Genomic DNA, 72,089 nt, shown 5'->3' with positions numbered 1-72,089 from the left:
ACATAAAAGTAATTAATATACAAGTGTTAATTTCACTTCGAAAACATGAATGAATATTCCAACACCGACACAATCACTGAAACTCCTGCAGTGTGTCCCATAACAGTTGTTTCTGTCGGAAGTAAAGATTTGTCGGCTCAATTTCCACGAAATGAAAAATTAAGAAGTGAAATAAAATTGCTCGAACGAAAAAAAAAACGATATTTATGAAACACAGTAGTGGTCATCTGAAACCAAAAGCAGTTGAAGCTCACAGCTTGCTTATGTGAACAGTAATTAATTTCAGTTTTAACTTATGATTTATCATAACTTGTTTTATTACCGTTTCCTTTAGTAAAAGTTCTCAGTTACTCAAATAGATTACTTCCGTTTCCTAATTATTTCCATTTCGAGCCATAGTAGTAAGCAGCTATTGTTTCGCGTTTACTTTGTTTCAATATGGCGTCGAGCGAAGAGTTCAACTTCATACAACTGAAAGGATCCGCACTCTGCTTGTCTTTCTGTATGCCATCTGCTATGTGATGTGGGTATGGTAGCACCTGATCTGAACACAGGTTCAAGGTAATATTAAACAGAAAGCGATTGTACCACTTGAAGTAGCAATAGTGAACCTATAAGTCTCTTAACCCGTGGGATACAACTGTAAAGAAGACAACATAACATTGCGTTGTTTGCAGACGACAAGCCGTATATCGTATCTTAAATATGCTATCAACAGCACTAAGTAATTGGTTAACCTGTAAGAGAAAAAAAATAATAGTACAGTGGTCTTCTTTTCAAAGTAGTATTGTAGGTCTAATTTTTGATAAATACCAGGCGTTTTATATTTCATAGCTCAACTGTGTAGTGTTTGTCACAGTATATTATTTTACATAGAAGTCACTTGAAGCTGAAATCATACTAACCTGAAGAAAAAGTTACTACGTTAAAAAAGTGTTTAGGCAGAATACTATACACAGATGATGGTATATAAAGAGCTGAAACATGTGTGAGTTAGATTATAATAAATGAATTATGTCTTGCATCAGATGGAAAGTCTCGCCAACGTTTTACGCAATTATTAAAGAAACGTGCATAAAGAAAAGAACAAATGAGATAAAAACAAGAAAATGAATATAAGATCGCCATATCGTCGTTCTTCTGCAACCGCATTGAGACTTTTATTCAGAGCGGCAGTGGAAATAGGCAGCAGTAAGTTTGTCATAGCGAAATGAACCATTTAAGGCTATTATTGTGACCATTTTTAGATAATCTTTATACAGTATATGAAAGGAAATGACTTGACTGATTGACAGACTCATCATCGTCCAGCCCAAACCACTATGAGGAGAAACTTTAAATTTGGAGAGTGTGTTGACCTTACACTGTAGACATCTTTTAAGAAGGTGGACATCGTTTAAGAAAGGATTTTACGAAATTCCACACCTGAAGGGGTGAAGTGGGAGATGAAAGGGTTTTTGAAAATATGTCCTTTGTATGGAAATTTTGAAGCTGGAACTAACTTCTCAGTGAGAAATAAAAAGAATTCATAATTCCATGTTTCTGGATATTCAACCCCTAAGGGGGATGAAATATGGTGAGACTGATTCACTGGTTCATCATTGCTCACCCCAAACAGCTAAGGATGGGACCTTGGAGTGGGTATTGATCCTAAACTGTAGACATCATTTGGTAAGAGACTGTTCGAAGACCCAGCCCTAAGTGCGTGAAGTAGGGGATGAGAAGATTTTTTTAAGATATGTGTCTGTTAAGGCAGTTTTCTTTTTCTTTTTTTTAAGTCATCAGCCTTCTGACTAGTTTGATGCGGTCCGCCACGAATTCCTCTCCTGTGCCAATCTCTTACTCTCGGAGTAGCACTTACAAACATATGTCCTCAGTTATTTATTGGATATATTCCAGTTTCAGTCTTCCTCAACAGCTTTTGCCCTCTACAGCTCCCTCTAGTGCAATGTAAGTCATTCCCTGATGTCTTCTCTTTGTCAGTTGTCCACATATTCCATTAATCTCCAATTCTTTGCAGAACCTCCTCACTATATACCTTATCAGTCCACATAATTTTCTGTAGCTTCGATTCACTTCTGTCCTGGTCTGCCCAAGGTCTATGTCTCACTACTGTACAATGCTGTGCTCCAAACGCACATTCTAAAAAATTTCAAATTTCTTCCTCGAGTTGTGGCCTATGTTTGATACTAGTAGACTTCTCTTGGCCAGGAATGCCCTGTTTGCCAATGCTGGTCTCCCCTCCATGCGTCAATCACTGGTTATTTTTCTGTCTACCTAGAAGAATTCCTTAGCTTCATCTGCTAGGTGACAATCAATCTTGATGTTACGTTTCTCGCTGTTCTCATTACTGCTACTTCTCGTTACTTTCGTCTTTCTTCGATTTACTTTCAATCAGTATTCTGTACTGATTTCACTGTTCGTTCCATTCAGCAGATGATGTAATTCTTCTTCACTTTCACTCAGAATAGCAATCTCATCACCGAATCGTATCATTGATATCCTTTCAACTTGAATTTTAATTTCACTCCTGAACCTTCCCTTTATTTCAATCATTGCTTCATAGATGTACAGATTGAATATTAGGAGCGTAAGACTACATTCCTGTCTTACAACCTTTTTAATCCAAGCACTTGGTTCTTTGTCGTTCACTCTCATTATTCTCTCTTGGCTCTGGTACATACTGTATACTACCCGTCACTCCCTGTAGCTTACCACTATTTTTCTCAGAATTTCGAACATCTTGCACCATTTTACATTGTTGATCTCTTTTTCAAAGTAGACGAATACTATGAATGTGTCTTCATTTCTCTTTATTCTTGCTTCCATTATGAACCGGAGCGTCATAATTACGTCTCTGGTGCCTTTACCTTTCCTAAAGCCAAACTCATCGCCATCTAACACATTCTCAGTTTTCTTTTCCATTCTGCTGTGTACTACTTTTGTGAGCAACTTGGAATCATGAGCTGTTAAGTTGATTGTGCGATAATTCTCGCACTTGTATGCTCATGCAGACTTCGGAATTGTGTGATCGATGTTCCTCCGAAAGTCAGATGGTATATCGCGACTCATACATTCTATATCGCAACGTGAATAGTCGTTTTGATGCCTCTTTCTTCAATGTTTTTGCAATTCTAATGGAATGATATGCTTCCCTTCATCTTTATTCGATCTTAAATCCTCCACAGCTCTCTTAAATTCTGATTCTAATACTGGATCCCCTATCACTTCTAGATCGACTCCTGTTTCTTTTTCTATCACATCAAATCTCTCCCTTATAGAGGCCTTCAAGGTACTGTTTCCACCTATCCGCTCTCTCCTCTGCGTTTAACAATGGAATTTTCGTTGCACTCTTAATGTAAGCACCCTTGTTTTTAATTTCACCGAAGGTTGATTTGACTTTTCTATATGTTGACTCAGTGCTTCCAACAGTCAATTCTTCTTCGATTTCTTCACATTTTTCATGCGGCCAGTTCGTCTTAGTTTCCCTGCACTTCTTGTTTCTTCCTCAACTACCTGTATTCCCGTATTCCGTTGACCATTTTACCTTCTTCGCACCTACGTTTTTCATTTTACCTTCTGTGATTACCCTGTTTGGACGTGACCATATTCGCCTGTAACCTTTTCTTCTTCTCTTCTCCTGCATCTGCATTCTAGTCCCCCATGTCTATTATAGTTCCATCACCCATTACATACTGTATTATCCGTTCAATATCCTCATAGACTTTCTCTATCTCTTCATCTTCAGCCTGCGATGTCGACATGTGTACCCGAACTATCGTTATCGGTGTTGGTTTTCTGTCTATTCTAATGAGAAGAATCGAATCAGTGAATTGTTCACGGTAACACAATCTCTGCCCTACCTTCCTATTAATAACGAATCCTACTACCGTTATACCATCTTCTCCTGCTTTTGGTATTACCTTATACTCATCTGACCAGAAATCCATGTCTTCTTTCCATTTCGCTTCACTGACACCTACTACATCTATACTGAGCCTTTGCATTTCTCTTTTCAGATTTCTAGCTTCCCTACCAAACATCTGACATTCCATGTCCAGACTTGTAGAACGTTATGCTTTCGTAAGTTATTCAATCTTTTTCTCATGGTCACCTACACGTTGGCAGTCCTCTCCCAGAGATCCGAATAGGAGGCTATTCCGGAATCTTTTGCCAATGGAGAGATCATTATGACACTTTTTCAAGTACAGGCCGCTTGTCCTGTGGATACACGTTTTATGCCTTTAATGCTGTGGCTTTCATTGCCTTCTCCATCCTCGTGCCGTTGATAACCGCAGATTCTTCCTCCTTTCAGAGCAGTTTCCCACCCCAACGACGAGAGAGTGCCCTGAACCTCTGTCCACTCCTCCGCCTTCTTTGAAGGTCTTTGGCAGAATGAGGGTGAATTCTTACGTCGGAAGTCTTCGGCCGCGGATGTTGAATATTAATCAGTATTCGGACACGGGGCACAGGGCATTTTGATTACTAATTAAAGATGTTGCCCCTAGACCACAGGTGACCGCTGCGAGTGTGAAATATTGGGTGAAAATATTTTTTGAAATTAAAGATTATTAAACAACTTCCAAGGTATTTTTATGCTCCACTTATGAGAACTGGTATTTAACCTCTCGGTAAGAAATAAGAAAAGTATCTGTTATAGTGTTTCTGGAAATTCAACTCTGAAGGGATTGAAAGGGGGATAAATTTTTAAAGAAAATGTTTCGTCTTGTTAGAATATTTTTAAAACTAAATGTATATGTATACATATTCGTATTGCACTCTTTCGTTTGCAATGATGAAGTGCGTTAGGAGGATGAATGATTCTGTGGGAATATCACCACAAGAACACAAAACACAAGCTTAACAACAACCACCTACTCCGACTACCAGAATCGCTCTGTGGTCAGAAGTACATTCGGAAAATACCATGCTTCTATGGTCTTAATTAGTATGAATAGTTTAGAGAGTGTTGCAGTTTGTGAACAACATAAAAATTCCTTTCAAGAAAAATTTTAAAAATCTGTTAAGGCCATATAACATTACGTGAGCGGAACAGTGGGCGCTAAGCTTGTACGTAATACGTTTCTAGCGCCTGAGGAGTGAACTGCAAACACGCAGTCGTCTGTGACTAATCATATCACTTTTTCTTATCTCTGTAAGAGAAATGCATTTCAGATCAAAGACGAAAAATACCGCTAAACTCCCACTCAGCATAAATTAAATAGGAGTACCGCACAAACACTGTTTTCACGGTGTGTGACCGGTACAAATGACGCAAGTTCACTGACGTGCGCAGCGTCTAAAATTCAGAAAATTTCTTCACCGGACGGACATGGGTAGTGGAATAGTTGTAACAGACAGACAACTAAATTGCACCACAAAAGAATCTTACATTGTTCATCGTATCCGGTTTGATACATCTACCTTCCTGCAGAATGAAATGTCGAGCCAGGCGAATTCTCGTGAGTTTCGCCACGTAAGAACTCTACAGGGTAAACCGAAATTCACACACACATGCGTCACGGTGTGATTCCTTGCACACTATCAATAGAAAAATTCTGTTTTTAAGTTTCGTCCCGTGCATGTTTTCGCCTGAAACAGCTTGGCAGCACAGTACTGAGTCTTCACTCATTAGAGTTGCCAGGTTCTTTAAAATAAAAAACGGGGTGACGGTTCATTATTTGTTTACAACAACATTTTCGTATCCAATTCATTTTAATGAAGTTTTGGCACTTTTTGATAACTGAATATCACTCTTTCACGGAGCAGTCTTTGATGGGTCTTCTTCGCAATCAAATATTCTTAACGTGAAACTGTAACTTTCTTTTACTATAATAAAATATTTGGATACTTGTTAAAATTATTCTGCTGTCTATGGAATGCACTGAATGATGGCGAGTGCATCCAAATAAATGAAATTGTCTTGCCTCTAAAGCACCAATGGTGGAACGCGATATATTCTGATCTCCCATGAAAAAAATAAAATATGCTAGCTACAGGTTCAGCAGTGTGCAGTCATGGCCATAATACTTTGAAATGTACATGAAATTCTTTTGGCTGATAAATCAAAACGATTAAGAAAAATCCAACTTCTTTGCAAAACATGTGACCTGAGCAGGGAGGCGGTATTGATTGTGGTGAATTACTAAGGCTGAGTTCTTTTTTAGTAAAATTATATTGCGAGTTAAGTTCGGCTTTTCAAAAACATTTGACAATTGAAGTTACATTGGTGGAAATAAATATCATATTTACTAATTGATCCACAAATAATGAGATTTATACTGCAAGTATTATCTAACCTCACTAAACCAGCTTAAATACAAATCATCAGATTATCTATTCCTCCGTTCACAAATCTTAGAAACATTACAAAAGTGAAATATCTAATTAGTCTTTTTATCAAATCAGTTTATGTACATTCTGGCGTTACTCAACAATTACAAATTAACAGCCAACTCAACTGTACTAATGCGCTGGCAAGACGAAAAGTCATAAATATTTAAAATCTTTACCTTGCTTGTGAGAAGATTTCTGCTTCCACGTTCTTGTAATTCCTATATCAATCCAACACTTCGTGGCTTCACAAAACACAACACAAAAAAAAGCTGCCTATTCCAACTTCTTTCGCTACAACTATGCGCCCAGCGCTCTCTTACTCCAATACTAAGTCTTTGACCAGAAACAGTATCTTTGGCCCTGCGGTCCAGCACAGTCAGCGATCCGCATTATAAAGCATATAAGAGACATACATCGTTTATTTTGGTTTACACTAATATTATTATCATATTCCGGTGCCAAGTACAAGTGTACCCCGGTAGAGTCCTTTCACAACTCTCCAGCGCGGTTTAACCAATTTGTCAGATATTTTGAAGTACATTGTACAACAAATGTGTGGTAAATTATCACATTACTGATAAGTAGAAATCTTGGGTATTATAAAACCATTACAGTGTATACCTAAGGACCATTATAAAGTAACATGCCATGATTGTACAAAAAATCTAACTGTGTAACATCATTAAAATTGAAAGAATTGATAGGACAATCTTGGATTAAGGAAGACTGGGGAAGAAATTTGCCTTCTGATTTACGAAACTCACAGGCAATTTGCACGGGGTTCTGAACCGCCGTCCTCCCGAATGCGAGGCTACGGTGCCAACTACTGCCCCACTTAGACCGAATCTAGGTATAATTTCTTTCTAGTTTCTATTAGACTGCATTTTGAGGTATCTGAGCCCTTAATCGCTGTCTACTGAGGCGACAAAAGTCGTGGAATAGTGATACACACATATACAGATGGTAGTAGTATAGCGTGCACATGGTATAGAAGGGCAGTGCATTGGTGGAGCTGTCATTTCTACGCCAGTGATTCATATGAAAAGGTTTCCAACGCTACTATTATCGCAGGACACGAATTAACAGACGTTGAACTCGAAATGGCAATTGGAGCTACACGCATGGGGCAATCCATTATGGGAATCGTTAGGTAATCAATATTTCGCGATCCACAGTCACGAGAGTGTGCCAAGAATACCAAATATCAGGCAGTACCTCTTATCATGGACAATGCGGTAGCCAACGCCCTTCACTTAACGAACTAGAGTAACGGTATTTGCGTAGATTTGCCAGTGTTGAAAGACAAACAACACTGCGTGGAATAACGGCAGAATACAATGTGGGGTGTACGACGAACGTACCCGTTAAGGCCGTACGTAAAACTTTGGCGTTAATGCGCTATGGCAGCAGACAACTGACGTGTGTGCTTTTGCTAACGGCACATCACCTGCAGCGTCTGTCGTGGGCTCGTGACCGTTATCGCTTGGACCCTACACGAATGCAAAACAGTGGCCTGGTCGGATGGATTTCAGCTGGTAAGAGCTGATGGTAGGGTTGGAGCGTGGTGCAGACCACAGAAAGCCATGGAGCCAGGCACACGACATGGCACTGTCGAAGCTGATGGTGCCCCTATAATGGTCGGGCTGTGTTTACGTGGAATGTAATAGGCCCTCTGCCGGCCGTAGTGGCCGAGCGCCTCTAGGCGCTACAGTCTGGAATCGTGCGACGGCTACGGTCGCAGGTTCGAATCCTGCCTCGGGCATGGATGCATGTGATGTCCTTAGGTTAGTTAGGTTTAAGTAGTTCTAAGTCCTAGGGGACTGACGAGCTCAGAAGTTAAGTCCTATAGTGCTCGGAGGCCCTCTTGTTCAAGTGACCCGACCATTAATTCGAGGTGGTTGTGTTCGGCTACTTGGAGACCATCTGCAGCCATTAATGGACTTCATGTTTACAAACAAAGATGGAATGTTTATGGATGATAATACACCATGTCTCCGAGCTACAGTTGTTTGCGATTGGTTGAAGAACATTCTTGACAATTCGAGCGAATGGTCTGGCCATCCAGATCGTCTTACATGTATCCCATCGAACATTTATGGGACATAATCGAGAGCCCGGTTCGTACACAAAATCCTGCAGCGGCAACACTTTCACACTTGTTGACGGGTCTGGATTCAGCATGGCTCAGTATTTCTGCAGGAGACTTCTAATGACTTGCTGAGTCCACCCCCAGATCGAGTTGCAGCATCTGTCGGGCAAAAGGCGGTTGGACACGATGTTAGGATGTATCCAATTACGTTTCTCGCCTTATTGGACATTCAGCACGTCGTACATAAACATCTGCAATTAATTAGTTGTAACATATAAATAAGCGAAGTATTCAGAGATACACGATCCAGCTCGCTTTTAAATTTTTGAAGAAGCACGGAGGTCGATTTGAGTATCTACTCTGAAGAATATATATGTTTTGTGAAAGTAGAGCTGTCACTGACAGTTTATTCATAATATTACAACAAGCCATTCTTACTAAATTCAGTACATAGACTAGTACTGCACATAGACTAGTTTTATAATTATTTCTGTGTAATGACAAGTATTTTATTTTTAACTGATTATTACTCTCCGTGGATATTTATGACTTCTCTGATTAATAGTAGTAGAACAAAGAGAGAATGGGGCTAATGAGCCCATTGTTCTCCTTGTTTTAAGAAACTGGCCACTTGGCCTTGCACGTTAATGAAAACAGAGTGGTGTAATGTGTCTGTACTCCTCACTTCCACTCTTTGTAATGTGTACTCGACTGTTACTAAATGGCAAAATGCTTTTAGCCTAATCTGATGTATGAGCCATAAATAGAATTTTAGTTACCATAATTTATCATCCAAAATAGTCACCACCCCATCTTAGAAGCCCCAGTTATGTTTACATTAATACAGCCCTGATTTCTGGGGTTTCACTTTGGACAGAGATAGAGGAGGACCCCATTTAAGCATGGAAACGTTGTTGGTTAGGATACATCGTATGGTTACTGCACAGTTGACTTATCGTTTCATCCTATCATCTGACTTTCAAGAGCAGAGACGGCCTGGAAGTCCTAATGGTGGCCGTAGAGTGTAAATGCAGATCTGACATCAAGAGGCCTAAATCCACAGGAAATGTTAGACTATAGAAATGGCATCTGTTGATCCATTTGCCGTGCGGAGTGGCCGCGAGGTTTAAGGCGCCATGTCACGGATTGCGCAGCCTCTCCCGCCGGAGGTTCGAGTCCTCCCTTGGCAGAAGTTAGTTTAAGTTCGTTTATGTAATGTGTAAGTCTAGGGACTGATGACCTCAGCAGTTTGGTCCCTTAGGAATTCACACACAGCTGAACAGTTGTTGATCCATTTCAATAGAACTGTGCAAGGAATAAGCAAAAGGAAAAGGAGAAACGTGCAAATGGAAGCAGAGATCACTAGAGGGAACCCTAAACTGTTGTGGTCGGCTTGAATGTTTTCTTACTTACTTTCCACCCCACGACGTCCTGTCAAAAGTGTAAATTTCGTCAAGTAATACTCACAGGAGCGTCAGTGTTTCTCAAAAATGCAAGACCTGCCCTCACTCAGGACACACTTACAATTCACAATCTTTCTAATTAAGAGTGCGTCACTGTTACACATAGCACACGTGCCACAAAATTATGTCATTCAACGGACATAAAATACAAGAGCAGTAGTTACTACACACACCAAATTTCCATAATGATACACAATATTCCAAAGTGTAGAAATGTGTTCATGATACAAGAAATGTGGGTGTCACAAAATGATGTCATTCAACAAAGATACAATACAGTATTTCTAAAACCTTGGTACATAGAAATATGATCGTCATTTTGACGGAATGTGATATAAATAAATGTCTTTTTTATTTCTGAAATAAAGAAACAAAATAAACAGTACGGTTCTTATTCGGATGAATTTAAGAACAGGAGACGATAATCGTCATGTCCTGCGAAAAAGAAAAAAGAAGATACACAAAAAAATTACACGTTCACACACTTCATACATCTACATCATTCTCCGAAAGCCATCTAATGGTGTGTGGTGGAGGCTACCTTCGGTACCACTAACTGATCGCTCCAAACCTGTTCCACTCGCGAATAGTGCTTGAGAAGATTGATTGTCGGTGTGCTTCTTTATTGGCTCTGATTTCTCGAATTTTCTCCACGTGGTCAATAAGAGCGATGTATGTTGGGGGAGGTATTATGTTGTCTGACTCCTCCCGAAAAATTCTGTCTCGAAATTTGAATAGTAAATCTCCGTGATGCACAACGCCTCTCTTATAACGTCTGCCAGTGGAGTTTGATTAGCATCTCTCTCGCCAGCTGAACGATCCCGTGACAAAACGCGCCGCTCCTCGTTGAATTTTCTCTATCTCCTCTATCAGTTCTACTTGATATGGATCCCAGACAGATGAACAATACTCAAGAATCTGGCGAACAAGCGCCTTGTAAGTCACTGCTTTCGTGAATATGTTAAATTTTCTTGAGATTCTTCCCATGAGTCTGAGTCTGGTGTCTACTTTTCCCACTATCTGTGTTATATGGTCATTCCACTTAAAGTCCCTCTGGATAGCTACGTCTAGATATTTTATTACAGATGGTGTATCCAGCTGTTTGTCATCAATAGTGTAGCCGTACAATAGTCGATTTCTTTTCCTGTGTATGCGCAATATGTTAGATTTATTTATGTTCAGGGTCAGCTGCCAGATTCTGCACCATTCATCAATTCTCTGCAGGTCGTTCTGCAAATTCTTACTATCTTCTGGCGTTGCTACTTTGGTATAAACAACTGCATCATCAGCGAATAGCCTTAAATAGCATACGACGCTTTCTACTAGATCATTTATAATATTGTGAACAGCAACGGTCCTATCAAACTTCCCTGTGGTACTCTGGATATTACCTTTACAACTGTCGATTTAGTTCCGTTAAGAGTGACGTGTTGAGTTCTATCTGCAAGGATCCAGTCGCAAGTCTTCTCCGATACTCCATAAGCTCGTATTTTTTTCATCAAACTTCAATGCTGCACGGTGTCAAATGTCTTACTGAAATCAAGGAACACGGCATCAACCTGAGCGCCGTGGATCTCACGGAGGAACAGAGCGTGCTGAGTTTCGAAGGATCTCCGTTTGCGGAATCCATGTTGATTTTTACAGAGGAGATGATAATTTCCCAAAAACATCATAATTCTTGATTATAAAACATGTTCCCCAATTCTGCCACAGATTGACGTCGATAAATGTGTGAATCTGTCTTACGGCCTTTCTTTAAAAAGGGAATTAACTGCGCATTTTTCCAGTCGTTAGGTACCTTTCGTTGCTCAAGCGATCTACGATAAACTACTACAAGAAGGGTTCTTTCGCATAATCTTTATAGAATCTCCTCGCAGTGCATCGCCTAACACTGAACTTCATTCTTTCTCCACAGGCACAAAGCATGTGGTTGCAGGAGGCTATTACAAGGTTCGGCCAAGGCTGTTTCTTCTCACGTCACAAAACTTCAGACAAGACCGCAATGGTGGGAGAAATGAGAAGAGGGCATCTACACAGTTCATTCCTTGCAGTCTACACACTTCCACCAAAAAGAAAAGAAAAAATCACGCCAAGACCACCCAAGGTTGCAGACATGCATTGTCCGTTAACAGACCGATTGTTCCATCTTTATTTATTATCCACAAGCCTTTTTAACCTGCAGTCGCCAGTGGGCCATTCTCCACCTTCTCTAAAAATCGCCATGAAAGGGGGGAGGGGGGGGTGTTACAATGTGGACACCCTTTATAAACATTTCCACGATTTCTACTAATAAGATAGTGTGTTAACTAAACTACGTGGTCTTAGGCATCTTGTTACGGTTCGGGTGGCCCCTCTTCGTCGGAGGCTCGAGTCCTCCCTCGGGCATGCGTGTGTGTGTTATCCTTAGCGTAATTTTTAGTATAAGTTAGATTAAGTAGTATTGTGTAAGCCTAGTGACAAATGACCTCAGCAGTTTGGTGCCATAGGACCTTACCACAGATTTCAAATTTTCAATTAGACTACCAGTCATTAGCACTGACCAAAATCTAACAGTTCTAGGATCTGCTTCATCATCTCTTTCGTTTCTCATCTAAAGGAGAACATGGTGCGAAAACGTCGACCATATATTCGATGCTTCCTCACATTACACACTTTAAAGCACTCAGTGGGCACAACGGCATGTCGTTACAAACAGTCATTAGTCACTGGTGACCTCACCATATACTCAATGCCAGCACGAGGAATAATAAGAAAAGAAAGGTTACTGCATCTTCTAATGCTTTGTTTGCGGCCACGCAGGGAGGAATCAGCAAGCAACAGCGCTGTTAGTTTCTTCATAACTTAGGTGACGACGTCAATTTATCTGCGCTGGGGTGTTGTTCCTTATAAGTACCTCTCCTTTTAACTCCAAACCAAATTTCTAATTTTTCTATTTTATTAATCACTTCCTCGCGCCACTGCTTAATCGTCTCTAAACTGGTTCGTGCTTTGCCCAAATCTTGTTTATTGTCTTTATTAAAGGCATCAAGTTTCGTGTATTGTGCTTCAGTCTTTCCATCTAACTTAATTTACAGCACCTAAAATTGCTGTAACATTTGATTTCATAATTCCACAAAACCGAAACCAAATGCAGACGGTGAGTTTGCCAGCAGCAGAACCGTCATGCTTTTGATTTCACGGTCTTTTGTGTTACCTGGTCAGCCAGTGTGAGTAATTATAGACCCACGCTAACTCTGTCAATTATGGGGTGGTCACCCATGGTGTGCAACTTTCAAGATGGTGCCTCTGGGCCCATATCGCTCCAGCGCTCATCATCCACATGGAGAACACTCTGATCCCTTGAAACGTTTTCAGCTTCCCTTTTGAGGCCCTTGTTTGGTGTACTAAGGTTCTGTTCAAATCCGTTTGAAACAGTTTTTGCTACTGAGATCTAGTGCATCTGTAAATATCACACCACTCAGAGTACCATCCGAAGACCATAGACGAATTTTAAAGAATAGCCCCATTTTCGTTAATAACTGATCGCAGACACTTGGCCGCCGCGGTGGTCTCGCGGTTCTAGGCGCGCAGTCCGGAACCGTGCGACTGCTACGGTCGCAGGTTCGAATCCTGCCTCGCGCATGGGTGTGTGTGATGTCCTTAGGTTAGTTAGGTTTAAGTAGTTCTAAGTTCTAGGGGACTGAGGACCACAGCTGTTAAGTCCCATAGTGCTCAGAGCCATTTGAACCATTTTTGAACAGACACTTGTTGTTTTACATACACACTTGTACTACTCATAACTACAATTACTACAACTCCATAAACACACGAAAATAACAGCAATACGAGGCTGTTGTCTACGATGCTGAAATTCCAACGTTATGACCATGCAACACGGAAATTGCATAGTTCCTATAAGAATAAATCACACAGTAAACATTTCCTAGCACATAACGCTTTCCAAAGATCCACCGTGTCTAAAGCATCCTGTCAGAAGACCAAGGATGAAAGACACCCACAGCTTCCTGAGTTTTAGAAACGCGTAAACATTGCTTGTTAATTATTGGGTGGACGACCATTTGCCCTAAAACTGGGACTTCTCGTAGCCGCTCGTGATTTCCATAACTGCTGCTGCTCAGCTGCTTATTTGTGCAGTAACACACAAAAATATGGGCTGTGCAGCAGTTACATCACAATAAAAATATCATCAAAATTCCTTCTTCCTTCCTTCCTCACTTCCTTCCTTCCTTTCTAAAATAGCGCTCGGTTAGTGTCTTTGTCTTCTGGATATGTTGTGTATGTTCTTGTGTCACGTAATTTGATTAGATTTTGGTTTTATTTAATAGTTCCTTATGGTAGGTACAGTTTACACACGTTTCAGAAAGATTTGGCCCTTGATTTCCGTTGGTGAATATTGCAGATTTGATGTACATAATCTCAAGTAGGTTTATTTCAAATGCAAATAAAAAGGAATATTATAATGTCCACATCATCGGTTATATTTTTCTAGTGTAGAACATAATACATTGTCTCTGTCACACTAAACTCGTGCTTGCTAAGGTAAAACAATACTGTAAAACACGTAAAAACGGCAGGTGATGATACCTCGTTCTATGAACCATCAATAACATAAACGCATATTCAAATGTCAGAACCCATTCCTATTTCATACATACCATTACAGCACTAGACAAGAATCATAGAACAATTTAGATGTTGAAATATTTAATTTGAGGTTGCATGGTGCCTTACAACAAGTGTAGGCCCAACAAATGCAGTTAGATACACTCTTCCAGTAGCTGGCGGTAATTCAGACTGCCAGTTCCTTACTGTGTTTTATTACTTAGTACTTCTTTTTAGCCATCAACCATTTTCTTAAGTTCTTGGTCAGGTTAGTTTTATTGTATCACCTCATTTAGGCTTAACATGGAAATTTTCAAATGGTTCAAATGGCTGTAAGCACTAAGGGACTTAACGTCTGAGGTCATCAGTCCCCTAGACTTAGAACTACTTAAACCTAACTAACCTAAGGACATCACACACATCCATGCTCCAGGTAGGATTCGAACCTGACTGACATAACACCGGTAAACTAGGAAGCCATATTTTAGTCGTTGCAATATGTCTCGTATCAATGGTGAAATACATTATATTTCAGTATCTTCCAATTCCAGTTTTGTGTTGTATTTTTATCCTTTGAAAATGGAAAATCGAAACGCGTAAGACTGTTCGAAAACTAAAAGGGTTGTCAAGACATAAGAAAAATTATTAAAAATCCATCCAAAAGGCCGTGTCGTGTCACGACATTTTTAAGCAAATTGCCACTATTACTGATATATTTCTGTAGAGATACTGAACTTTGAATTTAGATTGCGACACTTTGCAAGCGACAAAAAAAATTTTAAAGTGGGAAATACTTGGTTGTAGTGCCGATTGTGCTTTATACGATGTATGGCACAGAAATCGAACTTTGCACATTCACTATCGCTGTTTGACCTGTAAGTTCACGGCATAGGCATGGTGTGTGCATGCACATGTGCATGTGTGTGTGTGTGTGTGTGTGTGTGTGTGTGTGTGTGTGTGTTAATGTTATTGACGTATTTTAGAGATAAAAATGTATTCCAACATGTGGGGTGGATGGTACAGTAACCAGGAATATACGATGAAGATAACTTTCAGTATTTCTACTCCAAAATTTGAGTGGAAAACAGGCAGTCTAGGTTGCAGAGATGTATTTATTTATTTACTTTTTTTTACCAATTACGCTTTTCGCCTGAGTCAGGCATCTTGTGACTGGGTAAATATTATGTGGTGTTAGGTACATGGGGTAAGGAATATACAGAACTTTGCGGCAAATAATTGCCCTCGTCAGATATCTTGAAACATTTTTTGGTGCCCTTGGTGGGGCATGAGACGCAGTCCAACGAATGCAAAACAGGATCAGGGCTAGAAAGATCTGCCACCATATAAACATATCAACTTTTGTCGATGTCCAGTCTATACACATTCACGTAAATGTACCTCCGACATGTGTTGCATGGTGACAGATCTATATAGCTTTAATCCTATTTTGCATTCATTGGACTGTGTCACAAGCCCCAACAAGAGCAACACACAATGATTCCAGATATTTGACGAGGACAGTTATTTGCTGCGGTGTTCTGTATAACCCATATCCTATGTACCTAACAATATTTAATATTTAGCCAGTCAGAAGATGCCTGAATCAGGCAAAACGCGTCATTGGTAAATATATAATAAATGTATAAGTTGTAGGGGACTGATGACCTGAGAAGTTAAGTCAAATAGTGCTCAGAGCCATTTGAGCCAATAAATGTATCCCAGCAACCTAGACTGACTGTTTCTTCATTCATATTTTAGATATGGAAATACTGAAAGTTATATCCGTCATGTAATTTATCGTTACACATTTTTTAATACTGAGCAAAAGAAGTTCGTACCATTCAGATGCTTTGGAGCACGTCCAGGGAGCAGCTTTGGGGATACACTGTAACTACCTGCTTCATTTTAATGAAAACTAATATCCTGGGGTGAAATTGTGTTGTTTCAATACTGCGCTGCTATTCACTGGAGATAGGAGGATTAGGTAGAGGAGGAGAAGGAAGGCAAACGGAAAGGAGTGGCGTGCTATGTGATGGCTATGATTACAACACAAATTTTTTAACTTTCATTCACTGCCAGCAACTGCAGCGTCATGACAGCGGCTCTGACACTTGCTGCTTGGCAGCCACGACTGCCTTATCTCACTCTCTGTGGTTTCTGATGTGGGGCTACCTGGAGGACAGAATTTACTAGGGAAATATTCACACATGTGCTGATCTCAAGCCCAGCGTATCAAGAGAGGTAGGCAGCATATTGAATTTATTCTGTCTTGTCTTCCACGTGTACCTGAAATTAATTCAACCAATTTTGGTACTCTTAGGGTAATTAGTTTCCGTGTTATGGCTTGTTAAATAGCGGAAGTTGAATTATCACTATATGGTATATGTCATATGGGTCTGAGACTTGAAAAGGTCTCTGGAACCATATAGTTTCATTTGATTAAAGCACCGATAGGTGGCTTTCAGGCAGGAACCCCCGTTTCGCTCGATGCTCCGATGCTATTCCAATACAGTTGGAGAACCTCTGCACTGCTGTTAGAGTTTAGGGGAATACCAAGTGGGCTGAGGCGTAAATCAGAATTTCAATCAAAGAGGAGGCTTGCTGGGGTACTCGGTGCAGCTGTGTAAAGACACTGTGCCAGGGTGGCGAAGTGGTTAGTGCACCTGCTTAGTGAGCAGGGGGCCTGGACTTGGTACAAATTTTTACTCTCATTACAGTCTGCATAAATATGTCTGCTAGGGAAAGCAAAATCTCGGAAATTTAACAGTAGGATTAAACCTAACTGTGATGTAAAATGCCTCTTTAGCAGCGTTTGCCAACAAATTTGGATCAGGCCCTCTTTGAAGTTTTCACGCTAGCTAATCAAGCTTGTGAAGGTATGCACTACTCTTAATTAGGTCTTTCAGGCTTGCTGTATCTTTCTTATCTGATACAGCTCCCAGACAGTTGAGCAATATTGAAGTATCAAATTAAAGAAGGTTTATTGTTCAATTTCTCAGTTGTGTGCGGATTCCTAAGGGACAAAACTGCTGAGGTCATCGGTCCCTAGACTTACACACTATTTAAACTAACATGCTATGACCAACACACACACCCATGCCCGAGGGAGGACTCAAACCTCTGAAGGGAGGGGCCGCGCAGTCCGTGACATGGCGCCGCAACTCGCGAGGCAACCCGCGCGGCGAAGGTTTAATTAGTTGGCCAGTTAGCCACCTGTTTCGTGGCTGGACTACACTTCCTACGAACTCTTCCAATGAATCTCAGTCTGACATTTTGGCGTGACAATTTAAACCTCTCCATACGCATAGAAGAGACTGGTGCACATTTAAGAGGATTTCTTTTCAGAATTTTTTGCTTTCTAATTATTTGGTCAGATTTATTGTGTTTAAAATTGTTCAGTCTTATAACACGGTTACTAAGGCATAAATTGAAATATATTTTTACAGCTCAACATTACAATTGAGAACGCAGTTTTATCCACCTACAGGGACACACTTCGACATATCACAGAATACAATAATGAGTAGACGAAACACAGAACTAACTTCTTTTAATAAGTTTTATTGCCAGTAACCAAAATTACAGGCATACTTACACCTATTAACATGGTAAAATACAAACCTTTTACAGCCAATAAACAAATTTTATGGCGAATTTCTGCTTGTTAGCATAATATGGTCTACATAGGGGAAAATATTTTATCAGGTGATCATCCACAATTGAGGAACATATTTACAGAATAAAAATCCGATTTAGTTGATTATAAATTTCTTAATTTATTCCCCAACTGGTTTCGAAGCTTTAAGCTTCATCTTCAGGTGCCACCTGAAGAAGAAGCATTAAGCTTAGAAACTGGTCCTTGAATAAGTAAGAAATTTACTAGCAACTGAAGCGCATACAGAAGTTTTAATGTTAATTAAAGGCCTGTTCGTCGTCACTGTCCGAGTTGGAATTTATACACATAAAAAATAATTTGTCTTCTGTGGCACAGTCATCGTGAGACTACCTTTTACATTTAAGCCACTGGGTCCGTTCATGATTTCTTTTTGAATGGTTGTATAGTTTCGCGCAGTAAATACAAATAGAGTTTTCATCCTCTTAATCAGATGGCTGCAGTTTATAAGAGAAAAGAAGAAGAACTGAACATAACATTCGTGGACATGGGAGTGCTTGCTAACACGCGCTTTGGAAGGACTATTTTGTGATAGGAGACTGAGAGGAAGGAGGAGATACAAGAAGGTAGACGACATAAATGAAAGTGGAAACTATGCGGGCTTGAAGCGGGTAGCAGAAGTTAGGATAACACGGAGAGAAAAAACCAATACTAATGACGACATCAGAGGAAAATACTAATGCCAACATCAGAAGTAGGCCTATCCACCATTTTCCCTTTTCTTGCTTTTAGCAGTTTCTTGCCCTTATGTTAGTCCTCGCTACCGTTGAATTATCTTCCTGCTTGAGATTCATTAGGTTCAATTAGCTTTTTTGGCAATTTCTACCTTTTATTCTCATGCGGCTTCACTTGTTTACCCATTACTGGCGTATCATGTTGATGTAGAAAAATAGTGCGTATACGTGCCACAACAGAACTGCGTAAACATACCCCATCGTCATGTTTCTAGTAGTTTCGAAACTTCAGTGGTAACTTTCAAGCTTTCAAATTATACCAATGTACCTCGAAAAGTATAATGATCTCCTGTGGACGAGTACGTGTCTATCTGTTCTCATCTGCATAACGTATGCGCCCTAGGAGCTTCGATATTTGATTAATAAAATTTGTTCACCTTGCAGAAAAATACAAATATATTCTTTCGCCAAGATGGTTATTCACTTGGTGCCACAAAGTTCTTGAGAGTCGTCAGTAGATGGTACTATTAATCTCCCGCTGTCGGTAGCGCTCTAGCACGAAGCGTTCTTGAGAAAAGTGCTCTGCCTAAGCGTGCCCCATGCGTAAACGTGCCACGGTCTCCCCTGTTCCTGATGTTTAAATGGTTTTCTGCTTTCAGTGATTGCCTCGCAATCGTACAGTTATACAGCCATTGCTTTTTTAGGCTGTTTGTGAGCAATAAGCTAACACTTGCTAATTTTGAGAGATAACTTGCAACCGCTTCACCAATATCCATTCTCTGCGGTTTCTCCTGCACCAGGTTTCCAGCGTTGCAACCTCTCTGTACACAACACCACCTTCCACGAACAGGCTCATATCCTTCATTACCCTGTTGGATCTTACTGTATATTGCTAAGGCTAATCGTTATATAAAACTTCCTTGCAGTTCACCGGAGATTATTTTCACTTCTGGAGATTTCTGTCTGTTAAGAATGACTTAATGTGTACAGCTTGCAGTTATCTCTTCGATCCAATCACAAAGCCGATCTGATATTCCGTAGGTTAGTACCATGTTTATGCGAGAGTGTGGAGCCATGTCGAACGCCTTTCGAAGTCAAGGTCAGGGTATCAACCTGGGTTCTGGTATGTACTAGCTTTTTGGCCTCGTGGACCAACAAAAGAGGCTGGGAGGAGGAGGAGATTAGTGTTTAACGTGCCGTCGACAACGAGGTCATTAGAGACGGAGCGCAAGCTCGGGTGAGAGAAGGATGGGGAAGGAAATCGGCCGTGCCCTTTCTAGGGAACCAACTAAAGAGGGTGGGTTTCATACAATTGTTGTTTACGGAATTCATGCCAGTTCCACAGATTAAAACACATCAAATTCATTATCCAACAGATTCCTCTTCCCTTCAGAACCATTGGCGATTCGCATAGGTACCATTCAAACGAAAGTGAATCCTTCCTCTAAAAACTTTATAATATCGAACTTCACTGGAAATTGGATGTTTCATTCACATTTTCCAAAGATGGTGATTCAATGGATTCCATAAAAACATTTCCGAAATGCTCAAAAGATATGTTGCATCAGTTAAAAATATCTTACGGTTCGGTTTTGAAAAGAGAAACCCTCCTGGTTTCACAAGCAATTTCCTTTTGAAAATATTATTTTTTGTTCGTCTTTCCATTCGACGATAAAATATTACTCCAGACCCAACCTCGAGTGACGTGAACTGACTTTTACACACATCATTTTAAAAATGTGGTTACCACCCTGACGGCCAGTTCTGAATCCGAAGTCTAGCTTTCCTCTCAAGTTCCATGAACCGCTACTTCATTGTCCAATTACTAGTACTTTCCTACACGATAAGTCTGTCATTTCGGTTAATGGATTTATTGGAATGACAACGCCTTGACTAAATGTCAATTTTTCTCTTTTTCCTCATCGATAAATCACTTACCAAACTGACGGATAAGGTCAGTGTCATAATCACGGAAGTTTGCTATGAGTTCCCCTATTGTATGCCAGTATTATGCATTCGTTACTGCAAGTATTTCCTCATCTTAACAGAAGTAGGAACTGGACTTAACTAGTACTTTGGCTAAAATAGAACAAATATGTTTGGATTCCTTAAGGTGATAAATTTCACTGAAGGGGATTACAACTTCTCAGCGACTTCTTCATAACCCAGTACCTCAATTCTTGTATTCTGTTCGTTATTTATGAGGAAAACGATATTCCATTTCACACATACGTTTACGTTAAGACTTGTTTACTGAAAAGAAATGTCACCTCCACATCGACAGCCTTCCACCCCGAATTAGTTAGCACACTGCCGTAAATAAATAAAGTTACAACATAGTAATGAAATTTCCAGAATAAATTTGTCTGCGTAGCATATACAGGGTGTTACAAAAAGGTATGGCCAAACTTTCAGGAAACATTCCTCACACACAAATAAAGAAAAGATGTTATGTGGACATGTGTCCGGAACGCTTAATATTTCAGTAAAAAGCTTCACATTTATTTATTCTCTGAAACCTGTAGGTAACTGATACATATGAAGATACATACAAATATCCATCATCATTAACCACCCAATTCCATCTTGTCGTTCTACGTTTTCCTTTATGTGTAAGTTCTCCCAAAAACCTAATTTAACTGTTATGTATATTTACATTTCCACTAACTTACTGCCGTCCTCTTATTACGCACGCAAGCAGTAACTTTATGATGCTGCTCCCACCATTAAAATTGCATTTCACATTATGAAGATATGTGTACACATTATGACACTCTTCTGATGAATGAATCAATCGATGATAAGCTGTCGAACATTGTGATAAAGTCTTAGTTGACTTCTTTAAGAAAGATAACCTTGAGCAGGGTTTCGAATGAGCTGGATGAAAATGACTATGCGATAGTTATAGTTGAACCAAATATATCTATTTTATACTTTGCGTATTTTTAACAATCAAATAGTGTGCTATGTCTAAAGCAAATGAATTATCAGAAAAGTGTGTGTTGGGTTGTAGTGATTTTTTGTGTATATTTGGGTGTGTAGCTTCTTTGTACCGCCAGTGAGGTGTCCTTTACATGTGTGCATATCGTGTGGGTACGAGTCACTGAACAATAGGTGTGAGTACGCTTATGCTATTAATAAGACATCGTACAGTCACATGAGGCTACCTACAACCCATTCGCTACAACTTCATTCTACGGGCAAGTAATTTTATTTTTCGTATTGTAATGGCTTTCTTTATTGAAGTGCCAATAAACAAATCACTTTGGAGTGTCTGTATATACTGAATAAAAATTATGGACAAGTCGATTTGAAGCACCTTAACCGTTTACTTTCAGAAACATCTGGGGGTTGTAATGGAATATCTTTTAGCATGAAAAATAATTCAGGCTTTCGTAGATTCGCATGGAAAAACACGTTTTAGTGTGACACTCTTATTAATAATTCATATCTGAACGTGTTCTTAACTGTGAAAAATCTTTTCACTGAAACAAAAGATTGTCGTGAAGTGGTAACCTCAAGAGTCTGTTTTGATATGGGTACCACTCTTTGCAAAGTGAATGAAATTAACTTGACTTTAGTCTGTTTGTTCAAGAAATTAATTGTAAACCATTTTCTTTTGGATTTACACCATATAATATTGGAATAATTTAGAAAAAGAATCTTCCATCTTGCAAATGGCGGCCCATAATCCTAATTGCAATTCGTTTCATCGCACGTTACTAATCTCTGAAAATTCCACAGTTAATATTTGTACTGGTATTTTGAAATCTTTATAATGTTAATTTTGAAAACATCGTTAACAACTTTAACAGCCTAGTTTGTAACTAAGTAAGTAATTACTGTGCGAATGCTCGAATGGGAAGTGTGTGAAGACTCCGGGGATCCCTATAGATAGGGATGCTAGTGCTACTGAAGTGGTTTGGTTGTCAATACTAGCACATACATACACCAGAAATACGTTACAAGATACATACGTCTCCAGCCACGATTCTAACAAGAGTAAAAAGATTACGAAAATCTATTTCTATTGTTTTCATTGTACTCGGTACTTTTATTATAAAACGTAGATTTATTATCATGAAATGTCGATACTGTTCTTCATATACGTTACAGAAAGATAACTAACATTTTTATGGACTGTTTTGAACACAGAGTAACAGTTCGTTTTATTCCATAAACATTTCATGTCAATCATAAATAAATATTTCCCGTTCCCAGAGGACTAGTAAAACGGCCCACTGGGATGAGTGGACCTCATATACGAAGTTTTGTGGATGGAATTCCACACATACTGTCCATCAATGAATTATGTCACGGTTTGTTACAATGCCCACTCGTAAAACCAAAATGACAGTTCATAAACTTTTGTAATCTGGACACACTTAGATCAACTGTGGGTTCCTAATTGTATTTGTTTTACCCAGTTATTAATTAATCAGTGCATATATTGTTTTCAGATATACATTTTCACATTTATAGTAGGTTTGCAAATGCATCTGCTTTAAGCAGTTATCAGCTAATCAGTTCCCAAGGCATTGTTACGTACACACGATGACATCGGCTGTGAGTACAGAATTTCGTTTAAAAAAATCATCAGTTCGTGTTTAAAGACAGCTATTAAATAAAGTTTTTGTATTGTTATTTGCTATTACGTGGGCATTATATAAATGAATTTTGATCCATTTTTCGCTGTACTACTGCAACCAATGAAAACAGTCTGGTGATGTTTATCATGCCCTCGAAAGATTCTTGTTAAGTTACCCATTCGGATTACAGGCACTTCCAAAGAACAAAGAACGACAAAAAGCCATCCCGGAGTTGTCAGATTGTTCCCATATGAGTATTTTTACATTAATGTTATACTTAGTTATAAACCAGGCAATTAAAATTGGCAACTATATTTTCAAAATTCACATTATGAAGTACTAGTATAAATTTATGTTTGTTAAAAGGAGTCGTTGCAGTAGTTCTCATTACATTGCTCTTTGAATATCAAGAATGCAAATGTATGCAACAGTCTTTGAGAAAATGATGGATTAATTATTCATGTATAACAAAACATGTTGGAGAATTGGTTTCTTACAATCTTGCTGCAAAATACGTAAATGTTTTGTTCCTCGGATATCAGTGTCAACAACGCTGACTCAAGGTACGGGAAACGACTCTCGTAGATCGAAGTGGGTTGGCCGGTGAGCTGCGATGAAGTGGGGTCAAGGCCACGCTCCATCGGTGGTCAGCTGTTGCAGCCGGCTTCGACCCAAGGGTCAATCAGCTTTTTGTCGCCGGTATTGTAGCCGCCTGAATGTCAAACAATAGCGACACAGCACTAATATACTTATCAGCATTGTCGATTTAGCTGACAAGAGTCATGATTAGTTTCCAATCATCCCTCAGTTAGTCTTGTGTGTGTGGACAATTTTTTGTGTGTAGGATGAAACAGTTACTCAGTCCAATATTTCGTACATTTCTGGGTTGTAGGCATTAATTGTTTTAATTGACCAACAGAGAGCGTTACTTTCCTAGCCCTCACTGCACATTATTAGCCCTCACTGTCTGTATATACTATGGCGAATGTTCATTACAGACGTAAAGTATTTGCGTATTCAGTAATGGTACTTCTGGGGTCGCAACTTTCAGATGCTACGATTCCAGCTGCTTCGAGAGTAGACACAATCTGTTCTAACTCGTATACCATAGTCTCAGTTGGATGGGATGCTTAAACTAAAGAAACTCATGAATTGTCAACTGATAAATCACTGATTAATGTGTCAGTCATTCGCTTGCTGCGATTACGAAGTTTATGTTCCTTAGCGTCACTCACAGTCCAATCACTCGTACAGAGCGTGATACTTATAATGTCCTCTTACGTCAGCAAGTTCGTACATTGTACGTGATGAAAGGAAACAAACACTATAAGTATTTTGTTCGTTAAAGATCGTTTGCTCACAGAGAATGTAGCTTACATCTGAGTGTCACTTTTCTTTTCATTTGTATTATGTTAATTACCGTTACTTTTGACCGCTGCAGAAAATAACTAAGCATCCTTCCATTTCGAAAAGCTGACCATTAGGTCATCTGGACTTAACAATTCTCGTGGTTCTACCATCATTCATACAGAGTCATTCCACAACGTAACCTCATAGTACGATATTTAAACACAGGACACCCCCCCAAGCTTCGTTACAGCATGAAGAAAGCTTCTTCTAGAATTAATGTAACAGTTATGAAACATGCATCACTTTGTTCAAACGTCCAAAATTAGAATAGATCTCAACCCAAATGCGATGTAATTACTAGCAAAACAGGAAATCAGAGCGATCTGATCAGAAGTTCAAAACAGGAAATAAGTAATATGTGCCCCCCCCCCCCCCCCACACACACACACTGTACGTCAATTTGCTTACTGAGAGCCACACAACTGGATTATAAATTGGTCCCCACACCGTCATGTATATATAATGTATTCAAATCATCTCCATCTCATGGTTAAATATGTCGCTACGCATATAAATTACACAAAACATGAAAAATATTAATACTACAAACATACATAAATACAAATCAACGAAATACAAATGCCATACCTACACTAACTACACATGTCGGCAAAAAACATTGTTTGAAAGTTGTTAAAAATTTGATAATTGACTTTTATGTACTTTTTAGCGCTGATTTCAAAAACGCAACTTTTTCCTATCACGTCAGGTTTTCTCGCAAAAAAGGGAGTATTTTTGGGTATAAAAACAAAATTTAAGCAATTTATCACATTTTCCAACGTTATAAATTTTTATATTATTTATAAATCATCTTCTAAACTACATGTACAGTACACTTCCCTTTCTCTTTAAGCTCATAAGTCCTTATAATAAAGCTTTCTCTTTCTGTCGAAGCTTCTTTTATTGCTTTTCCGGCTGTGGACTCGTTGAGGACGCTCTCTTCTTATCATCCAGCAGTAGTCCGTTATCCTGTTGACGTTCCATCTTCCGTTATATCTTCTTTCCAATTCTTTGATGTCTTGGTGGAATCTTTCACCCTGCTCTTCGTTTACATCACCAAGGTTTAACGGGAGTAGTCAAGATGTGAGGGGAGAAAATGAGCTTTAACGCTCATGTTATAGCCCAGCTTCTTAAAGTTCTCGAGCATTTCTGCGACGATTGTTTTGTAGTTTGAATCTCTTTTGTTTCCTAGGAAACCGGTAGCAGCTAATTTAAATATGTCGAAGCTGCCTTTTCTTTTGCTTCCATTTTGTCCACAGTTTTGGGATCTGCCATTAGTTTCCTGTTGTCTGGTCCGACAAAGATTCCTTCCTTTAGCTTTGCCTCGGATAAACCAGGAAACTGTCCATAAAGATATCTGAAACACTCACCTTCTTTGGCAATGCCTTAACACATTGTTTCATCAGCTCCAACTTAATGTGAACTGGTGTAAGTAACACATTTTTAGGATCCGCAAGGCTTTTCTTCTCAACATTTTTAACCCCTAGCCGTAAGGTCTTTCTCAGGGTCCAAGCTTTCTTTATGTAGTGTTTCTTTCTATCTCTACTGTCCCATTCACAGATAAAGCAAGGGATCTTTGTATAGCCACTTTGTTGACCAAGCAGCATTGAAATCTCTTTTAAATCACCACACAGTGTCAGTTTGTGGTCTGAATAGCAGAGTTTGCTTAAAACCAGTTCAAGGTTTTCGTAACATTCTTTTAAGTGAACCGAGTGTCCAACTGGTATAGAAGCATGCTTATTGTCATTGTTTAGAAGTACTGCTTTAAGGCTTCTTTTTGAAGAATCAATGAAAAGTCTCCATTCACCAGGAGCGTATTCTGTTTTGAAACGTGCCATAAGTCCAGCAACATCACTGCAAAACACCAAGTCACCTTCTTGAAAGAAGGAAGATACAAACTTCTTTTCCCTCCATCGATAACAAGAAGAGGATGTACCCAGAGCCAACATATGTTTATCTTTTAATCTACATCCCAAAACCTCTGCCAATTCATTGGAAAGGCCTAGGTATCTAACTAAGTCGTTCAGTTCAGGTTGTGAGATTGTAACGGGATCGGTTGTGCCAGGTATCGTAGCAATCTCTGTCTTCTTCACTATCACCTTGCTAAGCCAATGGTTCGTGATCATCTATATCATCTAAAGAATCTGGAGGCTAAATAACAGTATATGGAGATCCTAAACACCAAAATTCAAACTCTCTAGAATGATGATATATCGAAAAAAGGTAAAATTACACAAGCAGTTTGTAAAATAGCTGTACGTGATGGAATTTTTTCACCATTTTTCCCGAAACATTATAAAAATTGTTTAATAAATTTGAAACAATTTTTATGTCGCAGACCCGTGCTATTTACAAAAATAATAGGTTTGTTTTTCTTGCTATCACACCTTTAGTATCAACTTATTCTGGGGCAATTAATGTTTCTAAATTCCAGTATGGATATGGACCTTTCACCATCACTGTCCTTGGATTAGCAACGAGGGTACAACATTCATGAGGTATTTTCACAATTAGACGTGGACTTTTATAGAGCAGCTGCCAGTTTTTATTGATTTTCTTTATGCTAGAGGCTTTAGGATGAGTCCACAGTAAGCTCATAGCTCATATTGCCTTCTTGGTACTCCTGTATCTAACTCTGTTGCTTATTGTGTTTTCAGCTCCTAGGTTGAGCCTGTCTCCTTATACACATTCCTCTCCATGACTTTGAGGTAATGGTTTCAACCATTCATTACAGCCAATCTCACATGACACGAGCTCAGTGAGTGTGAACCATGTCGACTCATGGGATAAATTATTACAAATACTTTCAAATAGAGGGGCATATTGCATCCAATTAGTATGCTGTGTTGGTGAGTAAGTTCTTACAAAGCGGTTGAACTTACTAAATATTCTTTCAACCTGGTTCGCTCTGGCGTTAAACATGGGTATCAAAATGCATTTAACACTTTGTTCTCTTATAAAAGTCTACGATTTATTGCTTTTAAAGTGAGTAGTCTGTCAAGAAGGTGACTGGTTTCCTAGCTTGTGGAATTTAGTCACTTATTAATTTTCTTACAAGGGAAGTGGTTGTAGGATTCCCAGTATGGTAGCATTTTATGTACTTGGAGAATACATCATAAATAGCTACCAGGTGGATATAAAATATAGACTGGCAATGGGAAGGAAAGCGTTTCTGAAGAAGAGAAATTTATTAACATTGATTATAGATTAAAGTGTCAGGAAGTCATTTCTGAAAGTATTTGTATGGAGTGTAGCCATGTATGGAAGTGACACGTGGACGATAAATAGTTTAGACAACAAGAGAATAGAAGCTTTCGACATGTGGTGCTACAGAAGAATGCTGAAGATTAGATGAGTAGATCACATTACTAATGAGGAGGTGTTGAATAGAATTGGGGAGAAGAAGAGCTTGTGGCACAACTTGACTAGAAGAAGGGATCGGTTGGTAGGACATTTTCTGAGGCATCAAGGGATCACCAATTTAGTATTGGAGGGCAGCGTGGAGGGTAAAAATCGTAGAGGGAGACCAAGAGATGAATACACCAAGCAGATTCAGAAGGATGTGGGTTGCAGTAGGTACTGGGAGATGAAGAAGCTTCCACAGGATAGAGTAGCATGGGGAGCTGCATCAAACCAGTCTCAGGAGTGAAGACCACAACAACAACAACAGCTGCCAGGTAGTTAATGACCCCTTAGCTGTTGGTAAGGGTCCCATCACATCAACTGCTTCTATTGTACTGGTTGTGATGCTATATTGTATGTAGTTCATTAAACATACTACATTTTGCCAGCTTTACCCTTTGACAAACCAGACATGTCTTATTAACTTCCTAACACGTTCATAAGTATTGGTAATATAACAGTAGGTAGCTCCTTATTAACTTCCTGGTACGTTCATGCAAATTGGGAATATGGCAATAGGTCGCTATTTTGCTTGCACATTGCTTTATGCCAACGTGACCCAAGCTGTGGTGTGTGTACCAGATAAAATTATGTATATTCTCTGCTTTGATACATATACAGCAATGCTCTGAATCGGGGTGATCGCTGTGGAATAAAACATCATTCTACAGCTTTATTGCTTTCTAATATATCTTTTTGTATTAATTTTTAATAGATCTTTTACATTCTGCCAGAAGGGATCTGCATTTTGCAGGTCCCTTACGTTCTTACACGTTGTCTGATATGTTTGTCTCCGACTTGCATCTTGTATCAACAGGATCTAATATTGTGTTGATTGTTCTACAACCTCTGTGGTCTGGGCAATCCTTCTGGCAAATACGACAACGCATCCGCCACCACATTGTCCTTTCCTTTCATGCGTCTTATTTCAAAATCGTCGTCTTACAAGTGTAGTACCGACCAGATTGGCCTGACATGTAACAACCTGCATGACAGGATAAAACTCGGAGCTTGCTGGTCGCAGAAAAACACTACGTGATTATCATACACATAACAATGGTACTTCTTTAGTGCCCAAACCACAGCCAGTATCTCGAGTTCGGTTGCAGAATACGCTCGGTCACAACCGTATAAGACACGATTTGCAAAACCTATAATTTTAACTTCAGTTTGTCCCAAGGTCTCGTCGACTTGGAACAAACACATTCCTAACCCACAGGTTGAAGCATCTGTCGCTAGAAAAAGTCTTTCGTCATTTTTGGATGATTTAGTGATTCAGACATGATTACAACCTCTCTGATTCTATCAGAAGCTGTCTTGTACTCCTCAGAGAAAAACCAAGGTGTCTTCCTTAGCAGGTTTATCAGCCCATCACTGGTTGGCATCTGCACAGGCACAAATGGTCTAAACACTAGGCATAGGAAAGCTTGTAACTGTTTCTTCATACTTGGGTAAGGTAAATACCGTATCGGATAATGCTAAGCCAGATCAGTCATTATCCCCACAGGCGAGATAATGTGACTGAAGAACTTTATCGCCCCTTGTCCTAATTTTGACTTTTTTAAATTAACCGTCACACCGAGCTCAGCAAATATCTTTAGCACACAATCTATGAGTTGTAAATGTTCTGGCCATAGCTCTGTAGCTGTAAATAAGTCATCAACATAGAGCGTTACCTTGTCTAGGAAATCAGGACCTATGACTATATCTAAGGCCGCAATGAAACCTCTGGTGTTCACTTTGAGCACGAAGGGTGACACTCTAAACTGACAATTTCGGCCAGCAAAAATGAAGGCAGTATACTTCCTACAAACTTCTGATAATAAGAATTGCCAGTATGAGCATTTAAGTCGAAGCTCGTTAAATGTTGTACTCCTTGAAATTTTTGTATCTGTTCACAATGATACGATAATCGTATTGATATATCGCGCATCATCGGTTTCGGGTACAGCAACTAACAGACTGCTATAGGGAGTTAGGGAAGCTTCTATCATCCCCCATTTAATCATACGCTTTATCTCCTTAGACACTACCGTCTTTTTGCTCCATGGTACCAAATAGTGGCACGGCAATATTTCCAAGCATATCATAAATGTATCCCTTAATTATCCCTGGCTTTTTGGCGAATACCATTGCACAATGTTTCAATAACCATGCGAGTTCTCGTGGCTGTTTACCACTGAGAAAACTCGATTCGGTGACCTTTGCATCTATGTTTTTTTCTTACGTAGTCGACCTCACTTTCACTGTTTTCAATTATACATGGGTAGATTGATCGAGTATAGTGGCTGGTTATGTGCAATAGGTTTTCTTCAACATTGTGCAATACTGTCCACGTAAAGGAGTTTTTTGTATCACTGTCGCTTCAAATAACATTCCTTCGTTCGTATGTTAGCATATAGCTTACAGCGTCCTGTTCTTTTAAAAATTCTCAGCTTAGGATATAGGGAACAGCTAAATTTTCACAAAGAGGAATGAGCATCTTATCACCTCGTTTCCTACTTGAATGAGGGCACGTACCTGAATGAATTCGCTGCGTATATCCATGTATGGCCTCTACAATTTTGAACCGGCAATATTGGCCACTTGTTCACCTGGCAGATGCATTTGAATAGGTCTTAATCGGTAACTGGAATTGATATCAATAATTGCATTCTCGGGCATGCTGTGTATGTTTCCTTCGATTGCAGCTTGTACAAACTCAATATCTCGGTGACCACACTTTCTTGAATCAGCACAATGCTCTTCTTTCAGATCCAGCCCTTCGTTGTACCTGAATATGGATACATTTACGTATCGACTGAATCGTTTTTGTGCCCCCACGACCAATGAGGAAGGCTTACATTGGGCGTGTGGTGTTTGACGCTTGGGATGTACTTGGTTGTGGGTCATCCTTCATTTCCACTATTGTGACAGACACTACGAGATTGCTGCATGTGTTGCGGCATCTTATTCTATGGCTGCACCCACTGTGGTTTCTGATTAGGAGCTGGCATTAGTGCAACATTTATGTTTTTCACAGAATGGTTCCTACATTGTTGTGTTTGGTTGGAGCGCCAGTTTGCTGTCTCTGTCTTTGGTCCTTGTTCATTCATGTCCCTCATATTTTTTGGCTGAAATAAAGCGTTATGGGCTCTTCCATTTCTCCTTTTTTCATTACAGTTGTTGCTCCCGTTCTTAAAAAGATTTCCATTGGAATTTTTATTATTACTTCTATAATATCCTTGACTTTCGTGCCGGTTTTGGTGGTTGCCACTGGCCCAGGCTCTGAGCTCTTTGTCTCTTTGATGTCCGTTTTTCCTTGGATTGTTTCTGTTTTGATACCTACTTTTGTCAAAATTATTATGAACTATGCCACTGTCCTTATTTCGCTTTGCTTTGCCTGTTCCTGTATAAGGTCAAGTTAGTCAACAGTGGCCATAAGCTGTCCCAGGTCGGTATCAGAGACGTAGAAAAGTTTCACCTAATAGCAATTGGTAATTTTCGTTTCAGTATTTGTTACATTCGCTCATCCACATACCAAGTCTAATTTAAGCAATTTTCAAAGTACCTATGTAAGTTTCCCTGTCTGAGGTTGTATGGTTCGTGATTGTAGACCTACTTGCTCAAGGTATCTTGAACATACCTCAGAAGCGTGATAGAAATAACTTTTCGAATCCCGAGAAGTTCTTACAAGAGTCGGTGATTTTCATCGCCCACAACGCTGCATCGCCAGTTATGAAAGAAATCACAAACTGACCTTTTGCCTCTCTGACCAGGAAGCAGACAGCGCATTCCTAAAACTCTTGATGAAAATTACAGGATGCATCGTCTCTTTCTCTTCCGAGTTCATCTGGAATTGATATGTCTTACAAGCAACTCTCCGTTCTTTATATGCGACAAGGCTGCAACGTCAGCGGCTGTTGTACCGACAATATGCTCGTCACTGCTCGGACTGCTTTTACCAGCTTAACGGCAGTCTAAAATTTCGCAGCGTGCGGTGTTAATGAGGTTGTTACCATACCGATAATTACTATGCGGGGTTTCATTAGATTCTCTCAATCTGTTCTCGTTAGTCTCATGGCCTACCACAACAACACGCTGCTGTGTTTTCTGTGGTAGTTCATTTAAAGGTCATCTTTCTCGCGTTGTACTGCAATGTTCAAACGTTGCAGTGTTGCGATGACTTTCGTTTCTATTTTCTTGTATAGATTGCTGTAAAAATCGCCCCCATCACATCTTTTTTACCTGGACTTCAATTGTTTGGTGAGTGTCTTCTAGTCTGTCTATTCGTGAGTCCAGGTAACTTACGTTACTAGGCAAATCCTTATTTTGAGTAACTAGTTCTTCCATTTGTGTTCGTATGCTATACATTTCCTCCTTTATGGGATCCACGATACCCTTACTGCGATCATAGAGAACCTTGTTTATTTGTTCGGTCAACCTATTATTTTTTTCGTGTTCGCGTATTCCTACCCTTTCCTCTCGTTCCTTTTCTTTTGCCTATTCTCATTCCTCTCGTTCGTTTCCCTAATATCTTCTCTTTCTACCCTTTGCTGTTCCTTTATATTCTCTCTCACGTCTAGTTTCTGTACCAACAGAGAAAGTAAATTGTTTTCTGTCGTAAATAACAGCACCTCCTCTGTCGCTACGGCTTCTGTTGTATTGCTGGTAGCGTCATCTAATCTGGCGCTTGTCTGTTGTTCCAGTGCTCCCACACTATCGATCTCCGATTTCTCGGTTTCCAAAGTCTGGAATTCCGCGATATTATACTGTGTTTCAATTTGCTATGATTCTGTCAAATTATCTTCCTCTAACTTTACTTACCTCATAGGTCTACCCATGCTGGATACCTAAATTCACTATGCACACTATACAATCAAATGTGACAAAATACAACACCTAAATGCACTATGCACAATATACAATCAAATGTGACAAAATACAAGTCACAAGAAAGATTAACACACTGAAACGCCACAATAATCTAAACAAAACAAAAAATCACTCCCATTACCAATCCCTACTCTATGATGATAAACTACAAAAGCATTTTTCTAAATCAATAAGTTACCAACACAGCACTGCAAATTTTGAAAATGCACAAATAAAATGCCAATTGTTGCATGCCCACACAGACACTTATTACCTTTACTCTTGAAGCTTGGAGTTGCGTGCCACCATATCCTTGCCTTGGATGTTATGCAGTGTTATAGTATTTCTCAGGATCTGATTACCAACAACTTCTGTCAGGCTAATTTCTTGCCTATCAATTTGCAACCTCGTTGTTGCAGGCAATAGTGTACATGAAAGAAAATACAACACAAATTACAATAAAATACAAATGGTGAATTTTTGTGTGTACATGTGTGTGTAGATTCGTTGTAGAGTCAGTGTGGTGTCTTTTACGTGTGTGTGTATCGTGTGTGGGTAGGAGTCACTCAACAATAGGTGTGAGTACACTTGTGCTTTAATAACAGATTGCAAGGTCACATGAGGCTACCTACCTACAACATATTCACAACAGTTACGTTCCACGGGCATGTAATTTCATCTTAGATACAGGTCAGGCTTTCTATATTCAATTGCCCGATAAATAAATCACTTTGGAGTGTGTGTATAGACGAAAAATAGATTAGGAACAGATCGCTGTGTAGCACCTTAATCGTTTACTTTTAGAAATATCTTAGGGCTGTAATGGAATGTCTTTCAGCTACAATAATAACTTATACTTTCATAGGTTCGTATGAAGAAACACCTTTTGTGTGGTACACTTATTATTAATTCAAAGGTGAGCACTTTCTCAACTGTGAAAAATTTTGTCTCTTGAACAAAAGATAGCCGTGAAGCGGCAACTACTAGAATCAGTTTTGATATCGATACTACTGTTTGTAAAATGAATCAAATTACCCTGATTTTAGTCTGCTTATTCAAGTAATTAATTGTAAACCATCTCCTTCTGGATTTACGCCACGTAATATTTGAGTTATTTAGAAAAAGATCTGCCATCTTGCAATTGGCGGCCAACAATACTAATTGCAGCTCACGCTGTACCGCGCATTATTGGTCTCTGGAAAATTCACAATCAAATTTTCATACATGCAGGAATCCTAATGCTACTGTAATATGTGGTTGTGCTATCAACAACAGCATATATTTACCAGAAATACGTTACAAGATTCATATGTATCCAACCACGTCTTGCTCGTAGAAAGATTCAAACCAGAGTAAAAAGATTAGGAAAATATATTTCTATTGTTTTCATAGACCTCAGTATCTTTACTCCAAAACGTAGTTCCACTGTCTTGAGAAATCGACACTGCTGTACATCAAAGTGAGATAATTAATACGTAGTTTCACGATCTCTTTTGTGCACAGAATAACAGTTACTTTTATTACATTCATGTGAACCATAAATAAATGTTTCTCGCTGCCAGAGGATCAATACAGAGTGTGTGTGTGCGCGCGCGCGGGCGTGTGTGTGTGTGTGTGTGTGTGTGTGTGTGTGTGTGTGCGTTGGGAGGGGGGAAGGGGTTGTATGTATCTGTCTTGAGTTACAACTGGGTTTTGGTGCGGCAAACCATGTATTTGTTAAGACCTGAAACATTAAGAAAGTGCTGCTAATGGAAAGGAGGAGAAGTGAGGAGGTAATAAGTGTATGATTCGGTGAACTGGCATGTCGCCTTATGACTGTGACTTAGGAATGTTCTAACCCAATAGAGCTGATCTTATTTTAAATACCCCACCATTTTTTATGCAGTTGCCGTAATTTGTTAATTTTATCGATTTTAATAAGTAGTGACGCCAACGTCAGTGCTCTCTTTTTCTTCTACGTTGCAGGGTCTGAACTAAAATGCTCACAAAATTTTTAGAAAACGGCCCATACTACGATGTACAGGAGCAAACCATTGGTCAGAAAGCAGGGGTAAGATGTGCTCCATAGCCACCTAGGTCAATATTTTTCTTACCTTCCAAATTTCATCTCCTCGATGTTATAGATCTATGGATCGAAATTTGGACTTCACGGTCGACATTATACAGTAATTATAGGAATAAAGACTACAAGACAACATGAATAAGGTTTCTTTTAGTCTTCTATCTGGTTTGATTAGGCCCGCCATGAATTCCTTATTTGCGCTAACCTCTTCATTTCCGGGTAGTACTTGCACGCCACGTCCTTAGCAGCGGACGGCGATGTTGTGTACAGAGAAGTAGCACCGCTAGAATTGTTTGTTGTTTGTATTAAAAACTCTGTCTTTCCCTGTAGTTTTCACCTTCTTCAGCTCCCTCTAATGACGTATGGGTTATTCTCTGATGTCGCGACACATGTCCCACGATCACGCACCTTACTACTTCACCGAGTCTGCAGAGATACTTGTCATTCTTTATCTTATCCCTACACCCAATTTTCAACGTTTTTCTGTAGCACCACATCTCAAACGCTTCAATTCTTTTATGTTTAAATTTTTCCACTGTCGATGATTCAGTACCATATAAACTGTGCTCCAAACGTGCAGCCCCAGAATTTTCATCCTCGAATTAAGGCCTATGTTTGATACCTGTAGACTTCTCTTGGTCAGGAATGCCCTCTTTGTCTGTGCTAGTCTGCTTCTAATGTCATCCTTGCTTCTTCCGCTATGGGGTATTTTGCTTCTGGGGTAACATAATTCCTTAACTTCGTTTACTTTGATGTTAAGTTTCTCGCTATTCACATTTCTGCTAAATATCATTTCCTTTGTCTTTTTACGGTTCTCTCCATCCGTATTCCGTTGTCACCAGACTGTTCACTTCATGAAAACGGTCCTGTTATTCTTCTTCGCGTTCACTGAGAATAGCGATCCTATCATTCATACCCTTTCGCCATGAATTTTACACCCACTCTTGAACCTTTCTTTTATTTCCGTCATGTCTTCTTCGATGTATAGACATAAAAGGAGGGGTGATAGTCTGCATCCCTGTCTTTTTAATCCGAGCAATTCGCTCTGGGTCTTCCAGTCTTATTGTCCCCTCTTGGTTCTTTTACTCAAATCATATTACTCGCCTTTCCCTATAGTTTATTGCTATTTTTCTCAGGACTCTGAACGTTTTGCTCCAATTTAACTGCCCAACACTTTTCTGGGATGAGGAGTTCTAATTATTCTTGTGCTTTGGTTTCTTCATCAAGCCCAACATCAGAAATGCCTCTCCAGTGCCTTTACCTTTCCTAAAGGTAGTCATTTGACTGATCGTCAATTTTCTTTTCTTTTCTCCTGTATATTATTCTTGTCAGCAACTTGGATGCGCAAGCTGTTAAGCCGACTGTGCTATAGTTTCCGCAGTTACCTCCCATTACTACCTTCGCGATTGTATGGATTATATTTTTCCGAAAGTCTGATGGTACGTCACCAGTCTCATAGATTCTACATACCAATTTGAACAGCCATCTGATTTCCATTCTCCCAATGATTTTAGAAATTACAATGGAATGTATTTACCCCTTCTGCCTCGTCTGATCTGAAGTCTTCCTGAGCTGCTACAAATTATGAGTCAAATTCTGGATCCCCTGTGTCATACGTATGGACTTCTCTTTCTTCTTCTGTCACATCATCAGACAAGTCTTTCCTCTCTAATACGCCTTCAATGTAATCTTTCCACCCATGCGCTCTCTCCTCTGCGCTTAACAGTATAATTCCCATTAAACTTTTAGTAATCACCCTATTGCTTTCAATTTTTACCGAATGTTGTTTCGACTTAACCATACGCTGTGTCAGTCCTCCCGACGACCATTGCTTCTTCGATTTCTTCACATCTGTACCGCAGTCATATCACCTTGGCTGCCCTACGCTTCGTATTTGGTACATTCCTGACGGATTTATATTGCTGTATTCTTGTCCTTCCATGAAATTTTGGTAGTGCCTTCTTTTTTCAACCAATTGAAGTATTTCATCTGTTAGATGTCCACTTCTACTATTGCATTCTTTATCGCGATATCTACATCCCTAGCAAACATCAACCGCGTTTCTTCATTCCTAAGTACTTCATTATGACACTTCCTTCCACAATGATTCTTTCCAGCGATTATCTTAAACTTTAGTCCACTCTTCATGACTACTAAATTGTAGAGTAAGTGTATGTCGGCACCTGGGTATGCCCAATAGTTCAATAAACGATTTCGGAACTTCTATGTGACCTTAATACAATCCAGCTGGAACTTTCCCGTGTTTCTAGGTCTTTCCCAATTACACCTCATCCTCTTGCTACTTTTCAACAGAGTATTCGCTGTTACCATCTGAAATTTATGGCAGAACTCAATTACTCGTTCCCCTGCCGGGCGCACGATATTCCGTGACACTTTCTGCTACCCATTGCGCTACAACCGCATTCCAGTCCCCCATGACTTTAAATTGTCGTCTCCCTCTACCTACTGCGTTACCCGTTCGATATCCTCATATTCTTCCTCTGTCTCTTCATATTCTACTTGCTGCGTTGGCTTGAGTGCCTGAACTGTAGTTGTCGGCTTTGGTTTGCTGTCGAATCTGATGATAATAATCCTGTCACTGAACTGTTCGCAGTAACACACTCTCTGTCCTACAGGGTGTTTCAAAAATGACCGGTATATTTGAAACGGCAATACAAACTAAACGAGCAGCGATAGAAATACACCGTTTGTTGCAATATGCTTGGGACAACAGTATATTTTCAGGCAGACAAACTTTCGAAATTGCAGTAGTTACAATTGTCAACAACAGATGGCGCTGCGGTCTGGGAAACTCTATAGTACGATATTTTCCACATATCCACCATGCGTAGCAATAATATGGCGTCGTCTCTGAATGAAATTACCCGAAACCTTTGACAACGTGTCTGGCGGAATGGCTTCAGATGCAGATGAGATGTACTGCTTCAGCTGTTCAATTGTTTCTGGATTCTGGCGGTACACCAGTTCTTTCAAGTGTCCCCACAGAAAGAAGTCACAGGCGTTCATGTCTGGCGAATAGGGAGGCCAATCCACGCCGCCTCCTGTATGTTTCGGACAGCCCAAAGCAATCACACGATCATCGAAATATTCATTCAGGAAATTAAAGACGTCGGCCGTGCGATGTGGCCGGGCACCATCTTGCATAAACCACGAGGTGTTCGCAGTGTCGTCTAAGGCAGTTTGTACCGCCACAAATTCACGAAGAATGTCCAGATAGCGTGATGCAGTAATCGTTTCGGATCTGAAAAATGGGCCAATGATTCCTTTGGAAGAAATGGCGGCCCAGACCAGTACTTTTTGAGGATGCAGGGACGATGGGACTGCAACATGGGGCTTTTCAGTTCCCCATATGCGCCAGTTCTGTTTATTGACGAAGCCATCCAGGCAAAAATAAGCTTCGTCAGTAAACCAAATGCTGCCCACATGCATATCGCCGTCATCAGTCCTGTGCACTATATGGTTAGCGAATGTCTCTCATGCAGCAATGGTAGCGGCGCTGAGGGTTTGCCGCGTTTGAATTTTGTATGGATAGAGGTGTAAACTCCGGAGCATGAGACGATACGTGGACGTTGGCGTCATTTGGACCGCAGCTGCAACACGGCAAACGGAAACCCGAGGCCGCTGTTGGATCACCTGCTGCACTAGCTGCGCGTTGCCCTCTGTGGTTGCTGTACACGGTCGCCCTACATTTCCAGCACGTTCATCCGTCACGTTCCCAGTCCGTTGAAATTTTTCAAACAGATCCTTTACTGTATCGCTTTTCGGTCCTTTGGTTACATTAAACCTCCGTTGAAAACGTCGTCTTGTTGCAACAACACTGTGTTCTAGGCGGTGGAATTCCAACAGCAGAAAAATCCTCTGTTCTAAGGAATAAACCATGTTGTCCACAGCACACTTGCACGTTGTGAACAGCACACGCTTACAGCAGAAAGACGACGTACAGAATGGCGCACCCACAGAATGTGTTGTCGTCTATATCTTTCACATCACTTGCAGCGCCATCTGTTGTTGAAAATTGTAACTACTGTAATTTCGAAAGTTTGTCCGCCTGAAAATGTACTGTTGTCCCAAGCATATTGCAACAAACGGTGTATTTCTATCGCTGCTCGTTTAGTTTTTATTGCCGTTTCAAATATACCGGTCATTTTTGAAACACCCTGTACCTTCCTATGCATAACAAATCCTACTCTCGTTGTATCATTTTCTGCTGCTGTTGATATTACCGTATATTCGTCTGACCAGAAATCTTTACCTTCTTTCCATTTCACTTCATTGACTCCCACTCTATTTAGATTCAGCCTTTGAATCCCCCTTTTCGCATTTTTTGACTTTCATCATACGTTCGAAGTTCTGACATTCCATGCTTTGATTCGTAAACGTTATTACATTGCATTACATTAATACCTGTTGCAGGTATCATGAATGTGACATTTCGTGACATTTCGTGATGATGTGGAAGTTGGAAGTTTGACATACGATTTCATTAAACAATATAATTTTTCTTACACTTACCACTTCGTATCTAAAAAATTCATATATTGAATAAAAAGAGCTGTCATTCAGAAATTTTTTCTATTTGTTTTTAAATGTTGGTTGGCTATCTGTAACACTTTTAATCCTTTTTGGCTTCATAATTCAGCCATTTCTGTGCCAAAGTGAGTTTTTAACCAAGAATAGTGAAGATCATCCTTTCTTCTAGTGTTGTGGCTATGAAGTTCGCTATTATTTATGAGTTGGGAAGGGTTATTAATAAAAAAAAATCGTGAGTGAATATATGTATTGCGAAGGTAGTGTGAATATATCAAATTCCGTAAATAAATGTCAGGAAGATGATCTTGGATGGGCTCCAGCTATTATTTTGATTTCACGCCTTTGAGCAATGAATTCTTTTTCTCTTAATAATGAATTACCACAAAATATAACGCCACATGAAAGCAGTGAACGAAAATATGCATAGCAGGCTAATTTACTGATATGTTTATCACCAAAATTTGCAATAACCGTAGTAGCATAAGTAGCTGGACTTAACCATTTCAGCATATCATCAATGTGTTTCTCCAATTCAGTTTCTCATCAGTGCACACACCCAGATATTATAAATATCTTGCCTTAGCAACGGACTTCTGTTCAAAGTCTATATTCATTAATGGTGTTATGGCATTTACTGAACATAACTGTATATACTGTGTTTTCTCAACATTTAGTGAGAGTCCATCTGCAGAGAAGTACCTAATAATTTTCTGAAAGACATTGTTTACAATTTACTCAGTAATTCTTGTTTGTTGGGTGTCATTACTATACTTGTATCAACAGTGAAAAGAACTAGCTTTGCATCTTCATGAATACATAATGGCAAATCATTAATATATATTGAGAACAGTAAGGGACCAAGAATGAATGCCTTGGTAGACCGTTCTTGATACTCCCCAGTTAGAGGACTCTGCTGATTCTTGCAGACTATCTGTACTATTAATTTCAACCTTCTGCAGTCTTCCAGATAAATATTAATTAAACCAAATCTAGACTGCTCCACTCGTAACACAATACTTAAGCTTATCTAGAAGAATTTCATGATTCACAGTCAAAAGCCACTGAGAGGTCACAAAATACCCAAATGAGTGATGTGTGGTTATTTGGAACATTTAACACGAGTATTTGATGAGTGAAAGCATATATAACTTTTTGTGTCGAGAGGCCTTTCTGAAAACCAAACTGACAACTTATTAGTACTTCATTTTTACAAATATGTGAAGCTACTCTTGAATACATCACTTTTGCAAGAATTTTGGATAAAGCTGTCAGAAGTGAGATTGGGTGGTAGTTGTTAGCATCAGACCTGCCCTCTTTATGTAATAGTTTAACAATAGCATATTTCAGTACATCTGAAAAATTGACGTGTTTCACTGATCTGCTAAACATGTGGCTGAGAATCCTACTGAGCTGTTGGAAACTAGCTTTTAGTACTGTGTTGGAAATGCCATCAGTCCCATGTGAGCTTTCGTTTTTGAGTGAATTTATCGTTTTCCTAATCTCAATAGGTGTGGTGGGTTGAATTTAAATTTTGTCAAATAGCATAGATATATCTTCTTCCATACACAGCCTTAGATTTTCTCTACAACATTTAAAAATGATTATTAAAATATTTTCTACCTCTGACTTTTTGTTAACAAACTTTTCATTGAGTTTGATGCAAATAGTCTTCCTGTTCTCTGATTTTCACCTTTTCCCTTTTAATTATATTGCAAATTGTTTTAATTTTATTATCAGAGATGCTAATATCAGACATAATCCACATACATCTGGACTTTTTAATAACTTTTCTTAATACAGTGCAGCAGTTTTTATAATGTTTGGTTGTTTCTGGTTCATTACTCCTTCTAGCTATAAGATACATTTCCCCTTTTCAGTTTACAAGATATTTTTATCCCTTTAGTAAGCCATGGCTTACAATAATGTTTCACTGTTTTCTTGGGAAACTCTTCAAATACACTCACAAAGGCATCGTGAAGTAGGTTAAGTTTTATATTAGCATCAGGTTCCCTGTACACCTCATCCAAGTGTAACTGTAGCAAGCCAGAGCATGCACTGGCAATTCCACGAAATATATCGCCTGGCGTAGGTGGAGCATCGTCATATACTGGCTCTTTGACTGGTCCGCGAAGAAGGGATTCAAGAGGAGTCAAATCGGGGGATCTCGCAGGTCATTTGACAACAGAATTTCGTCCTATGCTTCGTTCAGGAAAATTCTCATTCAATATTTGTGTTGCAACGCGGAACGAGTGAAATGTAAATCCGTCGTGTTGCAGCCACATACACTGTCGAATATCCAGTGGTACCTCCTCTAGAAGAACCGGTAGAACGTTCGTCAGGAAGTGAGCATACGAACGCCCGTTTAGTACGCCTGAGTGTCGTGCCAGAACGTAAGTTAATATGATGCTGACCATACGTTTACGCTCCACAGCCGTCGATGTTGCATCTGACGAAGCCAATGTGGATTTTCGGCTGCCCCGTAGGCATATTACGCAAATTTACATCATTCGTTTCTTAAACGTTGCTTCATCGGTAAGAGCACATGTTGGAAAAGCGTAGCGTTGTCTGTCAGTTGCTCAAGGCCAAACTGACAATTCTGTAGGACGTTCGAAACCACGGTTGTCAAGTGACAGATGATAGGGATGGAAATTCTCGCGGTGCAGGATACTAATGACACTCGTCTGGCTGATTCCACATTCCTTGGCAGTATGTCTCGTATCACTGTGCAGATTCTTTAGAGTACTTGCCAGAACAGCTTCTTCGTGTTCTCTGTCAGGTACGGTCTTCTTTCTTGTCCTCTTTACGACGTTCAATCAGCCTGTCCTCACTAGCGACTTAATATTTCGCGCAACTGCCTGTTGCGTCGGACTTTGGCGACTCGGATAGATATCCTTCTACCAGTGTATTGTTTTTGTGGCATTTATTTTACATTCATTTATAAAAATACTGTCTGTAACTTCTCTTCACTGGTGTAGGCCTACATGTCTCCACGCAAAGAATGTTGCAGCAGAAATGAGTGGCCTGCAGTGCAGAGAAATAAACAGAAAAATGTGTTGATATTCTAACACAGCGTAACACGAGAGCTCTGCTTGGGGGATGTTTGCTCCACTAATGCCGAATCAGGTCAACGTGCTCTCAAATTGTGGGACGTTTCTCGAACTTTCTTACGACAGCTTTCAACGTCAACATTAACAAACGCTGTATCTCTGTAATTGTCTTGTCCAGAGCTTTTCATGCAGTTATAAAAAGTATATAGTTCAATTTACAAAAAAGTACTTATTTCATTATCTACGCTCATACCAGTGCTAAAGACGTTAACCAAACTGAAACATACATTCACCTCGTCGCTCTAAGATTTGTGTAAATTCACGTTACGATATGTGTAAACTTTCACGAAATTAAAAGGGTGTTACGTCTTACGTGACTCACCCTATATATATATATATATATATATATATATATATATATATGAGACTTGGGAAGGTCTCTGGAACCATACAGTTTCATGTGATTAAAGCAACTACGCCTATGTTTCAGGCAAGAACCACCGTTTCGTTAGATGCTGCGACACTCTTCCTATACAGTTGGAGAGCCTCTACACTGCTGGTAGAGTTTGGGGGAATACAGAGTGGGCTGAGGCCTGAATGAGAATTTGCATCAATGACGGAGGCATGCTAGGGTACTCCGTTCAGCTGTGCAAGTCACTGTGGCAGGGTGCCGTAGTGCTTAGCATATCCGCCTAGTGAGGAGGCGACGTCGTCCCGAATCCCAGCCTTGGTAAAAATTTCTATTCGTCACTTCCGTCTGCATAAATACATCTACTAGAAAAAGCAAAATCTTGGAAATTTAACGGTAGGCCTAAACCTCACTGTAATGTACAATGCTTCTTTTGCAGCATTTTCCAATAAGTTTGGATAAGCATTTCCTAGAAGTTTTCGCGCTAACTAAACAAGCCTGTAAAGATATACGCTACTCGTCTTTGGGTCTCCTCAGTTTCCTCTGCCGTCATATCTGGCATAGCTCCCAGACAATCGGGCAACATTCAAGTACCAATCAAAAGAAGGCTTAGTTAGTTAGCTACCTGCGTCGTGGTTGGGCTACATTTCATGAGGACTCTTGCGATGAACCTGTCCGGCACTTGCACGTGCCATTTTAAACCGCTTCATGTGCATAAAGGAGACTGGAGCACATTTACGCGGATATCTCTTCGGTATATTTTACTTACTTATTCATTTGGTCAGATTTATTCTGTTTAAAATTGTTTACTCTCATAACATAGGTATTAAGGTATAAATTGGAATATATGCTTGTAAATCAATATTAGATTTGAGCGCGCAATTTTATGCATCTATGGAGGCATATTTACTATGTCATAGAACACAGTAATGAAAAAAGAAAATTTTTTAAATATATTTTGTTGCCACTAACCAAAATTAAAGGCATCCTTACAGTAATTAACATGGTAAAACACGAAACTTTTACTGAGAGAAAACAAATCTTATGGCGAACTTCCACCTGTTAGCATAACATGGCCAACATGGAACAAAATATTTTATCAGGTGTCCATCAACCACTGTGGAGCACATTTATAGAATAAAAAATCCTCTTCAGTTGGTAGCAAAATTCTTAATTTACTCCACGACAGGTTCCAAAGCTTAAGGCTTCGTCTCCAAGTGCGACCTGAAGATGAAGCATTAAATTTCTAAACTGGTCCTGGAATAAATTAAAAAATTTACTACTAACTGAAGCCCACAAAGAAGTTTGAATGTTAATTAAAGGCCTATTCGTCATTACTGTCCGAGTTGCAGTTTATGCATGTAAAAAATTATTTGTCTCCTGTGATACAATAATCGTGAGGCCACCTTTTACATTTAAGGCACTGGCGATTCGCATAGATACCAATCAAATGAATGTCAATCCTTCCTCTAAAAATTTTATAATATCAGACTTTGCTGGTAATCTGATGTTTTATCCACATTTTCCATAACTGGCAATTCAGTGGGTTCCATAAAAACATTTACGAAATTCTCAAAAGCCATGATGTATCCTATAAAAATGCAATTAAGTGTTAATGTTTTAATACCTTACTGTACGGTTATGAACAGAGAGATCCTCCAGGTTTCAGAAGTAATTTTCCTTTGAAAACATTAATTTTTGTCCGACATTTCATTCCATGATAAAAAATTACTTCAGAGCCAACCTAGCATGATATGAACTGCCTTTTAAATATGTCAATCTAAAAATTTTGGTACCACCCTGACAGTCAATTCTGAGTACGAAGTCTCGTTCTGCCATCAAATTCCAAGAACTACTACCTCATTCTTAGTACTTTCGCACACGATACGCTTGTCATCTCAGTTAATGGATTTATTGGAATGACAACGCCTTGACTATATGGCAGTTTTCCACTTTTTCCTCATCGATAAATCACTCACCAACTTGATGGACGAGGCCAGAGTGATAATCACGGAAGTTTGCGAAGAGTTCCCCTCTTGTATGCCAGTATGATGCATTCCGTACTGCAAGTACATTCTCACCTTAACGGATGCAGCAACTGGTCTTAACTAGTACTTTTGCTAAAATAAAACAAGTTTGTTTGGATTCCTTAAGGTGATAACTTTCACTCAAAGGCATTATGCCTTCTCGGTGACTTCTTCATGACCCAGTACCACAATTCCTGTATTACGTTCGTTATTTATGAGGAACACGATGTTGGCTCTGAGCACTATGGGACTTAACTACTGAGGTCATCAGTCCCCACGATATTCAGTTTCAAATATATGTCTACGTTAAGAGTTGTTTATTGAAAATAAATTTCACATCTGCTTTGACAGCTTTTCACCCTGAATTAATTAGTACACTGACGGAATTCAAATAGCAACTCGACATTTTCCGAATAAATTTGTCTGGGTAACGTACATGTATGTGATTAACATTACAGGATGGGAGCTTGATGTAAGCGTGAGATAATTCAATGCAAATGTGATTTGCTGGTACATTAATAACCAGTCTAACCACCAAAATGTTAATGCAAGCATGCAGATGTGCAAGAATTGTGTGTACATGGTCGGACGTAGATTTCTGGCGTGAAGTTCCATGCCTATTGCACTTGGTCGGTCAATACTGGGACTGTTAATGATGGTTGTTTTCGTCCTGGAATGTTCCATAAGTGCACGTTTGGAAGCTGACATGGTGATCTAGTAGGCTCAAATGGCTCTGAGCACTATGGGACTTAACATCTGAGGGCATCAGTCCCCTAGAACATAGAACTACTTAAACCTAACTAACCTAAGGACATCACACACATTCATGCCCGAGGCAGGATTCGAACCTGCGACCGTAGCGGTCGCGTGGTTCCAGACTGAAGCGCCTAAAACCGCTCGGCGACATCGGCCGGCGATCAAGCAGGCCAAGGCAACTGTCAACATTCTGTAAAGCATTTTGGATTAACACAGCGGTATGTGGACGAGCGTTATCCTATTGGAAAACGCCCCCTGGAATGCTCTTCGTGAGTGGTATCACAAAAGATCGAATAACCAGAGCCGGCCGCTGTGGCCGAGCTGTTGTAGGCGCTTCAGTCCGGATCCACGCTGCTGCTACGGTCGCAGGTTCGAATCCTGTCTCAGGCATGGATGGGTGTGATGTCCTTAGGTTAGTTAGGTCTACGTGGTTCTAAGTATAGGGGACTGAATACCTCAGATGTTAAGTCACATAGTGCTCAGAGCCATTTGAACCATTTGAATCGCCAGACTGATACACAAATTTGGAGTCAAGGCTCGAGGGATAACCACGAGAGTGAGAAATCGCAAAATGACGGTGGGTCGGGGTCAGTGGAATACACACTACAGAGCACCTGGGTCGGAAGTGTTGTTGAAGTTACCGATTTGTAAAATTCTTTAAGTCAATGTGGTGTCAAATGCTGCTCAAATTGCTGCTGCAGATGCACTATGATGCGCAAGGGTCATACACCGAAAACGATGGTCTTCCTTCATGACCACCGCTGCCAGCAAGCATGTAAGTGGCTACATTGCTGCCAAATCTTTCTGCAATCTCACATAAGGAACCTCCAGCTTCTCGTAGCCCTGTTACACTACCTAGTTCAAACTGCTGATAATGGCGTTTCTGCCATCCTAATGGCATTCTTGCCCAACATCAACTCACCATGTCCAGTCTCAAAGACAACTAACGCTAACGACCGTCACCTCGTATATTTAAAGCAATCCTGATTCCCATCCTCAGTGGCGCTACTAGTGACACAATTATATGACTGATGCGAAATCTGAGTAGACATCATCTTTCATAGTAGAAACAGGCCTACCAACTCTCGTTTATGTAGAACAACTCCTTCTTGGTTTTGCAATTTTTCCATCGTTATATATACTGTGGGTTTTACCCTGGAGATGAATGAACACCTCACTGCACTACTCGCTATAGACTGATTTGAGTCTCCGGGATAAATGTTTTCTAATAATTTTTCGATTTTCTCGCGTTTTGTCACATAAAACGACGTAAGAATGATGCTGATGATAGTGATGTCAGTTGTACTTCATAATGTCTCATCGGCTTTGAATGTAAACAGGTACAGTGACTGTTCCCTTATCTCATTGGGGTTATTGCAGGGATACCAAATATCTGGTGGTATGTTCAGTAGGTATTTCTGAATTTAATGGTGTACTGAGTCTCCTGGGTGGACATGAATGTAAAATGTATAGATTATTACAGTGGGTTTCGTTTTGTAGTCAACATGAGCATCATCACTTCGTTAGCTGAAAACTGCAGTCTTTCTTATGTAGCTCATCGTGTAACCAGATCTTTACTGGTTGTTTCAGAACACAATCATAGAACCTAAGTGAACCTAAACAGAGTTTTCATGAGTTCTTGCCTGTCATTCTGTAAGGTATTATATTGCAGATCTCTAATTTCACCCATTTAGATGCCGCAATGGTTGTAAATAGGCAAATATAGTACTCGAAGTAATATACCCAGAAATGCTGCAACTTCAAGTATCATTGATTAAATTCACTGCTAAACATGTCAAAAGGTGATGACTGAGTGTAGCTATCCACGATTGTAATATAGGCTTAACAGCCACAAACGTATTTTAGCTTTTCATGTCAGAACTTATTCTCATAAATTCAAAGTAATAAATGAAAACTGCGTGAATGTGTGTTTAAATTCATCTAAATATTGCCGAAGAGAACTTTTCAGTTTATTTTATCGCAAATGACACTGCTTAAAAGTTCATAGTACCCAACGGATACTTAAATACGTGTAATTACTTTAAACTAAAGTCCTTAATGAGTTAAGAGTTTATCTTACAACGATAATGTACTCTTATGTTTCTAAACTTTTAATATGAATAATTATATTTGATACAGCTGTTGTGAAACTATTCAAGACTCGTGCTTGGTAACAATAAATTGTCAGTTCTTGCTTTATGTTTTGTGGATCCAGTTTCAGTGTATATGTTTCTGACCCTTGCACAATGATATCGATAATGAACCCATCTTTAGGTAAAAAGCTTCATATTTATTTATTCTTGAAACCAGTAGGTAACTACTACATACGACGCTCCAACATACCTCTACAAAAATATCCATCATCTCACACCACCTAATAACATCTTGTCATTCTAAGTTAACTGTTACTTAAATGTGTGTTACCACTGACTTAATGCTATTGTCTTATTACTAACATAAGCAGTGACTTTCTGATGCTGCTCTAATCATTAAAACTGTATCTCATATTATGAAGGTATATGTAGAGTTTTGACTTTCTGAATTAATTAATTATAAGCTGTCCAACAATGTTATAAATGATTAGTTGACTTCTTTACGAATGGTAACACTGAGCAGGGTTTCCAATGAGCTGAATGAAAATGTCTATGCGCTGGCTATAGTTGATTAAAATATCTACATTTAATTGTTTTACATATTTTTAACAATTATGTAGAAAGCTATGTCTACAACGAGTGAACAAACAGACAAGTGTGTGTGTCTGTTGTACTGAGTTTTTGTATATACAAGGGTGTGTACATTCGTTGTAGCATCAGTGTAGTGTATTTCACATGCGTGTGTATCGTGTGTGTGTACGAGTCACTGAACAATAGATGTGGGTACACTTGTGCTGTTAATATTACTTTGTAAGGTGACATGAGGCTACCTACAACATATTCACTAAAACTTCATTCCACGGCAAGTAATTTTATCTTTGTTACTGTTAAGGCTTCCTGTATTCAAGTGCCCATAAATAAATAGCACTCGAGTGTCTATATGGACGGAAAATGAATTACGAACAGATCGGGGTGAAGCACCTCAATCATTTACTTTTAGAAATATCTCAGGTTCGTAATGGAATATCTTTTAGCGTGAGTATTAATTCCTGTTTTTGTAGGTTCCCCTAGAGCAACGGCTTTTGCATTGTCTTACTATTAATTCAAAGCTGAGTACTTTCTTAACAGTGGAAAATCTTGTCACTTAAACAAGCGTTATCAGTGAAGCGGCAACCACAAGAATCTCTTTTCATATCGATACTACTCTTTGCAAAATGAACGAAATTAACTTGACTTTAGTCTGTTTATTCGAGAAATTAATCGTAAAACATCTGTCTTTGGCTTTACGACATGTAATATTGGGATAATTTGGCAAAAGATTCAGCCGTTCTGCAAATTGCTACCAACGATACTATTTAATTGGTCCTCGCGCTTTACCGCGCGCTACTAATCTCTGAAAAATACACAATTAATTTCTCATAAATGTAGGGATACTAATGGCACTGAAATAAGTGGTTTGGCTGTCATAACAGCATACGAATATTCATCAGAAGTACGTTACAATACACATACATCTCCATCCACAACTTTCTCGTAGGAAGATTTAATCCACAGTAAAAAGATAATAAAAATCAATTTCTAGTGTTTTCATTGTTCTCAGTATTTTTACTACAAATCATAGATTCATTACATTAAATGTCGACACTGCCTTTCATTTAATCACAGTGAGATAATTAATATTTTGCAAACTCTCTTCTGCACAGAATAATAGTTTGTTTTATTATGTAAACATTTCATGTCAACCATGAATAAATGTTTCTTGTTCTCAGAGGACCAGTGCAATTGCCCTGGAGTGAGTCGACCCACCTTGCAATATTCTCTAAAGATTATTGAAATGCTTAAATGCTTTCCTGAACGGGGAATACATACAGAACTGGAGGTATCGCGAAGCGTGTTGTAACTGCGAGTGATGTGCTTACTCTTGTTAGCAAAACTTTATGCGAACTGACTGGGCAGTGTAGCTGCCAATACAAATAAAGAAATACAGTCACTGCAAAATACATTCAGCTCCTCAGGTACTGAATCCTCTGGCCCTGTTCAAAACTGATAACTTTGGTCCTTGTGCTTATGATACATAAAAAAAATTGTCTTACCTCTGAAGCAGCAATGGTGGGTCGCGTTATATTCTGCTCTCTTATGAAAAAGAATAAAATGTACCAGCTGCAGATCAGCGGTGTGGAATGCTGGCCATAATTCTTTGAAACATACATAAAATTATTTTGGCTGATAAATGAAAACATGTAAGAAAAAGTAAATGTCTTTTAAAAAAAAGACCTGGACAGGAGGCGGTAGTGATTTGGGTGAATTACTAACACTGACTTTTTCAATAGTGAAGTTGTATCCGAAGGTTCGGCTTTTCAAAACCTATGAAAATTTAAACTATATTACTCAGAAAAACTACATAGTTTTCAGTAAATGAAAACCTATCTTTGCTGACATAGCCACAAACGATGAGATTTGTACAGCAAGTATTATCTAACATCACTAAAAAGCATAAAGACAAATCATCAAATTACATACACCTGTGTTAACATATCTTAAAAACATTACAAATGGGTAGTATCTAGCTAGCCTATACATCAAATCTATTAATGTACATTCTGAGGTTACTCAACATACGACTCACTGTTACCAGTTGGCAGCCAACTCATTCACACTATCATGCTGGCAAAAGGAAAGTAATAAAACTTAATTTTCTACCTTAACTGCGGGAAGACTTCTGCTTCCGCATTTATATTTCCAATAACACATGTGCTCATAAAGCTTCTTTGTAATATCTATCCAGTAATCCATTGTTGTCACAATTAAATTTACATTTCATCATTTCGCTTAACATTCCATTATAAAATCACTCATCATTCTTAACTATCTATTTGACGTGCGGTCTAACACAAACTCTTACTCCAACACTACAATCTCAGAGCAGAAGCGGTATCTTTGGCTCTGCGGTCGTGCAAATTCAGCGTCCCGCGTTACAGCGCCCATCAACGACATACATCGTTTGGAATACAATAGTTTCGTTTTAGTTTACATTAGTATCATTACGACATTCGGGTGCCACATGTAAGTGTAGCCCAGTAGACTCCTTTGAAGTTACCACGTTTCGAAATATGAAACCTAAATTTCCGTATAGATGGTGCTACATTACCCTGCAATTCACATTTAAGTGCTTGGCAGAGGGTTCATCGAACCACAATCATACTATCTCTCTACCATTCCACTCCCGAACAGCGCGCGGGAAAAACGAACACCTAAACCTTTCTGTTCGAGCTCTGATTTCTCTTATTTTATTTTGATGATCGTTGCTACCTATGTAGGTTGGGCTCAACCAAACATTTTCGCATTCGGAAGAGAAAGACGGTGACTGAAATTTCGTAAATAGATCTCGCCGCGACGAAAAACGTCTTTGCTTTAATGACTTCCATCCCAACTCGCGTATCATATCTGCCACACTCTCTCCCCTATTACGTGATAATACAAAACGAGCTGCCCTTTTTTGCACCCTTTCGATGTCCTCCGTCAATACCACCTGGTAAGGATCCCACACCGCGCAGCAATATTCTAACAGAGGACGAACGAGTGTAGTGTAAGCTGTCTCTTTAGTGGACTTGCATCTTCCAAGTGTCCTGCCAATGAAACGCAAACTTTGGGTCGCCTTCCCCACAATATTATCTATGTGGTCTTTCCAACTTTAGTTGTTCGTAATTTTAACACCCAGGTACTTAGTTGAATTGACAGCCTTGAGAATTGTACTATTTATCGAGTAATCGAATTCCAGCGGATTTCTTTTGGAACTCATGTGGATCACCTCACACTTTACATTATTTAGCGTCAACTGCCATCTGCCACACCATACAGTAATCTTTTCTAAATCGCTTTGCAACTGATACCGGTCTTCGGATGACCTTACTAGACGGTAAATTACAGCATCATCTGCGAACAACCTAAGAGAACTGCTCAGATTGTCACCCAGGTCATTTATATAGATCAGGAACAGCAGAGGTCCCAGGACGCTTCCCTGAGGAACACCTGATATCACTTCGATTTTACTCGATGATTTGCCGTCTATTACTACGAACTATTATTTTTTCGAAGACTCAGGTTCTTCCAATCCTGTTACCTGTACTGTTTACTGGTAAGCGCTAAGAGTGTCTTTTGGCCAACGACATCATTCTAGCTCTCTAACAGCGTGGATGTGTGTATGAGATCATTTTTATACAAGATGACGCCCCTCCGCACATTGCAGATCCAGTCAAGCATCTCCTAAAGTGCCATTTCTGAAATGCTAGAATTAGCAGCCGCTATTTTTCTACAGTTAGGTAATCCCGATCAGCTCATCTTAATCAGTATGACTTCTGGCTGTGGGGCTGTCTCAAAGATGTGTTCAATGTTACGATTCCAAACTCAGCTGCATTGAAGGCACGCATTGCGCAACACTTTCTGAACGTGACCTCGGAAACACTTCGATCAGTTGCGGAACAGGCTGATTCTCGATTTCAACTTGTTGCAGAAAAGGGTGGACAGCATATTGAACATGTTATGCGCCAGTCACACGGGAATTAATAATCGGATTTGATTTTGATTGATGCTTTTTATGCTGTTTTTGGTCCAAGGACAATTAAAAACCTTAATCTTTTTTTTATTCGGTTTTTGGCCACAGGACAATTAAAAACAAATTTTTTCCCATCCGATGTGATATGACCTTGCCGTGGCGGATGGGCTTACGTAACTATCACACCTGTACACCTATGCACACTGAGTAGTACAGTTTGTTTACTGTCAAACGTACACCTTAGGCATTGTTATTTGATTCATTTATCATTTAGAGTCGACCACTGTTAAATTATCATGCTTACAGCGCCACATATTGCTACATTTTGTAACTATTGGTTTTTCTTCTACCATACGATTTCCACCTTGTCCGCCTCATTCTGACCAGTGGTGCTATTTCTACAGCGATTTGAAACTTTCACTTTAATTATAGTCACCCTGTAGTATGGAACAGAATGGAGAAAGTGGCCCCATCATTGACTGGAGATGGTTATTTTAGGCTATTTGGTGAGAATTTTCAGCCATTCGTGGACTTCATGTTCACAAACAGCGGTGGAATATTTATGGATGACAATGCGCCCTGTCACCAGGCCACAACAGTACGCTATTGGTCTGAAGAACTTTCTGGACAGTTCGAGCGAATGACTTGGACAGCTAGATCACCAGACACGAATCCTGTTGAACATTTATGAGATATAATCGAGGTGTCAGTTCGGGCTCAAAACAACCACCGGTGACACTCTCTATTATCGACGGCTGTAGAGACAGCACGGCTCAAAATTTATGCAAGGATCGACCAACGACTTGTTGAGTCCATCTCACGTCGAATAGCTGGACTACGCTGACGAAAGGATATTAGGAGATATCCCATGACTTTCGTCATCTCATTGTATGTGTAAACTGAATATGTTGGAATGGCATGGAAATCATAACAGTGGTAGTGCTAGGAAACAGGAAAAGAACATTCAGCTTTTCTATTTGCGGCATCAGTGTCAAGAGACCGTAAAATACCATTCACATATTCCGTAAATGAGATTTAAGTTGACCTCGAAATTACTGAAATACTTTCCTTAGAATTCTAGACTTTCTAAGTCGAATTTCTCTGTGACGACTATGTACCTCACAAATCTTTGCATATTTCTTGCCACCATTTTGACCAAGCTACGTTAATAACATAATCTATTGTTACTAGTTCATTAGAATATCCACATTTAACAAAAAATTCTACGACTCACTGCTTCAGAGACATAACACAGACTGCAGTCATGTAGTAACATCTGACAACGTTAGCTGTGAGTACACCGAACTGATATGCCCTAACAGAGGGTAACATATAAACTACCATTGCTTTGGATAATATTTGGGCTAAGAAGTACTATTTATGTCATTTCAGTTACTCCATGTTCCTAACTGGTATATTTACATATAGTTGATGTTCCGCAATGGTGCGAACTGCTCAAAGCTGCCACGACGCTTTGAAGAAGATACCTTTCTTTCATGTATTCATGTGTGCTGTGATACGAACGCTGCTTGCAATTACAAAATAGCAGTTGTACGTTATCTTCCCTTTCATTTAGTATGACCGTGGTAAAGTTTCTTATCCTCTGTGCACCACAAAGGAAAACGCAGTGGCGGTGAAATGGTGCAATGGCGCTCGTAGTTGAGCAACATGATAATCAACGCTCCTGTCCCACAAAGCGGCTGATAGCAGTACATGAACAAAATATTTTCCCATGTTCTTGCTGTAAACAGTCTTTAAACTGCGAAAGGATATAGGATGTAAATGAAGCAAAGCTGCAATAACTCCTGGAGTTAGTTTGTCGATAAAGGTTCTCCTTTATCTTTAATACATTAAAAACGCCTTGTTTCCAAATTAAACGTTTTCTTCACTGCTGCACATGATACCTCCCACTTGAAACTAAGGAAACTAATTGATGCAAAAACCGCATTTCTTTCGTTTCGTACAGTTTCACATTACATTTCGATAGCGAAGCGTCTATTTTTCGGTATTCGTGGTAGTTACTGTGATATTTAATTTTCTAGTACGCGGTGCCATAAAAGTTTAGGGGTTTGCAGTGAAAAATGTGGTCGCTGGCTGCTTTACGTTTGGTTCATTTTGGGTGATACGATGCTGTGCACAAAATGTAGATAACATATGAAAGTGTTTTTAAATTGGTAGAAAAGGCACAATTTACTACAGTATGGATAAAACAGAAATTTAAGTATTTCATTTGAGCGTGCTGCCTGATGGCGCCACTTACGTGTACCCAGTAGCTCAGGCGTGAATAGTTCGTGCTTGTAGACGCACATTTCCAAAATAAGTGACCGTGATATGTTGTTGTACTTACAGCTGGACCAAAATAATGATGAAAGAGAAGGAACTGCACACAAACAATCACATAATGGAAACGCTGAAATACACCTCGTATTTTGTACAAAGCTTGACAAAAGTTCCTTTGCGACACTTATCAACTGTCATTTATTAAAAGAATATCATTCACATTGCAGATTATGTGAGAGTGAGCATATCGTTCTGAGCCTAATTCAAAATATTTGTGTAACTTAAATTTTAATACAGCTTACAATATTCCTTTAAAGAAATACCTATATTAATTTGAAATAATGGTTCAAATGGCTCTGAGCACTATGGGACTTAACATCTGAGGTCATCAGTCCCCTACAACTTAGAACTACTTAAACCTAATTAACCTAAGGACATCACACACATCCATGCCCGAGGCAGGATTCGATTCGAACCTGCGACCATAGCAGTCGCGCGGTTCCGGACTGCAGCGCCTAGAACCGCGTGGCCACCGCGGTCGGCTAATTTGAAATAAACCCGGTGGCTGCGAATACCTAGGCGTCAGCTGTCTTAGGGATAGATATGCTATATTTCAGTGATATATTACACTCGGGTTCAGAAAAAAAAAAGAGAACAGCTTGATCGGCTAGAAAGACGATGATCATATTCACAGGATATGTACATTATTACATCCTGCAGCAATGATTAGCATTTGAACCACGTCACCGCCGGCCGGTGTGGCCGAGCGGTTCTAGGCGCTTCAGTCTGGAACCGCGCGACAGCTACGGTCGCAGGGTCGAATCCTGCCTCGGGCATGGATGCGTGTGGTGTCCTTAGGTTAGTTAGGTTTAAGTAGTTCTAAGTTCTAGGGGACTGATGACCTCAAATGTTAAGTCCCATAGTGCTCATAGCCATTTCAACCATTTGATTTTTTGAACCATGTCACCCCACGGGTTCAAGGTCAACATAGAAGTCGCGGTGCAGCACCACGTACCGGTAAAACGTGCCTACGGCTCCCGTACAGGATGCCTCACAGACGTATGCACGAACAGTACCGTCAGCTCAGTGAATATGAAATAGATGCATCGTTGGCATGAATGAATAAGTTGCAGTCATCTGGCAAATTGCTACTGGTATGGGACGAAGTGTTTCGGCAGTGCAACAGGTATGTGTAGAATGGTTCACGGGAGGTCGTAGAACACGACGGGATGGGTCAGGTCGCAGCACCAAGACAACTCCCCCCCCTCCCCCACCCCCCTGGATTGTCGGCACCTCGTCCGAAAGTCACTGCAGGAGAGATCTGCCTTCTGATCGGCGTAACAGTGGAGCAGTGTAACGCATCGAACACTATAGTACACTATAACGGATGCCAGTCTGTCGCCGTTTATTAAGGACTGGGTACGTGCGCGTCGCTCACTTCTCCGCCTATCTTCGGCGAATACGCAGAAACATGCCTAGTGGTTGTGTTGTGTGGAATGATGTCACTGGGGACAGGAACGGGATTAGATTGTCCTTTCTGGCGAATCCAGGATCTGTTTGTCTGGAAACGATAGCCACACTTTTGGTTCGCCGCAGGCAGGTGGATGCGGCTTCACAGTGACTGCATTTGCACAAGAAGTATAGCGCCAACTCGAGGCCGTGTTGTGGAGTGCTATTGGCTAGAACCAGAAATTACTTTCGGTTCGTCTCCGGGGGATTGTGACCATGAATGATATCGTGTGACCCGTAGCCATACCCTTTCTACACAACACCGCAGGTGCCATTTCTGAGCAAGATAATGCACGACCACATGTTTCTGCACAAAGATGTGCCTTCTTCTTGTCACAGGATTTCAGCCTGCCCTTGCCCGCCATATCACTAGACTCACCGCTTATCGAAAATATGTGGGAAGGTGCTGAAACGAAGGGTGCAGTGCTGTGACTACCCACAGATGAACTTTAGAATCAGGTGGATGCAGGATACATGGCGCTATTCGCGCCTCATACGCGTCGATGCCATGACGCATGGAACAAATTATCAGGGCCCGTGGCGGACCATGTGCCTACTAGGCAGCATAACACATGCTGAACCGAGGGCCCTGAAATGCTGATCGCTTCTGCACAACATACTAATGTACGAGTGCTGTGAATATGAACGTGCTGTTTCTAGTCGTTCAAGGTGTTCTATTTCATCTGGACATGAGTGTAAAAATTTGTCACAGACCAGGACTCGAATCCAGATTCCCCACTAAACACAAGCGGTCGCCATTACCAATTCGGCCCTCTGTGCACGCACATTTATTTTCCATTAATTTCCGATAGCTGTCAATCGTCATTTATGAATGTTTATCCACACAGGTCGAAAACATCAATGAAAATTCCAGCACCAATACAAACACTGAAACTCCTGCAGTCTGTCCGATAACAGCTTTTTCTGTCGGAAAAGAACAATTAGGAAGTAAAATAAAATTGCTCCAAGAAAAAAAAAAACGATATTTTCTAAACAAAGTAGTTGTCATCTGAAGCTAAATGCAGTGGCAGCTCACAGCTTGCACATGTGAACAGTAATTAATTTAAATGTTTACCTGATAAGTTTTAACATGTTTTTTTACAACTTGTTTCATCAGCGTTTTCTTTCGTAAAAGTTTTGATTTATTCGGTTAAATTACTTCCATTTCCTAGGTAAGTCCATTTCGAGCCATTGTAGTAAGCAGCTACGATTTCGCGTTTATTCTGTTTCAATATGGCGTTGAGAGCAGTGCTCGACTTCATACAAATCAAAGGATCCGTCCTCTGCTTTCCTTTCTGTATACTTGTTATTACGTGATACAGCTGCAGTAGCAATGATCTGATGACAGTTTCACGGTAAAGGTAAGTAAAATGCGCTTGTGGTTAATGAAGCAGCAAAAGTGAACGTAATAAATCCCTTAAAACGTGTGATACAATTGAAAAAAAAAAAAAACAGCATTACCAGTAAATATATGTGACGTGCCAAATATGCGATTTTATACAGCAGTTCTCAATCTCAAATGAAAGAAAAACAGAAAGAGAAAAAAATTGTGTTGTTTGCATGTGACAAGCTGTATATCATACATTAAACATGCCATCACCAGCACAAAATAACTGGTTACGTGGTCACAGGCAATAATAACAGTGTAACTGTCTTCTTTTCAAACTACTGTTGTAGCTCTAATTTTAATAAACAGCAGGCGTTTAATATTTCATGGCTCTTTCTACTGTGTAATACTTGCCACAGTCCTTATATGACACTATATTTGTAAACCTTCGCAAATTAAAGTTTATTTACCACTTCATTTTACATAGAAGACGCTTGAATGGTTCAAATGGCTCTGAGCACTATGGGACTTAACATCTGAGGTCATCAGTCCCCTAGAACTTAGAACTACTTAAACCTAACTAACCTAAGGACATCACACACATCCATGCCCGAGGCAGGATTCGAACCTGCGACCGTAGCGGTAGTGCGGTTCCAGACTAAAGAAGACGATTGAAGACGAAATCATATTATTCTCTAGAACTCGTTACTACGTTACTTCGTTTGCAATGAAGAAAGTGTTGGGGGATGAAAGTTTCTGTGTAAATATCAGCACAAGTACTAAAAACGCAGGCTTATAAAAAACCTTCGACTCCAGCTACCAAATTCGCTTTTTGGCGAGAAGTTCATTCGGAAAAAAACATGCTTTTATGGCCTTAATTAAAGTGAGTAGTATAGAAGGTGTAGCAATTCGTGAGTACGTAAAAATTCAACTCAAGAAAAGTAAAAAAAAAAATCATGCGCACTCTACACGAGCGAGGCAGCGGGTGCTAAGCCTAGTACGTAACACGTTTCTAGTGCCTGAAGATTGAAACTGCAAACACGCAGTCATCTGTGTCTAATCAAATCACTTTCCTTCATCTCTGTACAAGAGATATATATTTCAGATCAAAGACGGAAAATATCGCTAAACTGCCCAATCAGCGTAAATTATATACGAATTGACGTACGAACACTGCTTCCACGCTATGTGGCCGGTACATCTGACGCAGGTTAATGACGTGCGCAGCGTGTAAGATACATATCATTTCTTCATAGGGTAGGCATGTGCAGAGGTATAGATGGAACAGTCGAACAATAATATTGCACTACAAAAGGATTTTATACTGTTCATCGTATCCGCTTTTGATACATCTGCCTCCCTGCAGAGTGAAATGTTGAGCCAGGCGAGTTCTCCTGAGTTCTGACCCGTAGTGGCTCTACAGGGTGAACCGAAATTCACACAGACAGACGTCACAGTGGGACTCCTTGCATACTACGTGTACAAAAATTCTGTTACAAAATCTCGTCCCGTGCATATCTTCTTTTAGGAACAGTTTGGTAGTTCTGTAATCACATGCAAATATTGTACTTTCACTCTGTGCGGTAGCCAGGTTTTATAAAACAAAAGGCAGAGTGATGACTTATTATTTGTTTACAACAACATTTTCGTAACTAAAATATACATATACAGCACACAAAAAATACGTAACCATTTTATACATGTAATACAGTGCACAAAACAGTGGGAAAGCACAGATCTAAATAACACAAAACTAATATATTCATCATTTTCAAGAGCTTGTCAGTCAGATTCAGGTTGACTAATTTAATTCAACGAAATTTTGGCACTTTTTAGTATCTAAATGTCAATGCAGTCTTTGATGGATCTTCTTCGCCATCAAACAGTTTTTGAGGTGAAACTAATTATTTTAGCTAAAACGAACGCATTAAGAACACGCTCCGGACCATTCCTGAATCATAGACGCTAGAAATATCAATGTAAATTACCACCGTTAGTTGTTGCTTCGGTCTGGAAGCTCAAGCGTCGACACCACTCACAAAATTCAACATGACTGAAGAAACTACCACAAAGTCATTTTTCAAGGAAGTATGTTTTAAGAATCTAATTATTCCATAAAATATAATTCGTGATAGACTTGAATACAAGCGTGCAGAATTAATCACTCCGCGTAAAACACAGAATAAGGAAGAAAATTTGGGCCGAATAACGGAGGACTCTCTTAATAATGCAGTGTCTGGTAACCCTATCACTCAGTACGCTATAGTGAAGCTGCCCAGTTACTGCAGTGGATAATTTTTGCGTTAGAATACTCGAGTTCGCAAAAGGAAGAAAGGAAAGAAGGTTAATGTTTAACGTACCATCGACGACAAGGTCATTAGAGACGGAGCACAAGCACGGATTAATGAAGGATGGGGAAGGAATTCGGCCGTGTCCATCCCAAGGAACTATCCTGGCGTTTGCCATATGATTTGCGGAAATCACAGAAAACTTAAAATCGAACGGTTGCACGGGATTCTGAACCGCCGTCCTGCCGAATGCGAGTCTACGGTGCCAAACACTGCAACACCTAGCCCGGTTAAAGTTCGCTAGTTCGAGTCCAAGTCTAGGTATAATTTTTTTAGTTACCTTATTTTACACTACATCATGTGGTATCTGACCCTTAAATCGCTGTACTGTGAGGTGGCAAAATTCATGGAATAGCGAGCGATACACACATATACAGGTGGTGGTAGTAACGCATACACTCGTATAATCAAGGTACAAAAGGGCAGTGCATTAGAGGGAACTGTCATTTGTATTCAGGTTAGACCTGTGAAAAGCTTTCCGAGGAGATTATGGCCGCACGGGGAGTAGCAGATGCTGAAAGTGGAATGTCAATTGGAACTATAGGCGATGGGGAAGTCAATTACGGAAATCATTAGGAAATTAGTATTCCGCGATCCATAGTCTCAATAGTATGCCTATTATACCTAATTTCAGGCGTTACCTCTTACCATGAACAACACAGTGGCAGATGGCCTTCAATTATCGAAAGAGAGCAGCGGCGTTTGCGGAGAGTTGTCCGTGTTAACAGAAAGCAGCACTGCGTGAAACAGCCGCAGAAATCATTGTGCGACGTTTGGCGAAAGTATCCATTAGAACAGTGCTGCGAAATTTTGCGGTTAATAGGCTATGACAGCAGACGACCTACGTCGGGTTGCCTTTGCTAACAGCACGACACCATCTGCAGCACCAGTCCTAGGCTCGTGGCTATTTCGGTTGGACCCTAGACGACAGAAAAACCATGGGAAAGTCACATGCATTTGAGCTGGTAAGGGCTGATGGCAGGGTTCAAGTGTGGCGCACATCACACAAATCCACGGACCCAACATGTCAACAAGGCACTATGCAATCTGGTAGTGCCTCCATAAATGAGTGGGTTGTGTGGACTGGGTCTCTGGCCCTTGTAACCCTATCATCGATTGGAGATGGTTATATTCGGCTAGTTGGAGACCGTCTGCAGCTATTCAGGGACTTCATGTTCACAAACAACTATGTAAAATTTTACGGTGACAATACACCGTGTCATGGGGCCACACTTCTCGTCATTGGTTGAAGAACATTCTGGACATTTCGAGCGAATGATTTGGCCACCCAGATCGTCCGACATGTATCCAATCGAACGTTTATGGTTCATAATTGAGAGGCTACTCCATACACAGGCACATCCACCGGCAACACTTCCGCAATTATAGACGGCTTTGGATTCAGCAGGGCTCAATATTTATGCTGGGGTTTACAATGACTTATTGAGTTCACGCTACATCGAGTTGCTGCACTATTTCTGACAAAACGCGGCTCTATGAGATGTTAGAAGGTATCCCATGAATTTTGTCACTTTATTGTACAGTCAGCATACCTTACGAAATAATTGCAATTAATTAGTTCTAACAAATAAATGAGAGTACAGTCGTTTTCATTATCCCACTTTCGCCAGCCGGGGTGGCCGAGTGGTTCTAGGCGCTACAGTCTGGAACCGCCCGACCGCTACGGTCGCAGGTTCGAATCCTGCCTGGGGCATGGATGTGTGTGATGTCCTTAGGTTAGTTAGGTTTAAGTAGTTCTAAGTTGAGTCCCATAGTGCTCAGATCCATCTGAACCATTATCCCACTTTCAAGCGAAGAATTCAGAGATACACACTCCAGCTCGTCATTAAAAATTGCAGATGCATGGAGGTCGATTTGAGCATCTACTATGGAGAATTTATATGTTTTGTGAAAGTAGAGTGGTCACTGATAGAGTGTTTAAAATATTACAACACGCCACTCTTACTAAATGTAGGACATACGTTCAATTTATAATTTTATAATTACTTCTGTGCCACGACAGGTATTTTATTTTCAACTAATATTACTCTTCATGAATATTTCTGACTTACCTGACTAATTAGACTAATCTAATTTACGACCCACAACTATCATTTAGTTACCGTAATTTATGATCCAAAATGGCCATAAGTTCCATACCAGAAAATCATTCCTACATTTTGGAGAAGGGGCCCAGTCTGACATTCAACATAAAGTCATGGATCCGCTCAGCAACTGAATCGCCCCATGATATCAAGCCATCCTCCCCCCCCCTCCCCCCCCCCCCCAAATATGGGTCATGAATTTCTCCTGCACTCCATTACCCTCTTCTTTTGGGGCTACGTTAATTCACAGAATAGTACTGCACTACACATGATAATGGGTTACTGAAGATCTAAATCAACATCTACATCTACATATATACTCCGCTAGCCACCAAGCCGTGTGTTGCGGAGGGCACTATTCGTGCCAAAGTCATATTTCCCCCCTCTGTTCCCCTATCGGATCGCGGGACGGAAAAACGACTGTCTGAACGCCTCAGTATGAGCTCTAAATTCCCTTATCTTCGAATGGTGATCATTGCGCCATTTTAAAATTGGTGGTAATAATATATGCTCTACATCCTCGGCAAAGATCGGATTTTGGAATTTAGCGAGCAGCCTCTTTCGTTTAGCTCGTCGTCTGTTTGCAAGTGTGTCCCACTTCAAACTTTCTATGAGATTAGTAACGCTCTTGCTGTGGCTAAATGTACCACTCATGAACCCTGCCGCTCTTCTTTGGACCTTCTCAATCTCTTGAATCAGACCCAACTGGTAAGGGTTCCATACCGACGAGCAATACCCTGAGACTGGACGAATTAAGGTATTGTAAGCAATACCCGTTTTTGAAGGACTGCATCGCTTCAGAATTCTACCAATAAACCGCAATCTAGAGCTCGCCTCACCCGTTACTTGTGTAATCTGATCGTTGCATTTCAGATCATTTAGAATAGTCACACCCAGACACTTGATGGACGTAACCGCTTCCAAATACTGGGCATTTATCTTCTACTCGTACATTAAGGGTGATCTTCACTTTGTTATACGCAGTGGGTTACACTTAGTAATATTGAGAGATAACTGCCAGTCATTACACCACGCATTTAGTTTCTTCAAATCCTCATTGATTTGTTCACAACTTTCATGTGATAATACTTTCCTGTAAACTACAGCACAGTCTGATGCCGCTGTCAATACGACGAACCATATCGTTTATGTAAATCGTAAAAAGCAGCGGATCTATTATGTTGCCCTGGGGCACACCTGATATTACGCTTGTTTCTGTTGACGTCTCCCAATTCAGGACGACGTACTGCTCTCTGTCAGTTAGGAAAGTTTCTATACTAAGGCAAATGTCATCGGATAGACCGTAAGTGCGCACTTTTAGGAGCAAGCGACAGTGCGGAACTGGGTCGAGCTCCTTTCGAGATTCGAGGAATATGGCATCAACCTGGGATGTATATCATGCACAAAGAGAGCCGGCTGTGTATCGCATGATCGCTGTTTCCTAAAACCGTGCTCGTTTCTGCAGATGAGCTTCTCAAAGTCCAGAAAGGTCTTTATGTCTGAATAACAAATATGTCCCATGATTCTACAACAAATCGATGTCAGTGAAATTGGCCGGTAATTATGTGCATCCAATTTTCTACCCTTTTTATAGATTGCTATGGCCTGGGCCTTCTTCCAGTCCCGTGGATCTTTCCGCTGTTCCAATGATCTCTGATAGATGATGGATACGAATGGTGCTATATTTGTAGCATAGTCAACATAAAATCTTACGGGGATACCGTATGAGCCAGATGCCTACCTGGCGTCTAAGGATCTTAACGGTTTTACGATCCCAGATACACTAAACACTATGTCAGTCATCCTTGTGTTTGTTCGATGTTTGAAAGGGGGGAATGGTGCTGCAGGCCTCTACCATAAACGAGGTTTTGAAAGCTAGGTTTAGAAAATCGGCCTTCTGTTTATCATCATGCGTTACATTATCTGTACCGTCAGCAAGAGAAGGTGTTGAATTATTTGTAGCGTTCATAGATTTTGGGTACGACCAAAATTATTTATGGTTATTTTTAGAATCAGGAGATAAAATATTGCTTTCAAATTCTTTAAAGGAATCTCTCATTGACGTTTTGACAGCTCCTTTATTTGGCATGATTTCTGTTGGTCAGCGGGGCAGTGACTACGATTAAAACGACTGTGCAAAATTCTCTGCTTTCTCAGCAACTTCCTAATATATTTGTTGAACCAAGGTGGATCCTTTCCCTCCCCTATATTTTTGCTAGGCATATATTTCTCTAGTACGTGATGGACAATACCTTTAAATTCCGACTAAAGATGCTCAGTACCTTGGCGTCCCGCAGTGAATGCTTGGAGCTGACTGTGACGATATTCATTAATTACACTTTTATTTTATTTCCCAAAGAAGAAAACTCTACGCTGTTTCTTTGTTTTTCTGCAGCTTCCACTGACATAGAAGTCACAACGACATTATGGTCGCTAATACCTTCTTCTAGATTAACTCCCTCAAAAAGATCAGATCTGTTGGTCGCTAATAAGTTCGCATCTCGAGTTGGTTTTCTAACCAATTGCTCAAGGTTATATGTTGAGAGCGAATCTAGAAACACTTCACACGAATCTTTTCTTCTGCCCCCTGAGATAACTTGTAATTTTCCCAGTCAATGGACGCCAGATTAAACCCGCCAGGGTAGCCGAGAGCGCTGACACGCTATTTCCTGGACTCGGGTAGGCGTGCCGGCCACAGATCAAATCCACCCACAGGACTAACGAGGGCCGGGGTGCCGACCAGCTTGATGTGGTTTTTAGGCATTTTTCCACATCCTGTTGGGTGAATTTCGGGCTGGTCCCACGTTCCGTCTCAGTTACTCGACTCGCAGAAATTTGAAACACGTTCGCACTCTTCCATGGATTACACTAGATACAGACAGTTGGGTTACACACATTCCGTCCCGGGGGCGTACGGGGTGGCGACAGGAAGAGCATCTGGCCACCCCTTAAGATTAACGCGCCAAATCCGGTTAATCATTACAGCAGACCCCAGCCAGTCGGGATAAATGCTTGGAAAGAAATAGAGAGGACGGTAGATTAAAGTCCCTTCCTGTAACTAATGGATTATTAGGATATTTATTTCTTATGTACTCAAGACTTTACCTGAAGCGTTCCGCGACGTTTGTTGCGGATGCTGGTGGTCTATATAAACATCCTAATAGAATGGCCACTCCTTGTCTGATTGACAGCTTTATCCAGACTACTTCCCAGTCCCATCCAGTATAGATCTCAACTGTGTTTAAACAGCTTTTGGATACAATGAATATACCACCTCCCATAGCATTAGTCCTATCCTTCCAAAACATTGTCCAATCCGAGTTCAAAATTTCACTGTTATTTATGTCTGGTTACAACCATCTTTCGCTACCTAATACAATATTGGCATTACTACTGTTTCTTCCGGAGAGTAACTCGGGGATCTTGTTACAGACATTTCGACAGTTTACTGACATGAGATTTAGCGTATTTAAATCCTTTGGAATGGCCTGTTTAGGCGAACTAACAATTTTTACAGTTGGCACACCCACATCAGTGCCATGAACTGGTTGTTTTTCAGGCCAACGGTTTGTCTCCCGCGGGAAGGAAATAATCTAAAAAGCCCCATGTGCACGCCACAAATACTGTGCTACCCATGTAGCTGCTTCCTGCGTGCAGTGCACACCTGCTCTATCGGGGGGCGTCCTACAACCTTCCAGCCCATAGCGTAGGACGAGGAATCTACAACCATTTTCGTCACAGAGTCGACGTAGCCTCTGGTTTAGATCCTCCACTCGACTCCAAACGCTGGCCGCTGAGGCCGAGCGGTTCTAGGCGCTTCAGTCTAGAACGGCGCGACCGCTCCGGTCGCAGGATCAAATCCTGCCTTGGGCATGGATGTATGTGATGTCCTTAGGTTAGATAGGTTTAAGTAGTTCTAAGTTCTAGGGGACTGATGACCTCAGATGTTAAATCCCATAGTGCTCAGAGCCATTTGAACCACTTTGAACTGTTAACTCTCGCACATTGCGCTAATCAAACGTATAGAAGTAAGGTTAGAATTCGCTGTCAGTATCACTTTTCCTAATAAAACGTATAAAAACTGCTACCATCAATGTATCGTGTCTAAATGACACTCACAAAAATGAATGCTGAGTATTGTACACAAACTTAAACTTATTAACCCTCGTCTTAATAATGTAAACAAACGTTTACGTACACGTGAAAAATGACCTAATGAAACGTATAAAAACTGCTGCATTCAATGTATCGAGTTTCAATGACACTAACAAACGTAAATACTGAGTATTGTACACTGACTTAATTGATAATTCCGCATCTTTAACGTCAGTTAAGAATATAAACAAACGTTTGCGTCCACGCGGAACTGTCCTAAACAGAAACTTCGCTTTTCTTATTCAGACGCAAATAAAAACTAAAACCTTCAATTTATTAAGTCTATCTGACACTAATGCACGCAAATACTATAGAATATACAGCAAAAGGAATTACTTACCTGCTAAATTACTTATCTCGTAACACAGCAAGCGAAAAGCTCTCGTAGCTGGCATCAGGGCTGTCAACAACGCGATAAATGACCTTGAGGAGCTCCCTTTCCATAATCGATAGAAACAAAGTAAGGGAAATGGTTGGATCTCGGTAGCCTGCAGTGTAGTTATCTATTTGAGTGTTAGAGACACTATCCCCAAATGTGCCTGCAAGCACAGAATACTTCATCTGACCTAGTGCTGTCCTAACCAATAAGACAGGCAATAGAGCTGCTGCTACCGAGTGCGGGGAGTGCAGCACAGTAATGCACCTGAGAATGGGCACGCCGAGCGCATCATCGACAGGTAAGCGGTGGTGTTGTTGCCACAACTGCACGTACCCAAATTACTGCGTGGAAGAAGAAATGATGACGTTGATAAGAATCACAGGCAAGCATCAATAAGAATAATTTCTGGTACTTACGTAGAAATTTATCAGCATCCACATCGTTAAGTATGGATCTTACATCACAGTGCCTCCTAGCACTGCATTCAAATCAACGTCCTCCTCCACTGCGATATCAATATCAAGAGCACCAAGAAAAAAAAATCTCACAAGCATTGTATGCAACTGTAAAATAATGTACAAGAGAAATGTATTATTGCTAGTCACATGTCGGTCTGTCTATGATGGGAGTCTTTCTCTGTGAGCTCAAGGGAGAGAAAGGGGTCGTGGCCCGGGATGGGGAGTAAGAATAAGTCATTCCACTCGGTCTCCAAAGTTGTGACACCACCCTATTCCCTTACGCCTACAATGTTATCGAGAGCTCCTAGAAAGAAGAATATCGCATTGGCAGGACATGCAAGCATAAATGATCATTGTAGAAGAAACATCAGTTACCATAAACGAATGCACTCATCTATGATAGGAATCCATCCCTGTGTGCTCGTGCTAGAGAAAGGTATCATTCAATGGGCTGGGTAATTATCTGTGTCAATAGTCTCTAGGAACAAAAATATCCTATAAATAATACACCATAAATAATAATGACTGCACAAGAAATATGGATAACGACTACATACACAGACACTCACCTGTAATTTGCGTAAAGCCCTGGGAGCTCAGGGCTGAAAATGGGGTCACGGCATACACAACATAATCTACTTGATGACTAGGCGTCCCATCGGTGATCTGCCCAACCTTCAGTATTTGGATTAAAGCAGACGATGTCAGCGTTTTGCCTACGTCCCAGGCACCAATTTTAAGTAGCAGTTCAGGAGTGGACACACCCTTGGGTTGTATAATCAGAGGACTTACGTTGACCGGATCTATACGCACCCTAAAACATCACTGAAAAATTCCATAAAGGGAATAAAAGAATAATTACGCCACATAACCATTTTATTCATTTATACACACATAGAAAGATATAGGGATGTGTACTTACAATCTCTATATTCCCTGAACCATCCGACTCCCTCATGAGAAGCAGAGATCAGGAGATAAAGCCTATCGCCCCCATTAATGGCTACGGAATACTGCCATCTGCGACACAAAAAATGTCAGACTGCACCCATACTACGAACAAGTATAAAGGCATATAATTCACGGTGTGTACTGGCAGACTAGTCGCCATGAAAGCTGGAGAGTTTGCTCATGTCTCCATGAGAGGATTCGGAACACTTATGCTTCATAGCTGATACTTCTTTGGCTGACTGAACAAGAATGAAATGTGGTCCTGCAGTGTGTCATATTAATTGTCTTGTAGTGAAGAGCTACCTTCTATGGGGGGGGGGGGGGGTAACTCCTAGCCATATTTTCCACCATTCAGAGCCAGAGCAGACACTGGCATGGTGCTGATGCAACTGATTTTACAGAGCGACTGCTGACATAATTTGAGCAATTTTAAGATTCTTCGCAAAAATTCTTGGAGTATGTAATACTTTTACCAGAGCACCGTCCGCACCCGGTAACTGAGTGGTCAGCGCTACAGAAGGTCAATCTTAAGGGCGCGGGTTCGATTCCCGTCTGGGTCTGAGAGTTTCTCCGCCCCGTGGCTGGGTGTTGTCTTAATCAACATCATTTCATCCCCATCGACGCACAAATCGCTGAAGTGGCGTCAAATCGAAAGACTTGTAACCCGCGAACTGTCTACCCAACGGGAGGACCTAGTCACAAGACATTTACATTTTATTTACAAGAGCTCCTACTGAACACACTATCTGAACTTCTTACATAACAATTAAAGTGTATGAAATACACCTCTGCCTTAACGCTGACAGAAGTTTTATCAGAATTCTTAATCAACACAGTTTCTGGACTCATTTTATATTTTCACAAGTGTGTGTTGTATACTTCTGCTTTAACGCTGGTAGTACACTACAGTCTGTAGAAAGTTATAAATTCAGCGTAATTGTTTATATTGTACATGCATGTCTTATTATTCAGATGACAGTTTTTATAATTGAATCTAATGGCTCAGAGCGGTTGAAGTGTGATTATGTTCCTTGAATGTGGCAATGCATAGCGATGTGTACGAGCAAACAGCTTCAACGGTAAGGACTGCAATAGAGCATTCGTCCTCCCATTGCTGCAAATGCATCATAATTGGGTGCTCACGTTATTATTGTTCAGACCGCTACATTGATTGTTTGTAGTTTACTGTGCTGTCTCAGAAAGCCACATGCACTAAAATTAAAGGGATGAGGATGCATAAGACTACTCACCAAATGAACGGACTGTACAGTGCACGTACATGTTTTATACTTTTCTGTCGGCCTCAGAGTGAACTTGCAATTTGTAGCAGCACCTCAGGCTGTGATTCGTCACTACAACGGCCCCACTGTAGGCAAAAACAAACAAAATCTTTCAGTTTTCGCCACACTTCATTATTCCTTATTTTGATTATACGTTTCGGCTAAAGGATATCATCAGATGTGTCATCAGGCGAAAAGTAAAACACGGGATTTTGCAATAATTTTCGTAAGGCCAGACAAATATCCGTGGGATTCACACTATTTCAGCAGATCACAAAGTGAGAAGCGCTCAAAAAAAATAAAATAGCGTAGAAATACAGTAACACGCAATGATATTAAATTAAAAGTACGTTTTCCATTTTTGTTAATGTGCTAAGTAAACGTTAAAATGAAACATTCATATGGATTAATACATGTACATCAATATGGTTCTCGTGAGATTGAACAACATATAACAGCTTACACTAAAATATTGCAGCACCAAATGTTAGGCTGCAGACCAGAATGAGAGAAATAGTGGAGCCTAACGACAGCAAAAGCAGCCAAAAACAGAATGCAACAAAAGGCAAACGCAGAATCGTACGAAAATATTTCCAAGGCAATCAGTGCATAATCCATGAAGCACTGGCGACGCACTGTGCAACGTGACAGGGAATGTTTATATCCGATAAACTGCGGGAACGTTACATGTAACGCAGATATTAGCTTCTAGTAACACTAACACAGAACGCGCATGTGGACACAGTGTACTTAAGTCTCTGTTGTACACTGATAGAGGGGAAGTTAACTGTTAGCGATTCTCTACAGCAGCTACTGTGTTCTTTCAGAGGAGGCAGCTTCTCCCAATATGAGCACTGCTACATTCCCAATTACGGACTATACCTCCCCAGCGTTTCCTGTTCAGAATTCCTACGTGAAGAGACAAAATAACTTCACTTAGCACTTTTTTACATAGCGTAACTAATTTCAGTTTATCAAATGAGTACCTTTTCCAGATGTTACGTGAGATTATACATAAAATGCTTTCCTGTAGACAACGGCTGAGAAGTGTTTAGTTTGTAAGCGTCATGTCAGTAATCCACGTAGTGTAGGGTAGTGAGGGAAAGAGATTGATTTGGTAAATGTGACACCTTGCTGGTGTATATTATTGACAGTGCATTGTAAAACAATTTAATTCTGACAAACTCGTTTGGTGCTGAATTACTGAAGCCGGCCGAAGTGGCCGTGCGGTTAAAGGCGCTGCAGTCTGGAACCGCAAGACCGCTACGGTCGCAGGTTCGAATCCTGCCTCGGGCATTGATGTTTGTGATGTCCTTAGGTTAGTTAGGTTTAACTAGTTCTAAGTTCTAGGGGACTAATGACCTCAGCAGTTGAGTCCCATAGTGCTCAGAGCCATTTTTTTGAATTACTGAATGACCAGACACTCACTGCACTTCGCCCGCCATGAACTGCGTTAGTGACAGTTTGCATAAATCTTTTTCATTCAGAAACTGCTGGTGCTTGCAGAGTTGGCTGCCCTGAGTGGAGCCGCTTACCACACATCCATAGTATATCTTCCAAGATGGGTGCAAATATGTCCGATGGAATGGATTGGTCATGTTCAAGCCTAGAACAGTAATCCGCCGTTATTCATCGTTTCACTTGTGCCAAAATATCTGAAGTTCTATAACATCTAGGGTACATACTTCTGTTGTAGAGGGATGCTAATTTAAGCCTTGGGTCTCTTCAGATGTTGGAAGAGCTGAGGCATATTCTGGGGAAAATATTCCAGAGTGAGATAGCGGAGACAATGAATTCGACATTGTCGATAACGTGTTGACAGCATGTTAAACTTGAGACAGGCTCTTCAATGTTGTAGACAGTTGACAGCTGAAGATGCTGATCTTTATTAGATAACACCCGAATTGACAATTGCAAATAAGTACTCAGTAAACTGAAAGAAACCACACAATACAAATATGAGCTACGTGAACTTATTTTGTCTATTCACATAAGAGAGCTGCATGGGAAGCGCTCTGGAGTTATAGTCAGTAAATGAAAATCTAGCAGAGCTCATAGTGGTGAAGTTGCCTCTCCCGAAAGATGCAACAGCTGCTGTATAGCATGGCTAACAATTAAGTTCCCCTCTAGTAGTGTAGAAAAATGTACAGAGAGTTAGGTACATTCGGTCCACGTGCGTTCTTTCCGACGTTATTATTACTAACTCATGTTTTGTTTGCATTGAGTGTGTGAAATTAACGTACCACTGGCGTGTTTCGCACTGCGTCACCAGTGTTTCAAAAGGCGAGTTGTGGAGGATCGCTTTAACTTCGTGCAACACCTTGCAGTTGTTTCTTGTGACGTAGTGTGATAGGCAGAGTGCGGAATTACCTGCTCTGTCTTCAGTTTGCTGACCTACGAAGAAGGTAAGTGCATGAACACAATCCAGCGACGTACCTTATACCCCACATATCTCCCCCACCACGCTGTTACATCGCTGAAACACAATTTATCCATTAATACAGCTGTAGTGTTAGTTTTTAATTTAGAAATCTTACAGGTGTGGCATCGCCGCGCCCCAAACCACGTCATGTTTCACTTGAGCCTTAAACCGGCCCTGCAGCTACCCTTACCCAATCTCCTCTTTCCTTTGGCAGGTAATACATAGTGCAGTGCTGACATTCGTGATAAATTTACTAGGGACAAAATATTGCAACACTATGCTGAGG

Source organism: Schistocerca serialis, chromosome 4 (assembly GCF_023864345.2).
Source record: "Schistocerca serialis cubense isolate TAMUIC-IGC-003099 chromosome 4, iqSchSeri2.2, whole genome shotgun sequence".
In the NCBI taxonomy this organism is placed as follows: domain Eukaryota; kingdom Metazoa; phylum Arthropoda; class Insecta; order Orthoptera; family Acrididae; genus Schistocerca; species Schistocerca serialis.
This window is presented reverse-complemented; position numbering follows the sequence as displayed.